The sequence below is a fragment of the Papaver somniferum genome, chromosome 3 (assembly GCF_003573695.1).
Source record: "Papaver somniferum cultivar HN1 chromosome 3, ASM357369v1, whole genome shotgun sequence".
NCBI lineage: Eukaryota > Viridiplantae > Streptophyta > Magnoliopsida > Ranunculales > Papaveraceae > Papaver > Papaver somniferum.
Window position 1 is genome coordinate 139,775,551 of NC_039360.1, and position 72,089 is coordinate 139,847,639.

At 38.6% G+C, this 72,089-nt stretch overlaps 3 protein-coding genes and 1 long non-coding RNA gene across 16 annotated transcripts; 1 reads left to right on the plus strand and 3 right to left on the minus strand.

The window, feature by feature from the left end:
• Positions 1–14,183: 14,183 nt before the first annotated feature.
• On the minus strand, positions 14,184–19,720 carry LOC113357528. 9 transcript variants are annotated; one of them, XR_003363677.1, is made up of 11 exons: positions 19,362–19,720; positions 18,763–18,957; positions 18,482–18,558; positions 18,307–18,405; positions 17,687–17,757; positions 16,950–17,606; positions 16,165–16,331; positions 15,539–15,634; positions 14,968–15,343; positions 14,774–14,836; positions 14,184–14,529 (listed from the first exon to the last, which is right to left on the minus strand). It is a non-coding gene; the product is annotated as an uncharacterized LOC113357528 (long non-coding RNA). The 9 variants fall into 9 exon arrangements; XR_003363682.1 differs by having other exon boundaries at positions 16,950–17,223; positions 17,518–17,606; positions 18,307–18,558; XR_003363678.1 differs by having other exon boundaries at positions 16,950–17,223; positions 17,317–17,606; positions 18,307–18,558.
• A 560-nt stretch (positions 19,721–20,280) lies between these two features.
• Positions 20,281–24,487, plus strand: LOC113357529 (autophagy-related protein 18a-like). The gene is made up of 4 exons (XM_026600954.1): positions 20,281–21,274; positions 23,220–23,427; positions 23,791–23,917; positions 24,115–24,487. Exons 1-4 carry the CDS (start codon positions 20,360–20,362, stop codon positions 24,203–24,205), a joined length of 1,341 nt encoding a protein of 446 aa, XP_026456739.1. The 5' UTR covers positions 20,281–20,359; the 3' UTR covers positions 24,206–24,487.
• Positions 24,488–32,781: 8,294 nt separating this feature from the next.
• On the minus strand, positions 32,782–38,863 carry LOC113357530 (ATP-dependent DNA helicase Q-like SIM). Of its 5 annotated transcripts, none has more exons than XM_026600956.1 (16): positions 38,737–38,863; positions 37,982–38,606; positions 37,667–37,886; positions 37,461–37,571; positions 36,818–37,007; positions 36,404–36,752; positions 35,919–36,145; positions 35,480–35,536; positions 35,244–35,324; positions 35,067–35,130; positions 34,707–34,809; positions 34,504–34,587; positions 34,325–34,412; positions 33,797–33,901; positions 33,565–33,657; positions 32,782–33,464 (listed from the first exon to the last, which is right to left on the minus strand). In XM_026600956.1, exons 2-16 carry the CDS (start codon positions 38,601–38,603, stop codon positions 33,159–33,161), a joined length of 2,700 nt encoding a protein of 899 aa, XP_026456741.1. In that variant the 5' UTR covers positions 38,604–38,606; positions 38,737–38,863; the 3' UTR covers positions 32,782–33,158. The 5 variants fall into 5 exon arrangements, with proteins under 5 accessions (XP_026456741.1, XP_026456744.1, XP_026456743.1 ...); XM_026600959.1 differs by lacking the exon at positions 38,737–38,863 and having other exon boundaries at positions 37,982–38,428; positions 38,511–38,584; XM_026600958.1 differs by having other exon boundaries at positions 33,797–33,898; positions 37,982–38,849.
• A 7,433-nt stretch (positions 38,864–46,296) lies between these two features.
• LOC113360038 lies at positions 46,297–46,926 on the minus strand. The gene has a single exon (XM_026603590.1). It carries the CDS (start codon positions 46,924–46,926, stop codon positions 46,297–46,299), a length of 630 nt encoding a protein of 209 aa, XP_026459375.1.
• Between the last annotated feature and the right edge of the window lie 25,163 nt (positions 46,927–72,089).

Sequence of the window (72,089 nt, forward strand, 5' to 3'; positions counted from 1 at the left end):
AAATCTCTTAGTCTCATTCTTTGTGATTCCACAATAACTTCTTCTACTACCATATAGTTAAGTTATTGTGAGGTGATTGATATTTCTAGGCTGCTCTTCGGGAATATAAGACCGGATTTTCAATCGGTTCATGTTCACCTTGATTTATCAAAAGACAGAACAAAACTTCATAGGTAATCTGTGGGAGACAAATTTACCTATCAGAATAGACTTATCTGTGGGAGATAGATTTGTTTATAAGTCTTCGACTTTGTGTCGTAACAACTCTTAGTTTTGGGTGAGATCATCTAAGGGAATCAAGTGCGCAGAATCCGACGTTATTCAAGAGGCGTTAGGAACGTGATTGTACCTTAATCAGTGTGAGACTTGGTTAGGGATCAACTACATTCCAGTCCGAAGTTAACTTGTAGTAGGCTAGTGTCTGTATCTACTTAATACAATGTGGTGTTCAAATCTGGAATAGGTCCCGTGGTTTTTCTGCATTTGCGGTTTCCTCGTTAACAAAACTTCTGGTGTCTGTGTTATTTCTTTTCTGCATTATATTTGGTTATATAATTGAAATTTCACAGGTTGTACGTAGATTAATCAATTGGTAGATCCGACCTTGATTGTTGGATGGTCTTTGGTACCGTGCAAGTTATTTCTCATATCAATCGGGTTCACCGATTTCTATCTGTTCGATTTCAGATTGTATTAAGAAATTGAGATATAGCTCTTTGGTATATTTCTTGATTGAGCTCGCTTTTTAAATTGGTGCTCTCGGAATTATATTGAAGTTAGTCCATACATATTGTCGAACGAATTATTGGGCGTGGTTGTTATACCCCCACTTTTTGAGATACTCCTCTTTGTGCAATTGGTTTGTTTAGCTTGATCCATCCTAATGGATAAAGTTTCTTAACAGATGAATCATGGCCCCATAAGAAAATCATGGTTGTTTAATCAATCTATTTGTGGACGTGTGTGGGAAATAGCTGTGTTTGCATAAGATGGTTGAAAGTAGGTGTTAAAGAGGTTTTAATAAGTACTAACCTTCTTGCAGGCGTAAGACGTTTTGTTATCCAACCTTGAGCTTTGCGTTCCAACCTCTGAAGTAATGGTTCGAAAATATGACGAGAAGTTCTGTCGTGTTTGAATTGTACTCCCAAATATATAGGTGGTGTTGATGTGGTTAGCATGTTGAAGAATTGTTGTAGGGATTCTATGTCATGTGGTTGTAGCTTCGGGTAGTGTATGATTGTGGATTTTGCAGTATTGGTAAGTTTCCCAACATAGGTGTTATAGGAATGAAGAATTTTCTGTAGCTGGTGGTTACTATCTTTAGTTGCCTTATAGGATATGAGGAGATCATCAAAATACATCAGATGTAAGATCGGTGGAGATTTTTGCGAAATGCGGAGCCCTCCTACCAGTTTTTTGGCCTCTATGTTTTCCCAGATTTGTTGATTAGATTTCTGAAAATGCCTGGGTACAACAACCTCACCCAATATCTTGATTAGCAATCTGTATGGACTAACTCTAATATACTTTTAAGAGAATCAACTAGACAGTCAGACTCAATCTTAATAAAAAGTATATCAAGTAGTTAATATCTCTATCTCTAGATTTGATCTTTACTCAAGTAATCTGCGAGTCTTTATCAAATACTAGAGATATAACCTTGGATAGTACCAAATACCAATATCCAAGGATCAATCAATTTCCAATCGACAACCAAAGGTTGGATTTCACAATTGGCTGATACAATGCAAAACTTGTGATATTTCAATTATATAACAAAATATAATGCAGAATAGAAATAACACAGACACAAGAATTTTTGTTAACGAGGAAACCGCAAATGCAGAAAAACCCCGGGACCTAGTCCAGATTGAACACCACACTGTATTAAGCCGCTATAGACACTAGCCTACTACAAACTAACTTCGGTCTTGACTGTAGTTGAACCCTAATAAATCTCACACTGATTCAAGGTATTGTTGGGCTCCTTAAGTCTCTAATCCCACCAGGATACTAGGCACTTGATTCTCTTAGTTGATCTCACTCACAACCAAGAGTTGTTACGACCCAAAGTCGAAGACTTTAATAAACAAATCTGTATCACACAGAAAATTCTATGATAATAGATAAATCTGTCTCCCACAGATAAACCTATGAGTTTTTGTTCCGCCTTTTGATAAATCAAGGTGAACAGGAACTAATTGATAACCCGGACTTATATTCCCGAAGAACAGCCTAGTATTATCAATCACCTAACAATAATCTAAATCGTATGGTAGCGAAACTAGATATTGCGGAATCACAAACGATGAGACGAAGATGTTTGTGATTTCTTTTTATCTTGCCCTATCGGAGATATAATCTCAAGTCAATTATTCAATTGAACTCGTACAACAGAAAAGCATTCAATATTCACCGTTAGATGAAAAACCTGATTCAACCAAGCTAATATCTTTCAACCGTTAGATCGAAACTTAGCTTGTCACACACAAATGAAATGTATTTCATTTAAGTTTGAGTAACCGTACCTAAACGTGTACACTTATTTGGTTCACAAATAGTTAACTAAAGGTTATCCATATGAGTACTTTCATATTAACCGTATTCATCTTTCTCATAACTAGTTCAAATGACTCATAAGAACTAGTTGAAGAGTTGTTCAATTTCTTAGGTCTTTATTCATAGACAAAATTGAAACAAAATTGGATTGATCCATTTGAATAAATTCGTGAACAATATACCCACGGTTTGCAAAGACTGTATTCCTTATAAATTATTGTTTTAAGTTCATGAACTACCGATTTGAGAAGTAACCAGCTTGGGTACGCGTACGGGTATGGGTACCTTAGCTACCGGATTTGAGTTTACAAACTCAGCAGAAATTTTCGGTTCGAAAACTTCCGTGGGTACGCGTACCTAAGGTGACTGGTTTACTAGTTTTCAAACTACAAACTCATCAGAAATTTTCGGTTGAAAACTTCCGTTGGTACGCGTACCCAACCTGTCTCCTTCACCAATACCGTATGCACACATATGCACACACTTGGTTTTCGGCACATGGATTTATACACTAATGTGCGAACACACTATATATGCTTATATCCATAGTTGGTGATCTCAACTCTACATTTCAATCATTGAAACATTTTTCTAAAATGTTATAACAATTGTTATTCACGACTATCGTCATCAAAGCTATTTTCAAGATTGAAACGTCATCATGACATTCGTCACGGGTAAAGATGAATGTGGTTAAAGCAAAATCTTACCAATACATATTTCGAGAAAAAGATAGGCGAGTAAACTCGGCTCGAAATAACAAACATGTATGTATGAAAACTATCATACTTATACGACTTTGTCTCAAGAGTAGGAGATAGAGTAAACTTTTGAGTGATAGATAAGTTTAAGACTCCACATACCTTTTTAGTCGGATGAAGTTCCACTGGTTCCTTGAGTAGTTCTTCGTCTTCGTAAGATGATCGCCATGGAGTCTGGAGCTCAACTACACTTAACTATCCTAGACCGAGACTTAGTCATAAGTAAACTAGAAATCAAGACATACAGTTTTGATCACTAATATTGACAAACATGCTTGAGATAGCAACGCATGCGAGTTTGACCGAGCAATGCTCTAAAAATCTCCCCCTTTGTCAATTTTAGTGACAAAACTATCAATACATATGGATTACAAAATAGATAAAACTTTGTAGCTTCTCGTCCACATGCTTGATCTCCTTGGTGCTTCAACATTACTTTCCAAGTACTCCCATGATTCCATAGATGTTCTCTTCAGCATCATAGTTGTTGAAGTTCCGTAGCCATAACAATGAGAAAACTAAAGCTCTCGATCATTTTTATACAGTGTCATAGTATTATTACACGGTATCAAAGTTCTTATATCACAACTTCGACAACAATACTATGGTGATATGTATCACTCCCACTTAGTCAATACTCCGTATCAACACACAAACCACTCCCCCTTACATAATGATCCGAAAACCATATGTATTTGTAGTGTGAACTACATATTGATTCTCCTCCTTTTTGTCAATAAAATTGGCAAAGGTATGAAAACGGGATCCTAATGAAATTTTCATGGAGACACTTCAAGACCAAAAAAAAGTACATATCAACTTTGTTTAGATGCAATCATAAAGCCGAAGCTAAATGCATTCATCACGGAGTTTATAAAGATACAAGATAAGTCCTCAAATATTCCACAGCCGCACTCCCCACAAAGATATGGAAATTAAGCGCAAGTTCAAAAGAACTCTCCCCCATTTGATGTCATTCCCGAAAGAACAACAAGAGCGACCTTACTTTTACAAGGAAAGAAAGATTTTTTTGGACACCAAAAACCATAAGGACATGATTTTGTATCCTAAAATTCTCAATCAAACTAATCACAAGAGAACCCATGATTAATTTAATCGGAATACACAACCAAATTAATCACAAACGAATCTATGATTTGTGTAGTTGGAAATTCTCACATAAGAAGACTTATGGAGCCGCACAGTATATACATAAAATATGGATCGGGGAAGATCAATACTGCGGAATATACAAGGATTCATTCTATTTCCCATCACTATATGCACAGTGACATACAATAGACATAATCCTCGTAAAACAAAAGATTTTAACCTATCTTCCATCAATAATTGACATAATAGGCTTAACTTTTGTTTATCAAAAGTTCATCGATCTTGTATCAATACATGCATATCGACATATAAACGAGATAACTTTTGACAACGTATGGGACAATAATAGCTCACGGACGCAAACACACATATCCCATAATATATTGCAATATATAAAACCATAAAGATTAATACTGCAAAAATTCATCTTCCAAACCAACTTTAGAATTTAAACAAATAAATCTAAAAACATGAAGATGAAAACGTTGGACATAGCTATGTGTACTCACAATAATGGCTATTCCAAACCCTAGTTATCCTTCTTAAACAAAAACAAGAATAAAATTCTCTTAAGAAGTTTCCTAGACAAAAGTCAAAAAAAAATTTAACACCAAAATAAAGAGGCACGAGAATCTACTCATCATCTTCATCTTCGGAGACCATGAGGTGGAACGAACCTTGTCCATGTCTTCGGGGAACTTGGTAGCAATCACAAGTAATTGTTCTTGAACACAACTTAATTTGGTATTCAATTTACAAACACCTTTGTAAATTTGGCGAAGAAGCTTCGTAGAAGGATCACTCGAGCCATTATTTGTGTCACACCTTTGTCTCTTGCAAGCATATTCCTTCATTCGATTGAAAGTACACGGACGAACAAGCTTGGGGGTTCCATTGGAGCTTCCAATGGGTTCAATGGAGAAGTTGCGACAAATACGCTCAATCAAGCATGGATAGCCTAACTTGTTGTCAACGGAAGTCATGTCTAACATTTGAAAAATAATTAATCCACAAATGTCAAGACCTTTGGTTTCCATCACAAGGTAATAGATCAATTCCGCAAACTCACGACTCCAACGAGAGTTCTCAACCGTGGAAGGACAAATATTAGAAATAACCAATTTTCCAAAAGACTTTAGAGGAAAATCTAATTGATTAGTAGGAAATTTTCCTCCATTCCACACAACGCTTTTACCACAAAGACCTTTTGAAATGGTTTCATGTGAAGGCCTTTCATTGCTTGGTCTGGGAAGACGAAAATTACCCAAAGGGATTTTGGTAATTCTCTATTCACTAGAATCCTTTCTCTATTGACCATGGTCTTGAATTCCATGTCCTCAAGAACAACATCATGAATGTTGGCATAGAAGATTCTAGTAAGAGTAGCATAACCTTCACCAAGGCCATCAAAGATGTTTACAAGCTTGAATTTTTCAAAACAAGATAAATCCTCCTTATACCCACTAGTATTATCCAATTTCTTTTCTAAAATAAACCTAGTAGAAGAAATCTTTTCAAATACTTTGCTATAAGATTCATCCACAAATCTAATCCTAATAGAATTTTGTTCAATTGGAAGATCAATTGAAGAGGATGAAGAACCTAGGTTATTTGAAAAACTTTTTGAACCCTTAACATTCTTCATGATTATAGAAGGAAATAAGGGAGTGCGCAAGAGATTACTTACTTGATTTTTATCTTGAGAAATCCCTTTACAAGTTGTTCTCCAACAAGTTTTAATGGAGAAAAAAAATTGAACCCTAAAAGTTCACGAACCGGACAGATGAGGGAGGAAGAAGGGTAGGCGTACCCGTACATTTTTTATACCCACAGTTGGGCTTGGACCCGTTCACAAACCGCGACCCACATAAGGAATGTAGGTTTTTTAGAGGTACACGTACTGGGATAAAAATACCAGTATGAAGAAAGAATACCTGCACAAACCTTTATGAAAAGCTTTTGTCAATAAGAAAAAGAATTCACAAACAAAGTAAACCAGTTACTTTCCCCATTTCAAGTTATATCCAAATGGGGTGACGTCATTCCTGAAATCAGGTGGTGTAGAATGCAGAGAATTTCTCATGCGTATTCTTTGGTTGACATTTATGGCGAGAATTAGGAGTAAAATCATAGTGATAAGACTCAGAATTCGCTGGGCTTTTTTCCTTATGACACAGAGATGATTTTTTCTGATAAATGGTTCCTTTACCAACCTTACATGAAATCCTTTTATCAACTTCAAGAGAGCTGGTAGTTGGAACAGTTTGTACATCATTAGAACATGATTTGACTGGTACAAAACTTCTATCAGAACGATTCAATTCTTCTATGGAATTAAGCTTTTCTAAGAATTTTAAAACATTTTCAAACACTCTAAATAGATCCTTGTAAATCGATCCTTTATGATAGTATTCCTCAAAAAGATTAAGAGTAATTCTTGTGAGGGTCCATACCTTTGAGCGTTGATCATGTTTTCTTTGACGATTCTCTTTAGAGAAATTTTAAATTTTTTCTTTAGACCGTTTCTTCACATCTAGATTTTCCGATATTTCTAGATGGCACAAGATTATCATGAGAGACCGTCAGTCTGAAAAATAATCTCTGAGAAGTCTTTAAGGAACTCTGGTGTGCGTTACAGATGCCATGAGCAAGCCTCCCAAAAAGATTTCCCGTAGGGATAGACTTTTGAGAATCAGACAAACACAAACTTATAAGGTTTAATGTGTTTGCCGGATCTGATACCAATTGAAAATGCGGAGGTACAACAACCTCACCCAATATTTCGATTAACAATATGTATGGACTAACTCTAATATACTTTTAAGATAATAAACTAGACAAACAGACTCAATCTTAATAAAAAGTATATCAAGGAGTTAATATCTTTATCTCTCGATTTGATCTTTACTCAAGCATTCTGCGAGTCTTTATCAAATACTAGAGATATAAACTTGGATGGTACCAAAGACCAATATCAAGGGATCAATCAATTTCCAATCAACAACCAAAGGTTGGATTTCACAATTGGTCGATAAAACGCACAACCTATGATATTTCAATTATATAACAAAATATAATGTGGAATAGAAATAACACAGGCACTAGAAGTTTTGTTAACGAGGAAACCGCAAATGCAGAAAACCCCCGGGACCTAGTCCAGATTGAACACCACACTGTATTAAGCCGCTATAGACACTAGCCTACTACAAACTAACTTCGGTCTGGACTGTAGTTGAACCCTAATCAATCTCACACTGATTCAAGGTACAGTTGTGCTCCTTACGTCTCTGATCCCAGCAGGATACTACGCACTTGATTCTCTTAGTTGATCTCACCCACAACCAAGAGTTTCTACGACCTAAACTCGAAGACTTTAATAAACAAATCTGTATCACACAGAAAATTCTATGATAACAGGTAAATCTGTCCCCCACAGATAAACCTATGAGTTTTTGTTCCGTATTTTGATAAATCAAGGTGAACAAGAACTAATTGATAACCTGGACTTATATTCCCGAAGAACAACCTAGTATTATCAATCACCTTATAATAATCTAAATCGTACGGTAGCGAAACTAGATATTGCGGAATCACAAACGATGAGACGAAGATGTCTGTAATTTCTTTTTATCTTTCTCTATCGGAGATATAATCTCAAGTCAATTATTCAATTGAACTCGTACGATAGAAAATGGCAAGATCAGATCGCTCAACTACAAGAGAAGTAGTTTCGTCTGGCTTCACAATCCCAATGAAGTCTTTCAGTCGTTAACCTACAGGGTCTCGAGAAGAAACCTAAGGTTAAAGGAGAATCGACTCTAGCAAAACCAACTAGTATCACACAGGAGGTATGAGGATTATTTTTTCCAGTTGCTAGATGTCTCCTTTATATAGTTTTCAAATCAGGGTTTGCAATCCAAGTTACCTTGGTAACAAAGCATTCAATATTCACCGTTAGATGAAAAACCTGATTCAACCAAGCTAATATCTTTCAACCGTTAGATCGAAACTTAGCTTGTCACACACAAATGAAATGTATTTCATTTAAGTTTGAGTAACCGTACCTAAACGTGTACACTCAGTTGGTTCACAAATAGTTAACCAAAGGTTATCCATATGAGTACTTTCATATTAACCGTATTCATCTTTCTCATAACTAGTTCAAATGACTCATAAGAACTAGTTGAAGAGTTGTTCAATTGCTTAGGTCTTTATTCATAGACACAATTGAAACAAAATCGGATTGATCCATTTGAATAAATTCATGAACAATATACCCACGATGTGCAAAGACTGCATTCCTTATAAATTATTGTTTTAAGTTCATGAACTACCGATTTGAGAAATAACCAGCTTGGGTACGCGTACGGGTATGGGTACCTTAGCTACCGGATTTGAGTTTACAAACTCAGCAGAAATTTTGGGTTTGAAAACTTCCGTGGGTACGCGTACCTAAGGTGACTGGTTTACTAGTTTGCAAACTCCAAACTCAGCAGAAATTTTCGGTTGAAAACTTTCGTTGGTACGCCTACGGGTACGCGTACCCAACCTGTCTCCTTCACCAATACCGTATGCACACATATGCACACACTTGGTTTCCGGGACATGAATTTATACACTAATGTGCGAACACACTATATATGCTTATATCCATAGTTGGTAATCTCAAATCTACATTTCAATCACTGAAACATTCTTCTAAAATGTTATAACAATCGTTATTCACGACTATCGTCATTAAAGCTATTTTCAAGATTGAAACGTCATCATGACATTCATCACGGGTAAAGATGTATGTGGTTAAAGCAAAATCTTACCAACACATATTTCGAGAAAAAGATAGGCGAGTAAACTCGGCTCGAAATAACAAACGTGTATGTATGAAAACTATCATACTTATACGACATTGTCTCAAGAGTAGGAGATAGAGTAGACTTTTGAGTGATAGATAAGTTTAAGTCTCCACATATCTTTTTAGTCGGATGAAGTTCCACTGGTTCCTTGAGTAGTTTTTCGTCTTCGTAAGATGATCGCCATGGAGTCTGGAGCTCAACTACACTTAACTATCCTAGACCGAGACTTAGTCATAAGTAAACTAGAAATCAAGACATATAGTTTTGATCACTAATATTGACAGACTTGCTTGAGATAGCAACACATGCGAGTTCTACCGAGAAATGCTCTAACAATTTCTGCACATATAATGAATATATAGGACGATATGGGATCCCCTTGTCTGATGCCTTTCATTGGGGTGATGGAACCATGAGGTTTTCCATTGATGTTGACTGAGTAGGTGACTGAAGAGATACATAACATGATATAATCCACAAAAATGGTTGGAAAACCTAGTTTAGAAAAGGCTATTTTAATGAATCCCAATCAAAGCTATCATACGCTTTCTCAATATCTAATTTCATAGCTACTTTTGGATCTTTGGTGATTGTTGAGGTTCTTATGTGATGGAATAACTCTCCCAAAATTTCCATGTTATCATGTATTGATATTTGTGGCACAGACACACTTTGATAAGGACTTATTAAAAATGGTAGGAGTGGTCGTATACGGTTGACTAGGATTTTTGATATCACTTTGTATGTGACATTGCAGAGACTGATAGGTCTGAAGTGGGAAGGTTTTGTTGGTGTGCCTACTTTTGGAATTAGAGTAATGTTTGCATGGTTCATGAGAGGTGAATATTCATAGAACCAAAAAAACCATGTACCATGGCCACTAGCTGAGTTTCAGTAGTTTCCTGGAAGATCTTAAAAAACTTACTGGTATAGCCGTCAGGGCCAGGAGAACTTTCAGTGTGTATGCAGAACATAACTTGTTTGATTTCTGTCACGCTACAAAAAATATATTTTCTCGTTGAAAGCTTGTCCCATTGGTTTGGTGTCAATCTTGGCGTGATTTTCGCAAATAGTTCCTCATCTATTATTGTTGCGGGAGCTGTGTATTTGTTAGATAAGTGATCTAGGATGATCTGGGTTACCTGAGATTTTGGGCTAACCCAGTTATTTTGTGGATCTTACAGTTGTTGAATATTATTGCGACTGCGGTGGATAATTTCTTTTGTGTGGAAGAACGACATATTATTGTCTCCTGACGTGAGCCATTGTATTTTGGATCTTTGTTTCCAATATGTTGCATGATATTGGAGCAGGCTTAAGTGCTGATTTCGAAGTTCTTTCTCTTTTGTTAACCAGTACTCCAGGTCTCTCCCATTTCTAGTAGACAACTGATGTTGAGCCCATTGAATTTGTGTCGTTGACTTTTTTATTAAGTTTGGTAGGTGACCAAATGTCTCATTATTCTAGTCCATAAGTATTTTCCCAGTTGTGATTAACTTTAGCTGTAGGTTTAGAGTTGGCTCTGAATCATGCTGCTGAATCCATGTTGATTCGACTATTTGCTTAAGTTGTGGATGAGTTAGCCACATATGTTCAAACTTGTAGTTTTTTTGTCCTTATCAGTCCATTATTTTGGTATGCAACAAGATGGGAGCGTGATCAGAAGCAATCCTAGGAAGATGTGTTACCGCTGCATGAGGATTGGATGTACGCCATTGCGGGGTTGCAATTGCTCTCTCTAGTCTTTCCAAAATATTGTCTTGATCTTGCTGCTTATTTTTTCAAGTGAAGGGATCTCCACGAAATCCAAGGTCGATGAGACTCATTTTATCTATCATGGTGAGGAGTGGTTGAGTTTGACTATATGTGACCTGTGTTCCGCCTTTTTTTCTCAATTGATCCATTACCTCATTAAAGTCACCTATTAGCACCCGGGAAGTTGAATTGTTGATGTCGGGGAAGATTGATGGAAAATCTTGCCACGAATCGACTCTAGCGTTTATGGTGGATGGTCGTAAAGTCCTGTGCAAAGCCATGGTGTCCCTGGATTAGGGGGAGTGATGATAACATGGATATAACTTTGGTAATGGAGCAGAACGCGAATGTTGATGTTGTTTCTCCACATAAGGCAGATACCTCCTCGTCTTTCGACTTTGGGCATTTTGGATAGGTTTTGGTATCGAAGGGTTTGAGCAAGTCCCGACATATGCCTTTCATTTGCTAGAGTTTCGGAAAGAAATATGATTTCAGGTTTGTGTAATGAGATTAGTCCTTTGAGATGTTGAATCGTGGTTGTGTTATTAATTCCTTGACGGTTCCAGGCTAAATCATTCATTTTTGCTTTCTGTTATGAAGTCGGGTCTGGGTTGAGTGAATATTCGAGTTAGGGGATAGAAAGTTGATTCGACCCGTTATAACGGTTTGAGTCAGGATTATGAAGGAGATGATATTGGAAATATATGGTTTAATTGATCTAGGCTATCCTGAGAATTGTGATGAATTTAGTTCTAGTAGGGTGATTTGGGTTTGAGGTAATGGATGTGGTTTAGTGATATGTGAGATTGCTGTAGTATTGAGCAGAAGCAGTGAGCTCTGACTGCGAACCTGCTTAAAGTGTGGGAAGAAAATATCCTGTAGTGCAACTAATAACTAGAAAAAGCCAAAGATGTTACTAGATGACTAGGTGTATAAAAAACAGTTAGTAAAAGCAGGATCAACACACAATTACAGATTACCACAGACCGATAGACTAACACATTAGCCAGGCGAAGACACTAGAACAAAAGGCAGATTCTATAGTAGACTAATTAAAAACCAAACTATAGTAGGGAGTACTAGTATTAGACAAAAAGCACTTTGTAAGGCAAAAAGTATAAAATACAACACCCTATAGGACTTGTACACACCCAAAAGCACATTGTATCACCAGAGAGGACTCGATTTACACCCAAAGTCTTTGAACATACAAATTTGGAACTCATAAGAAATCTGTAAAAACAAAGAGAATATAAATAGACAAATCCTATAAGCTATTTGATAAACAACTATAAGCAAACTGTGGAGTGACTTATGTTTGATAAGAGTCCGCAACTGACATAACCTGCATAAGTAGGATGGAACTAAAAAAAAGTCAGTTGCAAGATAGATATAAGCGAAGTTATCTTAGTCACACTAAACAGTAAGGATTAGAAAATGAGAATTAAGGTGGAGTTCCATCGGCCGGGAAGATGTTTTATCACTTTTGTAAACAAAGTGTGAAGTTGAGATGGATGGTTGTCAAAATGATTTGAATTCTTGTTGCTGCTTCTTCAAAAGTTGTTGTTGTTTGTGTTGTTGTTGCTTCTATTGTTGTTGCTCAATTCATTGGTGCTTAAGGTTTTAACAGATCTTTTTTTGAATCTTTTTGCAGGTGCATTCTGAGATGTCCACTGGTTCAGCTCTTCATTAGATATTCTTCTGGAGATATTTGTTGAAGAAGAAGTCCCAATGCTAGAAGATTGAAGATATGCTTGCTGCTCAGGATTGGCTCTCTTATGACCAGGTCTTGGAATTTTGCTTGAAGAGCTTGAAGAAGAATCTGACACTACCTCAAAAGCTGTTTTAATTTCTTATGTTAGGAAGTTGATAGGGCTAAGCTGACTTTGTTGTTGTTGACGAGATTCCTTAGGGCTAAGCTGTTTTAATTTTTTTGATTTGGTGAAACTCGGCTTCTCCCGTCCCGATTTGATTTGGTGTGGCTCGGCTTCGCCTCGCCCCGATTTGAGAAGAACAAATGAATATCACTCACATGCCAGTAATAGCTGCCGTCATCCTTTCCTACACATTGAAATCAGAAAGAACTTGGGAGTGAATCATCTAAATGATAATGTGGACAATATAACTTATTAGGGTTGACTAAGAACTTATAATTCATTACACAGTAGTTCATTTCTCTAAATCATTAACCCCTAGATGTGTAAATTTCATATTAACTTGCTTTGTCAGATGTATCAACATCCACCGACGCATCAATTTAAGGGCCACCTAACCAACTACATCCCAATCATCTTAAAGTTGATGAGCCGACTTTATTATTTCCTAAACATTTATGCACATCATTCACCATTCACCATCATGCGATTGAAATTATTTCCTAAAGTCAAAAAGCTACATGCACACACATTTCTTTTTTTATTATTTCCTAAACAACTAATTTGTTAGGAATCTTTTTCTTTTAACCATATTTTTTATTTGGTAAAGCTCGGCTTCGGTTTGGCCTCGCCTCGCCCTGTCCCGATTTGATTTGGTATGGCTCGGCTTGCCATGCCCCGATTTGAGAAGAACATGTGAATATCACTCACAGGTGTGTAAGAAATCAGACATTTGAAAATTCATGTTATATGACTGTGCATGTAACACCGTGAGAAATCCATTTTATGAAATGTAACTCAAATTTCGTTTACAGTTTTGCTACTCTAGAAGATTCTATTCAACACATTATATAGGTATTTAGAGGCTAAAGAGAGTCATAAATTTTTGATTTGGTGTGATATGACTTCGGCTAGCCCGGTCGTGCATTTTTGAGTTGGTGTCCCTAGGCTTCGCCTCACCCCTTCAACATACATTTTTGATTTGGTGTGGCTCGTCTTCGCCTTGCCCCGATATATTTTTGATTTGGTGTTTGTTAGCTCTTGTCGATCATAGTTCGTCACACCCCGTCGCGTTTTTTGATTTTGGTGTACTACGTGTACAGATGAGTAGGTGACAATCAAAACCAGAATCATGTTATACATCAGTCTAAATGAATAAACCTTGATCAATTTTTAGGTGAGCATTTTGTATTAATTTCTTCTACTTTTGGTCCAATTTTAGTGAATTATTTCAGAACTACAAATGCTCATATCAAAAACCCAGTGTATTTGCTTCGATAAAAAATTAGCCTTTCATTGATTTTTGGATCAATCATTATTAACTGCATATAGTATGTATACATTTAACAAAATCTTTGGAACAAGATGAACATGATAAAAAAATCACTTCTTCTATTCCGTTTTGATCCTAAAACATTTGAGCACATCATTAAGCCCAAACGTTATTTATGCACTCAACTTGAACCAAAATTCCCGACAGTAGTTTATGGCTTTATGCCTTCAACCGCAGATAGTAGTCTACGCTTTGAATCTATCCTTTTATTATTGAATACTAATTACCTTTGCGGATGTGCTCCCCCATAGAAATATCTACTAAGTTTGGTTTTGGACCACCTGTAATAGACGTAGCATTATAGAACACTTCAACAACTCTGCCCAACGTTGAATTGATAATTCATCAAAATAAGAATAAATAAGAATGCTACAGTTTTGGTGATCCAAAAAGAGAAAAAAAAAAATAGTGCGGATCAAAAATTAGAAGCAAACTGATGAGATGACCTCAAACCAAGAAACAAAAGATATAGTTTTTGGTATATATACTAGAAATCTATGTTTCTTACTCATGTTAATAACTAACCTGAATTCATTGGTAAGCATTCAATAGCAATATCTCTGAGCACCTCCTATACTAACAAATTTCCTGCACAAACAACGACGGTCAGAAATTATCCATTAGTCTGTTGTCCATGTGAGATAAGACATGTACTGAGAAACACAATTAGTTGAAAAAACCCTCAAGGTTAAATGATTCAACACGTTCAACATGTTTACCCCTCTTTGTGGATTCCGATGCTCTTACAAATCGCAAAGCTTCCGAAAAACTCTTTTGTTCCAAATATTTATTGTCGTTAGTTGTTAATCAATCTACAAAAATAAAATTCAATTACCCAAAACCTCAAGAGTGTTCATTAGAATTCAAAAGTTGTTAGGTCTGCGCATAAAAACGCATCTATCAGTTTATATTAGTATCCCTAAAACAGAATACAACCATCACTACATATTAGTAGCCCTAAAAAAGAACACCACATAATCGAAATGCATTACAACATTAGCAAGAGACGGGAACTGGAGTTTTGACCTTCCAGAAAGCAAGAGACTCACTGCAAATTAATCCGTAGAACCCCCAAATCATACTTGATTGCATCACCTTCAGATTTAACGGAAAGAAAACTGAACATTCAGTGCAAAAATAAAAGAAAAAGCACAAAACAGGTGGAAGCACGGAATTATCTTCCTCTTCTTTGAATATGTCTAAATTAAGAAAACCGAAAATTGCATATGAGAAAATCAAAACAAAAATCTAAAGAAGCAACATAAACCAAGCTACTGCTGAATTTCACACCTATAGCAGGGGAAGCAACACCCAAATTAATCTTCCATCTCCTTGCTCTGAGAGTTGCAATAGCATGGAATTTTACCTTCCAACACCCAAGTGAAACTGAAAATTGCATTCAAATGAATCAAACAGTATAAAGAGAGAATCAAAATAGAAAACCTAAAAATCAAATGAGAAACCCTTAAAATCCTTTTGCATGATTCTGCAATTTAGATCAATCATTATCAGGCTTAGGGTAAACCCTAATAATGTGATTGATCAGGGTATCTTTTTATTATTTAGAGATTTTGAAACGGAACAGCGATGCCACAAAAAAAAAAAAACACGGTCTACTAGCATCCTAAATTTGTCAGTATTATGTCAGAAGATATCTCTCGGAACATCACAAATTTGTCTCTTAATGCTAGATGTTATGCATTTGAGGAAACATATTAGCCATATATAGTGAGAGCAGTCAAAGCACTATCGAGAAAACAAAATCCTATTAACTGAGCTTATAATTGATCTTAGAATTCAAGGAAATACTTATAAACTGAGCTTTAACTGATCTTAGAATTCAAAGAAATTAAATTATAAGGCTGCAACTAAGTCATCAAACTGATGCACAAATCTAGAGACAAAGAGATTCTAACCTCAATTTCCTTGCTCAAAGTCTCATCCACCACCACCACCAAAGCTTGCAGGAGAGCATCAGTAAGATACTGAACAGTGTGTACAATGCAGCCATTACTGCTCTCGACAAAACAACAGTAGCTCCATATTTGTGACTCTTAACTACTCTCTCCACAATTTGCGCCCTCTGCAAATTGAACCCAAAAAAAATGAAATTTACTGTCAAGCCTGATGCTAGTTAAGGACAAAGCACAATGATCAATACCACAATTGGGAATATGCACATATTTGTGGCAAAAAAGCATTGCGACCAAGGAACGGCATATCAAAAGCAATGTCATTTTCTCTGGAAATTTTATGTATATTATTTAATATACATGATTTAAGATTTTGTTCTAGAAATTCCATCGTCCCAAACTCTAAAACAAATGCTTTGAAGCGTAGATCATTATACTTATTAATCTTAATCTTTAAGCTACCAAACAATAGTATAAACTGTAAACAAAGGGAGTTATGGGGCTCGAAGGTCCGAAATTCATGAGGACAGATAGGTAAACTCTGCAATGACAATGATAAAGTGTGTAAAGCCCACAACTAACAAAGCTTAATTGTGACTTTTCCTCTTATGCCTTAGGTAAAATTAAATGGGAAGAATTTGGCCAACTTGAATTTATGTTGTGGAATCGCAGCTACGCCTAAGCTCAATATTCAGTTTACAAAACACAGTTAGCATGGGAAGGGATTATCTTGTCATGGGAAGAGAACAAAACGAAGTTACAGCAGATGTCCAATATCTTTTTCTTACTTTCTTTTTCAGTTGATAGATGTTGTGTACAAAATAAGCTGCTAGAATTACGTTCCTTCATAGAGAATTTAAATACTCTTATATTAACATATCTTTCATCTCCTCATCTTCTTTCATTGCCACAGGAAAACACTATAAAAGGGTTTTCAGCATTTGCTGATATTTCCAGATGAAAGAGTAAGAAAAAAATAAAGCCAGAGAAGCGCGTTCTGCGAAGTTCAGAGCTGCAATGTCATATGCTAGAGTGCTCCTTTCTCTTCAGTTTAATATTCACCTATGCAAGAATGCTATTGAATATCAACTTAGGCACAAAAGGAAAGCACCATTTAAAAAAAATTACGTCTAAAAAGTAAAAGGCGTAACTGACCAAAATCCAAAGCAGAATACCATTTAAGATCAATCCAGTAAGTTTGTGAGCAGACAGGTTGAGTTACGTCAGTTAACAAAATTTGGCAATTAAGCCAATTCGTTCGTTAAAACTTATTCAATACAAACATTAACTATATTCCAATTGATAATCTCTCCAAACCCAGTGGAATCTGTGATAAAAAAGTGAGTTTTTTTTTACCAAAATGATAGTCCAATTGCCGATGGATTTTCAAGAAAAAATCGCGTTTGTGGAGAAGTCGATGAATGGTTGTCGTTGGTGATGGTTATCTGGAGAAGTAAACCCAACTTACAAAATAAAAAACTGAGTGTGTTCAGTAAAAATAAGAACATGTGATGAAAAATCGTACCTGATCTGGATTACGTATTTGTTTCAGGATTTTCTTCCTAAAACCCAATTTCACTGCAACTGCAACCTTCCCTGTAGAATGAAACTCAAAAAGAAAAACCCTTCAGAGACGTAACAATGGACATGAAGAACAGAGACATTATAGCAGGTTATGAGATCAAAAAACCAATCATAAACAAGCAATCAAAACATGATCTGGATCAAAGACGCAGGATTTTGAGATGAAATAATAAGAGATCAATGGTTTGGTTTTAGGGTTTCGGCTTTCCTGTATTTTTTATAAATATATGAACCCTAACTAATATATTGATTTCTCAAGACATCATCAAAACCCTGTTGTTACGTATATGTGCCTTACTTCTTTGATTCTGTTAATCAATAACACAATGAGAAATCAAGATAAAATAAATCTAAGGAGGCTTCATACATGATATAGTAAAACCCAATAGGAAAAACCATTACAATTTAAAGAGGATATTATTCTAAACCTTTGATTTATTTCAGTTTTCCTTCTTCTAAACACATTCGAAACACAATAAGTATCAACAATTTAAGAAAAGTCAATTTAAAGCATGTTCTTCGCTTAAAAGAAATTGTGGAATAGGCAGTAGGGATGAATACCTTCTTGGTCTTTTTATGAAAGGTGCAGGCGAAGCCTTGTTGGCCATTGTGGCAATATCTAACTCCAATTGAATTCCAACTCGCAACCTAATGTATCACCTGAAATCACAGAAGCAAATCGAATATGTAACGACAAAAAGAAGAACCATGAAAGAATATGTGTCACTTTTTTTACTTGTTGGATTTTGCTTCCACACATTAGTCCTCAGGCAAATCATGCTTTACTGGAGTTTTCCTTCACCTTCCTAAGAACTGAAAGTGCAGATACAAACCAATTAACATGCAATTGGTAGTGAGATATGAAAGGAGATTCTGTTATGTAGTGATTGCTAACATATATTGTTGCCTTCTTGCAAACACATGAAATGCCCTGATGCACAAATCATGACCTTTAGGTACCTAAAATAAGCATAATGCACAAATTTCATTCAAGACTAACACACAGCATCTACTTACCTGTATCTGCTCAGCCATCGCCAACAGCTGCAATCCCAAATTCAGTCCCCGCAAGTCTCAGAGCACACACACCAGAACCCATTACCTTAAACCAAACTGGTAATGGTTCAGGCTTTCAATTGATGGTCCTGGCTATCTCTTTATGGCTCGATTAGTTGCTCCAAAACGAAGAAAACCCATATCTTTTTACCAACCCTAACCAAACAGAGAAGAAAGAAGAAAATATCAATGAGTTGCTGTGAATAGACGAAATTAAATATTGGGCATCAATAACTCAGATTTAAAAAAAATAAATTACCCAAATATCCAGTTTTCCTCTTCAGACAGGAGAAACTCAAATACCCTAGATATCATAAGAAATTAAACTCTATGAATCTAAATCGATCTTTATTCAGACTGAAAATCAATCATCCACAAATCATGGTATTAAATCGAACAATTTCCTCACTAATTAAGAACCAAACTGATGAATTAAATCGGATTCGACAATCCGATTTAAGAAATTAAAAAATTGAAAAAACCCAATTCATAACCGAACTCAAAAACCCTAGATATCATAAGAAATTGAAAAATACATCGGATTCGACAATCCCAATTACCTCTAATTTAAACACCAGCAATAGCTCCAGATGAATGAATCTCCTTGAAAACAACCACAACAGCATGGATACGATAAGATTGATTTTGAGGCTTCATAGAGTTTGAGATCGAGGCGGCGAGAGGTGGAGGGTTTTTAGGTTTTGTTCTACGTTTTTGCGGCATGAAACTGCATATGCTAGTAAACACATAGGATCCTAAATAATAAAACTGCATATGAACCTAAATCATGTAAGGTTTATACCTGTCCCAAGGTTGTTTCATCATTATCCCATGAACAAAGCATATCCTAGGATTTGTTCTTTTTTTTTTACGTGTTGTGAGCGAAACAGAAAACTGGTTCTTAGAGTTTTGTATGTGTTTTTTTTTGGTTTTATGTTTTGTGAACGTAATTTGTGTGGGAATTCCTCTTTTTTCTCTCCTTCAAGGAAAAGTGAAACGGAGCAACTCTGTGAGTGGGTGAGGGTCACCGTTCAACGTGGAACCTTATGAGCTTAGGATTTTAAAGGCGGTCTGCGAGTTATAACCCCAGAGGTGTCACCATCCTTCGACAAAAAACCCATCAAAACAAAAGTAACACAAAAACCCCATCGAAACAAACACAAAAACCCCAAATTTAAACGTTGGTTTCATCAAATTTTATGATGAAACCAAAATAAAATTTGATGAAACCATCATTTAAATTTGGGGTTCAATTTTAATAATTTGGGGATTTTGTATCAATTTTATTTACGATGGAGTTTTAACGGATCCCAATATTTGAATGGGGTTTTTGTACCACAAGTTTGGTCATCTTGAGTTTTTACGACTAATTTTGTTTTAAAGGAGTTAGATTATTGGCAAAAATCCACTAAAACCTGAATTTACATTATTAACCTTCTCTACTTGCTTGACAACTGAACCACTACACTCCACCCATATGTCTCCTCTCTATTCTTCCTCGCGCTACAACATCCGTAAACTTAACAAACAAATTTGAAATACCCAATTTTATCCTTCCATGGCTACAACCATCTCATCTTCTTCTCCTTTCACAGATTCAACCACAAACACTAGGTTGCTAACATCTTCACAGCCACAATCCCTAATTTCGTCTTCAATTGATTCAATCGAATCTCAATTCTCAAATATTTCTTTCTCTTCAGCACCATCATCTATGCAAGAACAAGAACAACAATCAAACCCTAATGATGAAGAACAGCAATTAAAACTTGACCTTCCATCTCCTTTACTTCAAACTCTTAATCCAAACCCTAATTTATCAGATTCCCCTTGCTCTTCACCGTCTTTACTTCATCTATCATTCAATCAAGATCACGGATGTTTCGCAGCGGGTACTGATAACGGGTTTCGGATCTACAATTGTGATCCATTCCGGGAGATATTCCGACGTGATTTTGATCATGGGAGAGGTGTCGGAGTCGTGGAGATGTTGTTTCGCTGTAATATACTTGCATTAGTTGGTGGTGGACCTGAGCCGCAATACCCAATTAACAAAGTTATGATTTGGGATGATCATCAAAGTCGTTGTATTGGTGAATTATCATTTAGATCTGAAGTTCGGACTGTTCGATTACGTCGCGATCGTATAATTGTTGTTCTTGAACAGAAAATCTTTGTGTATAATTTTGCTGATTTGAAATTACTTCATCAGATTGAAACAATTGCAAATCCCAAAGGGCTTTGTGTTGTTTCACAAGTATCGGGTTCATTGGTATTAGTTTGTCCTGGTTTGCAAAAGGGTCAAGTTAGAGTGGAACATTATGGGTCGAAGAGGACTAAGTTTATTATGGCTCATGATTCTAGAATTGCTTGTTTTGCATTGACTCAAGATGGGAGAACACTTGCTACTGCTAGCAGTAAGGGGACTCTGGTTAGGATTTTCAACACGTTTGACGGGACGCTTCTGCAAGAGGTAATGCTTTAGGCTTCTTCATTTTTGAGTGATAACTTGTTAATTTTCATTCTTATTGGTGATTGTTATGTTTTAAATTTATGTTGTTTTTTTTGGTTGAAACTGCTGTCTTGGTTACTAGTTTAGTTTGAACTTGACAAATACTATTAGTGGAGTGGGTAGTGGATAGTGGATAACTTTGCTTTGCTCAAGTAATGGATCTGATAACTGATTCTATGACCTTAAAAGGGGCTTAGGTATGTTCACAGCAGAGCTAAGAGCTTTGGTTACTTGTAATGGAATTGAAGCCAGCATAGTGTGTTATGGAGACTTGAAAAAAAACCCTTCACCTATAGCCTACTGTAAGAAAACATGGGCAACCATGGTATAGAACTCTTCAGTGTCCAGCAATTACTCAAAGAGTTTAGTCAAAGCAAACTAGTTATATGGGTACATAAGAATTAAGACAAGGAAGTGTCACAACTTGGTTTTAACTTTGGAGTCTATGGACTACCAAAGAACTTGCGACTTAAAACGTTCACTGCCGGATTGTCCTTAGATAAGGGAAGGTTTTTAGTTGGAATATTGTTGTTTCGCTACATACTGTAAAATTGATTTAGTGAATTACTCCCGTGGTTCTTCTAGTAGGATATTATATGAATTTGTGGCACTTACTAATTGCCTTTGCATACTTAAATGAAGAACAAAAGCGGACATGCAAGGTTCCTATGGGGCATTTGTTATTGTCAAAGTCAATGTTTAAAAAAGTGGTACGGTGAAGTTGTACACTCACCTAGCAAGTGTAAAGCTCTGGTATAAGCGTTATTCGCTGCCTCGCACATAGTCAATTGGTTTTACTCTAATAACTAGACCGTTAACATGAGTGTCAACTTTCAAGTTGTATCCTTTTATGTGCACTTTCTTGCTTGGGCATACTTGATGGAAGAATAGAAGATGATAACAGAAGAAAATAAAAAGAAAAAGAGGAAGTAGTAAAAATGACTAAAGGAGAATAAGAAACAGTTGGTTGAATGAGTTAATAAAATAGTTTTATGATTTTTTATTATTCAAGGCTATAGGAAAGTCCAAGAGACGTGTAGGACCTATTTTTGGCTTCAAAGCTCTGAAGAAAATCCAACTAAATATGGTTTTTTTTGAAGCGTTAGTATCAGGCTGTTTTGGGGGTGAAGCGCATGTAGGCACGATGGCGCGCTGCAAAACACCTTTTTGAACCATGGTATTAGTATCTCTTGTGAAATCAATGTGTTTGAGTTGTGGTCATTGGCCAGCATGGTTTAAAAAGGTGTTTTGGGGTGTGCCATGATAAGTGCTTTTTTGCGCCTTGAACCAAAAACCCCTAATACTTAGCACCGGATGTAGGTCTTGTTCAAGGAAAAAAAAATTGGGCTTTGAAGCCTAGTAATAAACAGACCCTAAACGTCTGTTAAGCTTTTTTTATTTTTTTATTTTTTTTATAACTTCAAATATTAAATTATTGGGTAACGATTATTACATGAAACTAGTTGGAAGCCTAACAAGCTAAGCTCCAACGACATACTACTTCAAATTATCATAAAAATCTTGAAATTATTTACCAATTGTTTGAGACGTTTTTTCTTTCTACTCCGCAAGTCTGTTACTATTTTTTGTTATTATTTTTCCTTCTGTGATCATCTTCTATCCATTATTCAATTATGGCTGGCCAAGCTAGAAAAAGGACAACTTAAAAGTGTGTCACTCATCTTCATATAGATATTTAAGCATATAAGCATATATGTATTCATATATTTGCGAGTCAACTCTTCGATAAAGCTTTTCGGCAGCTTTGCTAGGAAAGTGCATCACCACGCCATATCGCTTTTTGGAACATTGTTGACAAGGATACACAATGAGCTTTACTAGTATTTAAGCTTTTTAATCTACTGGGTATTTTTTTTCTGCAACTGATTGGACTTATCGTTGGCAGGTTAGAAGAGGTACAGACAGAGCAGAAATCTATAGCCTTGCCTTTTCTAATACCACCCAGTGGCTAGCCGTCTCAAGTGACAAGGGCACGGTTCATGTCTTTAGTCTTAAGATCAATGCGGGATCCTCAACAGTTGATAAGGCGCACAATTCACCTGACAATGATGTCACTGGTTCCTCAGCCAGTTCATCTCTCTCATTATTAAAAGGTGACCTAACTTTCTCTATTTTAAAATATATACTACATTGTAATGGATGTACTTATAATGAAGTATGATTGCGATGCAGTCCTTGCCCTAGCCCTATGAACTTCCTCATCCTTTTTTTGGTCTAAACCGGTAATTTATTTCTTTGACAATCTAGAATGAAGATTCCGGAGGTACATATTCATGTGCAAACATCGGCAAGTAAATATATTTTATGTGGTTGTTAATTCTCTACTTTTTAGGATTTTGGAAGATATTTGGGCTGTTCTCTTGTTTGACAATGTATTATGTTTATTGAAAATGGTCGTACTAAGCAAACCAATACATGACGAGCTTTTAAGTAAGATTAATGTTGTTCGTTTTCAGGTGTGCTGCCAAAATATTTCCACTCGGAATGGTCTGTGGCTCAGTTTCGCTTGAGTGAATCTTCACAGTACATTGTTGCTTTTGGGCACCAGAAGAATACAGTCGTGATTCTTGGGATGGATGGAAGGTAAATAGCAAACCTCAATTTGACGTTACTAGGGAATTTTGTTAAATCCACTTAACTGTAAAAACTGTAAGAAACAAAGATGCTTATATGATAACCACATCGACCATAGTTTGGACATCTATTGTACATCCTTAGATTATCTAATCCTTAAATCAGAGTGGGATAAATTTGATCAATATACATTTTTGGACTTGCAGCTTTTATAGGTGTCAGTTTGATCCAGTGACTGGGGGTGAAATGACGCAACTGGAATTCTCCAACTTCCTGAAGCTGGAGGGACCGTTTTAGACTGTATATCTTCTGATTTGAGCAGCTTACTGTTTCTCGTTATGTTTATATGTAGATATGTGCATCTGTTCTGTTCTTGTGGCTAAAATAATGGTGTGTAAATATCATGGGCATGGGGAATTGATTAGGATTTGGAATAAACTTTTTTTTCAACCAGATAACATATCTATTGTGTTCAAATTTGACTCGCATCTCAATATTCAAGAACATTGAATTACGGTATTTCAGACAACAACATGTCTAACATCAAGTTAGCTTGTGGTGCTTTTGACAGTTTGTTAATTGACATATCTTTTCCTTTCTTTCTTTTTTGAAGCATGGCATATCCCTTCCTTGGTGATCCATATATATGTATATATTGAAGCATAAAGTGACATTATATTAAACTAAGCAAGAAATTGTGGATGTGTTGTACCTATTCTTCCTCATAATTCTTATATCTTTTACCTCCGTAGAGCATCCTCAATGTTTGGGCTTAAGGTTATCTTATGCGAAGGTTTTATCAACACCTTTTAAGGTTATCATCTTATGTGAAGGTCTTATTAACATCTTTTTATAATGGGTCATTGACTCATTGCTATAAATTATCTTATGTGAAGGTCTTATTAACACCTTTTTATAGTAGGTCATTGACTCATTGCTATAAGATAAAAGGATTTTTTTTTTCTTTGATGTCCTAGACTAGTGGTCCCTACACTACATCAAAACTCCTTATATTGGATTGGATTTCAACAATTACAGGGTTCGAATCCCTACCTTCGTAGTGGGAGGGAGCATGCCAAAATTTCACCTAAAGTTCATCACCAATCTCCAAGGTCTTATCCAACAAACTTTGTATAAATTTAGAAGATGATGATGTGGACTTAAAACCCAAGGTCATAGAAAAAGTTTGATCTAGACTTTATCCTTTACCTTCGCTTACCCGTGTTATCTTTTTTATGCCTTTCACCTTTATATTGGAGATGAAATTTTGGTGGAAAAGTTCTTAAATCTCAGGTGTCATGCAATTTTAAGACCTTGACCCCTTGCATTGGGGATGCTCTTAAAAGCAGCAAGGGGATAAATATTTAAGCAGGTGTCGATTTTGACATGAAGTGTCGATTTTGACCCGAAAATGATTGCAGATTTAGGATAGGCTAACCGGAAAAATTCGATCGGCGGATCGTGAAGTAGGTCATGGTTAACCAAATGTCCACGACTTTTTGGGTTAATAAACAACCAGGGGGTTCTTGAAAATACGTTACAAATGACGGTCACAGAACAACTATGGCTGAGTATTGTAGCATATCAGTTTCGAATTTGACACACTAAAAGTAGCCCCTTACAGTTCTACTGAAGCGTGAAGGCGCATGCCATCCCACTTGTAAACGTAATACAAGTTCAATATCAGCCAACAACCAGATAAAGTACATAAGTTTTAGTTAGTAATCACTCACATAATAAAACAGACTAATCAAACGAGTATCATGACATTCTAATATCTATGTGTGTTATTATTTTTCATTTATGTTTCATCATTTGCTACAATAAAAATACATAAGGTTAATTTGTCTTATGTGGATTTTGGCACACCCCTGAGCAATCTTGGTAACCTCCTGTAGCAATCTTGATATATCTTCATAAATCCTTTTTTTTCTTCGAAAGGTTATGTTGTAGTATTAGTAGAAGATAGAAGAACATGAAAAGGAGAACTCTTATTAACTAGAGATAACCTACATGTTATATAGACTTTTATGTCTCTGCCAATAAGTTATGTGGTTACTTCTATATGGGTTGCACACACTCACTCTTGTGCGGTCCAGTAACTGTGCTTCTTATATAGTGCTCCAAATATAGTTTTTCATATCTAGTTTTTCTCCTTTATGATCACTGTATTTAAGTCGATTTCCTAACTAAAACCTCGTTCAGGAATTCCAGATGGACAAAACCTGAACTAAGGAAAATAAATACAATATTAGGGAAACTTAGAGCAGAGTTGGATTGCATATATTGCCTCATTAAAAACCTTGACAAGGAAAATTCAAGTGGGACAAAACCTTTGCGAAGGGAAAAAGAGTATAACGAGATAATTCTAAAAGTATGCCTTTGTCGAGTAACTGTACAAAGTACCTTTTAATATGCTTCGTGCGTGATCGATGAAAACCCAATATTGATATTTTATAGTTATATATCACTACTATTGACTGATTTGGTGCCGAGAAACGTTGCGATACAACTGATCCTTGCTTCTTCGTGTTGATTCTGAAAGTAGTTTAGCTTGACAAAATATTGTGTTTCATTTCTTCGATTCTAATATTGTTCATCAACAACAATGCAATATTCAGGTCTTCAACATTCAACATATACCTTATGTAGTTGGTGTTGCTTCACTAAAAACCTTGTCGAGTAACAAAAACCTAGTGGGAAAAACTAACCTCGATCGAAGAGAAAAGGGGAACATTACATCTTCACATTTCGAAGTAAAATATGTCGACATCATATCCTTAGATCCCCCTTATCCTATTCAAGGGAGTTTCTAGGCAGTTCCTTTAGTCGTTTGATTTTGGAAGTAAATATAAGTCTTGGTAAATAAGTCTACCATGCCCTCCCTTAATTACCTTCGCAGGAGAAGAGATTATTTTTCCTTCATCATCAACAACTTTGGGATTCCATTTCCATTAATGGTCCTTTTAATGCCTTTGCAGGGATAAAGAAAACTCATGCCAATGGTTTGTTCTAAGTATATGATTGCATTCATATACCATTCCAATGACGCTGCGTCAACGACGAGCTATATCTAACTAACAAGTTACTGAGGATGAAATATTTGGTCGAATACATTATACTGAGTACAACAACGCATTTACTGCACTCAGACAGGGGAATTTCATCTCTCAACACATCTTCGTCATTTTCCTTAGACGAAAGGGGAATTTATTTACATTTGAACCTCGACTAATCACGAGAATGCTAGCAGGATGCATGTCCTTGTTAAATTCTCTGAAAACTTTGGACATATACAGAATGGTGGAATAATATGCCACAAGCTCGGTGTTCGGTGGAGCTTCCCGAGATTTTGTCATCTCAAATTTGGATTTCAATCAGTTTGTAAAACCTCTTTTTTCATCAAGAGTATCATGTCCATATCATCGACATAGAAAACAACATTCGAAATCAGGAACTTTTTCTTTGTGAGTATGCAGGCACGATAACTTACGTGTTTATCCCTTTCCAATCAAATTGTCACTTAGACAGGTATAAAAATTCCACCTGATTGTTCCAATCCATAAGTGAACGTTCCTATCTATTTGCAAACACACTCCGTGGTTTAAAGCCATTTGATATGGGCAACAAAAGGCTTGACACTTTTGTGGATATCTTTATCACTAAATTCGTACAGAGATATACAATAACCACATACAAATGTTGCATTCCAAATCCTTTTTTGAAACTACCAAGCTAACTAAGTAATAGAACGTTATAAAGTTCACTTCAAACAATTTTAAGGTTTTGGGAGAAACCTCGCCCCGCAAGGCAAGTAATCATACTTATAAGACTTTTTTCTTCTCGCCGCTCTTTGTAACAAATAATCTCGTATGTCTCATATGCTTTACCACACCAAATACATGTATATATTTTTTCAAAGAACCAAGTTTTACTTTGATTGCGTAGGTCATATATGCTCTTTTTTGACGTCAAACATTAAGAAAAATGGTTTGATCTCATCGTCCTTTACATTCTTGAGCAACTGTATGTGTAAATAATCATTAATATGCATGCATATCTTATAGTTCATTGGGACTTTATTGTTCTCAAATCATTAAACTTCGGAGCCTCCTCCAGTTTCATAGTCAGATACAATCTAATGAATCGTGATCAGAGACAATCTAATGAGACGATTTCACTAATGATATGATAATTGTCTATTAAAATAGTTTGAGGAGATACTCCGCCTCTCTTGGAAGAAAAAACTGAATTTCCGAATAGGGTAATCTCCTTGCAGTGGTGTTCTTAATTCTCGGTAGTGCATACAATCAATTTTTTCTTTGCAAGTTAAACACCATACTTTGACTCATTTCGATTCATTATTTACACGTCTGGATTGATACAAATAGAGACTTAGGTTTTTATGGTATTTTTCGGCTTTGATACCAATTAAATTGAGAGGGTACCTATCACAACACCGACTTTTTCATTTGTGAACCTGTATGCACAATTCCCTGTACGATCAATAAGTACATATCAACAGAAAAATCCTTGTTGTTTGAGCACGACTCGTTTGAGACTTGTAAATTTTGCTATCTCAAGCTTGTTTTCAATGTTAGATGCACAAAAATACATCTTGATTCTAGTATATTTATATTCAAGTCTCAGACAAGGATTATAGTATGGTAGTTAAGTCTCAGATATCAGTGAATAACCTTCGAAGACTGAAGATCGACGAAGATATTTGGAGAACTTCATCAGCAAAGAGGTATGTGAAGACTGAACCATTGTATTTACTCATATGCATTACCATTCCATCTATATGAGCCCATGTCGTATGACTTCTGGTAGATTTGATATTACAAAGAAGAAATTTCGACTCAAGCTTGTCTTGTTAAACATCTTGAAATATGATTCAAGCAATGTATATTCATTGATACTTAGAAATCTTTGTTCGAAACAATTTTTTGTTCATAAATTATGTATGTGGATGATTTAGAAATTTCCTAAGCAATGATATTTATACATATGGCGATTGGGAATATCTCAAACATCAAAATGAGAGTTTTCAGAACTACTAAAATTTGGACTCAAGAGAGGGTAAGCATACCTAGTATGCGTACAATGGTTATTTGAAGTTCCGAAACATAGGTAAGTACACATACCCAGTAGCGTATCATGGTGTTCTGCATTCGTGATTAGGGGAGGTACGCATACCCAGTACCCATACCTCAAAGGCCTGAGTTCGTGAATAACCTTAGGTTACGCATACCCAGTATGCCTACCTTGGCTATTTGAATTCACGAACTAGTTCATAGGTACGCATACCCTTTCGCATACCTGCCTTGGCCATATGAATTCACGAACTGGTTCAAAGGTACGCGTACCCTTTTACATACCCACCCAGTACGAATTAGCAGATACTCATGAATTATTTTCAGAAATATGTGTAGCATTGCTACTCTCAAGGGAACCTCTGAGACATCTTTAATCACTAATTGACCTTGTGTATGAGAATCATGATTCAAGTCTTAAGTTTTTAAATGAACACGATTATGCTTATTAGTTCTCAAGGTATACTTTTCATGAACTATCATTATACACGGTTCCGGTACTCTGGACCATAGTGTATATTCTTCTATGTATTTCAAAACAAACTTCTCACATACTTGCATGAATTCCAGATTTTCATCTAATTAGAGAAAGTGTTTGGTTGAATATCAAGTTACCTTAGCTTGAATCCTAAGCATCCCTAGTCTTGAAAATCTAGAAATAGAGAGACTCTAACAACCAGGATTTCAATCGCTGACACTTCAGTGTCCTAGTTGTGTGATAGAGTCGTCCTCTATGAACCTAGGTCTCCTCCGAGAAACATAATTAGGTTGACGACTTAAAGACTTCACTTAGGTATTAGTGAAGCCAGGTCTGACTATCTTTACCTTGATAGTCCATGTATTCTGTTATTGTTCTTTATGTTATCGAGGTTCTAGTAATCTCTTTCAGGAACGAGATAAATAGTATTCGCAAAGCTATCCTCGTCTCATACTTTGTGATTCCTTGAGATAAATACCTAAAACTCCTCTTTACTGATCGGTTTAAGATTGTTCTTGAGAGGTGGTTAATAATCTAGGCTTCTCAGCTAACTAAGTATAAGTGTTATGAATATAAGTTTGCTAGCTTTATTTATTGCAAACAGATTTCCAAGTCTTGATCTATGCAAATCTAAATGGAAATTGAATAGGCTTATCTGTTAGAGGAAGATTGACATCAAAAGTCATCACTTAGGCTGAAGAAAATCTTAGGCTGTAAAGGACGCTAGCTAAGGAAATCAATTACGTAGGGTCTTTGAGGTTCAAGAGACGTAAGGAGCACGACTGCAACTGAATTGCTTGGAGGGTGAATTCAGTCTCAACTACATTCCAGTGGGAAGTCTGATAGTAGGCTAGTGTCTGTAGCGACTTAATACAATGCGATGTTCAGATCTAGACAAGGTCCCGGAGTTTTTCTGCAGTTGCAATTTTCCTTGTTAACAAAATTCTTGTGTGTGCGCTTTTTACTTTTCCGCACTTTTTTGTTGTTAAAAGTACAACACATGTTCATACTCCTATCGAACTAAAAAGTTGGTGTTGTACTTGGTACCCTCTCCTTTTCCTCGTACCTAATTGTATATCAAGGTCAACCTAGTTAGTATCCAAACTGTACATTATCCAAATTCCAACAAGAACAAGTTTTGTAGTACTTCTCAACATACGAATTCAACAAGAACAAAACTTGTCATGATCTATATAAGCTGAGCTAAAAACCATCCAGGTTGATCAATGTTACTACTTTTAATATTTGAATAACAAAAATAAACAATATAATACGGAAAAGATTTAATACAAGACCAAAAAAAATAAAAATACAAAACATTACTTATATAAATTAATACATGATTAATTTATCTACAATTTTTTTTATTATTATTGGATAAAGAGTATTATCACATTAACTAGTTTAAAATAAAACAAGGATACTTTAATAAATTACCCATTGCTATAAAAAGATATGAAATTGAATTATTAATCTTAGAGCCTCTCCAATGGAATGCGTGTGATGAAAAATTTGTTAATCCACATAGGATCCACAACCATATTTATAAAAAATCATCTCCAACCGATTGACGTGAAGGTGATGTGGTAAAAAAAGAGTTAGACATCCTCTAGGTGAACCTCTAGTTTTAGACATTCACTTAGAGGATGTATTCCCATCCTTGTCACACTGTTATTAATAAAAATCATTGAAAAATAAAAATGGAAAGGATTTTAACCAATTGTATTTTTATTTTATTTTTTTGATCAGAATTTTAACCAAGTGTATGCTTACAAATAAGTAAAAAAATAATAGAAAACTTTATGGGTTGGAGATAAAACTTTATTTTGAACGCGAAATTGGGGGATAAAAAAACTAATTGGGGGATAGAGGAAAAAGACAAAAACTGGATCCAAATATCAAATCAGGGTCACCCCTTATCTAAGTATTTTTTAAATCCTAATCTACCCCTCACTAATCAGGTTTAGTGGTTAATAATAATTAGTAAAAATCTTAAGTATTTGTTAAATGATTAGTGTGTATTTGTATTTGTATTTGGGTGAATAAGGTGAGAGTAGAAAGATGGGATTTCTTTTTGAGAGGGAACTTTTTTTGGTGAAAGTGGAGGACGATTGTGAAGAGAGAATTGCTGCTAAGAGGTTGAAAATTTAATTTTTTTCTTTGAATCCACCATTGTTGCAGCTGAAATAGCTCGGTGCCGGCATTGTATTCAACCGAAAAAACCATGCCGGCATTTGTTGGAAATTTTCATAAATGTTTGCCACTATCGAGGGGGGGGGGGTCCGGTCTCGTTACAAAATTTTCTGGTTTTGATCTTCAAAACCTTTTTTTTTTGTTTTAAACAGTCCACTTCCGGCACAGTCAGTTAATTCTCGAGCATGCCGGCATAGTATGTTGCTTGAATTTCTATGCCGACACATGATGAAAAGTATCCAGGAAACTTCACTACCGGCATTGCTAAATTTCTATCGAGCATGCCGGCACTCAGTTCCGGCATTGAATGTTAGTTACCAAGTATGCCGACACCATTTTTCGGCATGGTCTTCATCAATTCCGGCATGATATTCATCACTTCCGGCGATACGATTTTTTTTATTTCCGACATGGTCTTCATCACTACCGGCATGGTCCTCATCGCTTCCGAATGATAAAAAAAAATCGTTTTCAAGGAAGTGGGGAAATGGGGAAAATTTAAAAGGGAAGAGAATTTGAAAAGGAGTGGGGAAAATTTAGAGTTTGAAAGGGAGTGGGGAAAATTTAGAGTTTGAAAGGGAATGGGGAAAACTCTAATTTAAAAGGGAGTGGGATAAATAGGGGATATGATTTTGTTTTTTGATTTTAAGTTTTTTGATTTTATTTTGAGCAAAGGGTATTTTAGTATTTTCCTACCCAAAAATCACCCCTTAGCACACACCATGGGTTGGGGAAAGTAATCTATATCCCCCAATTAGTTTTTTTATCCCCAATTTCGCGTTCTTTATTTTTCCTAATATATAGGATTTTTTACTTAAAAAATGTCTTAAAAGTGATGGCACATGAAACATCCACATTCACTATTGAAAAAGCTCTTAGTAACTCCATCTTTGATATTTTCTTTTTAATTTCTTTCATAAAAATATGAGTTACAAAACTAATATTTCCTTTTTAATTTCTTTCATAAAAAATATGACTTGCAAAACTAAGAAGGGGAACAAACTAACAAAGGCTACCTGATAAAAAAAAAAATACATACATAATTTCTCATTGCATGGAGGAATTCGAAGAAATAATAGAAAAACGACCAAAAACATGTCCAGAAATTGGCGAAATTAAAGAGGAAATATTACAGGGGGCCTTCCCTCTAACAGATACATCTAGTGTGATATTCCGTATTGTAAAATCGCACCGATAACAAATACATAAACACATTGTGTATTTTACGTGTAGCCAATATCTTCAGGGTTGAGCAGGTCAGGTCAAGTTCCCCTGTGTCTTGTACAATTTAGAAACAACATCTCACACAAAATTTATTTGCTTGGAGCACGCCTCGGCTTTTCTCCAGCTGTCCAACGACCGATTAAAATTTTCTATCCACGCTTAGGTTCTTAATCTATATTCTTGGTATCCATGTACCAATGTCAAATGGTGTTTCCTACATGGTTGGCGTTCTTGGAAAATGGATGTCGTTGAACTTGAATTAAGGCTTCTGCTTTGACAATTTCGCCGATAATCTTCCTCGCACAGTTTTCAGGTCTTTGTAATGTTTGCTTTGTCTTTTCTTCCTTCTCCCTTTTCTACACTTCTTGCCTTTTAAACGAAGGCGACGGATCTCCGGATCAGCCCAACCTTTTCCCCATTCTGAGAAGGTGGAAAAAGATTTTTGTATTGTTGTTGAGAGTAACATGTCTGCCTCAGGGCAAACGTGGAAAGCTGCCTCGGGATCAGACTGGAGAAACTTCAGTCCCAACTCTGTAAGCTCTGGGAATTTTATGGAAGGTTGAACCTGAACAAAAGTCGGAGATTACAGGTGGCCATTATTTTTCTGTAAAGCCTCATTAAAAGGCTAAAACACGCAACAGGCCAAAGGGCATTCAATTACTTACCATGTCTTCCCCCTCTCGTATGTACCCCTTATCTTCTAATATACGAGCAAGACCTTGCCACCATAAACGATCAGTTGCTGCAAATTTTGGACACTGTCCAAATAAATATCACATCAAAACTTGTCTACTCAAATGTAAAAGTGAAGGCTTTACTGGCAAATGATAATATCTACATCCAAAATGTCTCAATTGTAAACATAAACAAGAGGGAAAACCACGAGTCAGGAACTACCTGTTCCCTTATTGTGCTGACCAATGTCCTGAAGTCCAGCTTTTCTGTGGGTCTCCCTTTACATAGTTCATCATCATAAGAGCCAACCCCATACCTCATATGCTCCTAAGTTCAATAGATCTCAATCTCAGTTAAAGATAACATGTCGCGAACATCCACTTAATAAATGCAACTCAAAAACACCTTGAAATATAAAACAGTCCTTTAATATGCAATCAAAATACAACAGCATTACATGGTAGACTAGGGATCTATTCTTATGAAAACCAAGGATTCTGGGTAAATGAGAACAAAATAGAAAATAGATAAAAAGGGGTTTCCAAGCTCATACTAAAATTGGTCTTTCATAACTGACGCTGAAGTCTGAACCACGTTTCTTTCAAGATAATTGCAGTTTGTGTCATATGACTCGCATCAATAATCAATTAACTCAACTAAAAATGCCAAACTACTTGGTGCTTATTGATTGTTTGAATTATAAAAAGAATGTGTGCATAGTGATACAGAAACTGCTGAAGAAAGACTTACACATTGAGCTGCAAGTACCCTCAAGAAAATATCTGTCTCGCTCTTCAGGTTTTGCGGTTCAGGAGGTCCAGCCACACACACATCACACCTGACAATTTTTATCAATGGTCTTCCGTTCAAAGAAACTAATATCAAGGGTTCACAAAGTAAGCAATCAATATGAAGGTTGAGCGACTTACAAAAGACACTTCTCATGACCAAAATCTTCTCCAAAGTACTGTACAAGTGTCTTAGCTCGGCACGTTGAATTACCCATACCGAACCTATGGATACATGAAATCCAAGAGATGGTATCTTTAAATGTTCACAGAACAATAAATAAACTCATCTGGTCAAGGAAAGGGAGAGGCACATGATTCTCCAGTGAAGAGCGATACAAAACCTGAAGCAATCAGATAACATTTTATATGCTTGTTTCGTCTGTTCTTCACTCCGTTTACTCGGCAGAAGTGTAGGCGTTCTTAAAAGGTTAGCATATAGAACTGCTTGACAGAAATCAGAAGTTTATAAAAGATTATGGAGAATCATGGATAGTAGGCAAGTATAAGCTATGTGCATAATGTGCGAAATAGAGTATGGAAGGTGTTCTGACTTCCTCATGCATCATATACAAACATCTAGAGAAACATCTTAGAGGAGATCCCCTCACTCCAAAAGTGATTGCTAGTTTACTTGGATAGACAGTTAGACATACTCTACCACTATAGCGCAAGCATGAAGTTGAATGTTTTAAAGAACTTACTGCAATCTGCTAATTTTCCATCCCTTCCAGCTCGACCTGCTTCCTGATAGTATGCCTCTAAACTCTGCCATCAAAGAAATGGATAATGAGGGGAAAATGTTAGATGCCTTTTATAGGAAATGATCAAATACTTACAGTAGTGCTGAGATAAATATATCAATTACTAGAGATATAGACCTGTGGCCAACCATAATGAATGATTTTCCGTACGTTTGACTTGTCTATCCCCATTCCGAAAGCAATTGTTGCAACAACAACCTGGAGAGTGGGAGATATAAGTCAGACCACCTTTCGAAGCATCAGTAAGGACAATATTATCTCCATTCTGGTGATAGTTACCATGTACAGGTTTGATTTAAAACAAAATCCACAATTACAACTAGATTATTGTATTAACTAATTTAACACCATACCTCTAAGGAGTTTTCATGGAACTCCTTGTGGACCTTTCTAAGATGCACTTTTGGAAGCTGAAACAAAGTCAGAAGATTACTTTTGAACCACATAGAAAGTGAAAACTGAATATATAATGCCTATAGAGATTGTACACAATAGCTGCATCACAAGTTCAAGAATCAGAAAATCACTAAATTTATTTGAAATGTGCAGAAGCAAAGAAGGCTCAAAATCTAGTACTATCATGTATTATTTGCTACCGTTGAATTCTATGTTTAGTTTTAGATTAATAGCTCTTTAATTTGAAATCACTGGGCCACAAAATGAACGTTAATGAAACTTAAGTGATTGAACATATAGACATTACAATCTAGACATGGGATGTGGACTGAAAATACTCCAGTAAGCACCAGGAAAAAGTAGGGCAACTTAACAGTAATCAATTTAGATTTGCACCTTTGCATTGTAAGCAGCGGCCCTTATGCCAAATGTACACAAATACTTTGCCAACGCTACAGTTTCTTTTCTAGTTGGCACATAAACAATAGTGGGGCCGCCATCGGAAGGCTCTTCCAGAAGTCGCAGTCTGTCCTGCAGGTTGATTAGAGGATCATTTGTCTCAGACGGATTCTGCATATCCATATTCTCAGATGAAATACCACCATTGAATTCACCACAAGTAACTGCAAACATGGACATATGTTTAATGCGGCACAACCTTGCACTTTCATTTTTGAAATAACTTTGAGCTCGATGAGTCTTCTAAAAGTGCCTTTTAATTTTTCAATGGACACAGATTATGTATGAGCCTACTTCTTTACTCCAGAATCTGCTATCGTATGACTTATCCAGCGTAAACATATGTATGTGAGAATCAAACATTTGCAAGTGAGTGGGAGCAGAATGTGTAGAATGAAAAAAAAATTCAGAAAATAGGTTACCATCCAAATCATCAACACTTTGTGGAACGTCTAACTCATCTTCCAGAAATTCAACTGACAGTTGCTTTTTCTTACGAGAAGCTACACCCTTCCTATAGCTTAAGCTAACTTCAGCATCATTTCCATCAGAGAACTCATCTTCAAAGTCCTCCAAATCACTTAGAGAGGTTTCTTCTGTATCAGATAAACTATCGTTTACATATCCCATAGAGCAGTCAGACTCGCCCACAGAGTCCTCGACCACATTGCTGTGTCTCCTTTTGCCAACAACTCTTTGTGTCTTATACAAATCTACCAATTCCTGAAAATCCTTCTCATAAGAACTCCCAGATGTCCTACTATGTTTTACCTGTAAATATAAAATAATAAGAAAATAGCAATACAGAGTTGGGATAATGAACAAGATTAACTTACTGAAAAGCAAAGATTTGGTCGGAAGAATGATGTGAGGACTATCTTTGTTTCTATAGACATGCACAAGGATTTAAGGATGTCATCCCGAACTCGAAACGTTGCAGTAGCATTTAATGCCATTAGTGGGATATTGGACTTCAAGAATCCCAAATTGCATGTGTTGAAGCTATCTCTCAATACAGATAATCGCCTAAAACATGAATAGAGAGACCAGACGTCAGAATAACAACCATTGCTTACCTTGGCACAAGGGACCATAACAACAGATCTAAGATACAGTTGGATTCACCCAAAAAAGGCAACTGGTGGAATTTCTAGAGTTGGAACACTAAGGTTTTTCACTAGTGAGAGGAATTTAAAATACTATGTTCAGCGGGGAAGAGTCCGAGAGACTAAATATACCGAGGTCCATGGTATGCAGTATCCTAAGTTGAACTCATCCTGATGGGTTCTTTCACCTAGCGCTGGTACCAGCATTATTTAGGATTATAATGAAGCCTATTTAACGGGAATTCTAGGTTCAGATGTGGAACTTTAAAGTATCTAGCACAATGAGGCACTAGCTCTTTTACTGGCTATTCATCTAGAAGTAAAATCGTACACTGGAATAAACAGAGAAGTGGACGAGAAAGAAAAAATTAACCTGTAGTCAGGTCGGAAGTCATGTCCCCACTTAGAGACACAGTGGGCTTCATCAATGGCAAAGAGTGCTATCCCGCGATTTTCTGCAAGCTTTTGAAGAGGTCCTATGAGTCTGTGAAAATAGAGAAGAAAGATAATCAGAAAGACTTTGTTGTGCAAACACTCCTTTTAGTACCAAATAAGTCAACGGCCAAATAATACGTTTACCTCAAAACTGTCTCTGGGCAAATATAAACAATACTATACATGCCATTCATTGCTTTCTGTTCTACACTAGTATCAGTTTGTCCTGATCCAAGAAAGCAAGCTGATATCCCGTGTTTATCTAGCTTTAAGCACTGATCGTGCATTAAACTTATCAAGGGTGATAGCACAATAACAACCTTTCCTGTCAACAATGCCGGAAGCTGGAAGCATAGCGATTTCCCTGCATATCCCAAAACATGGTTTTTACACTTGTTTGGCGAATGAACTTACAGCAAGGTGTAATAATGTTAACTCAGATGCAGACATAACACATACCAGATCCTGTTGCAGCAAGAACAAGAGAATCTTGATTAGCCAACCAAGACTCCAGCGCTTCCTTCTGGAAGTTCTTTAATGTGGAAAATCCAAAATGTTTCTGTAACACATTACTCGCTTTCACTTCCCAATCTGCTCCTATCCCTTGCCCTTGTAAATTTTCAGCAACAAATACAGTTGAATCCATTGTGGAGACCGAATTACTGTCCGTATAAGAACGACACGCTGGTTTCACTTCTTTAGACTTAGACACCAACCCCGGTTCAGAAATGGATGTACCCACCTCTCCATCAATCTTACTTCTTTTGAGTCTAGGTGGTTGGAAATGGTCCATAATACTTGATTGCTTAGCCCGACCAGAAGACAACGATGAAGTCACCACCCTCTTTCCCAGCACACGTCTGCTACTAAGTGCACAAGAAGGTTTCGAATCACCCAACGACGAACCTGTACTTACATTGCTAGGTTTTTTATGATGACTACTCGGATTAATAATGAAATCAACTGCTTTATCAAGAATTGGACCTACTGATTCTACGGCTTCAATAACTTGAGAGAACTCAAAACCCATTTCAATCAATTCAGCAATGACATGGTCAGACGATATGCTGCTCTTCTCCATGGTCTACAAATTTTATTCCCGACCCATCGCAATCGTAAAATCGATATATCAATCCCAGATAAGGAACCCTAAATTGAATTAATACATTGAAAATCAATTAATCGGGAGTAATAAATAAATAAATAGACTGTACCTTAGGTCATCGATAGTTTCCTGCACAGGTTTTATTTCAATCCAATCTATGTTAGATCCCTTCCAACTAGGGAGAGATTTGAAATTGCAAGAGATGAGGGTTTTAAACGCGCGAAATAAAAATCACATTTGAGACCCACTTTTGGTGATCTGGTGAAACTAATTTATAACGTATGTGAAGAAAACGTACATGTTCGAGTTACGGCCCTTATGCAAGTACAACCAATCCAACCACTGATCCAACCAAGCTAAATAGCCATGGCCGCTAACGGGTACCCGTTTACTAACGAGGGTATCAAATTTCATTTCATATAGAACAAAGTAATTTTCAGTTTGCCTAATATGAAAATCGGTACCCTCCTAAATAAAAAGGTACACTCCATTAGCAATATATATACAAATTATATGTCTAAGATGTTTATAATTGGGTACATTATTATATGTCCTTATTTTTGAAACCAAATAAATATATCCTCATACAATAATAAATATGTCCCTACTTTTTAATAACTTTATCCATTTAAAATTAGATTACCTTAATGCGCTCACCCATATAATATTTTTTTTATTTCAAAATGGAACAAATTTCTTCCTCTACCACTTCACCACCACCGCTAGCACCACCACCACCAACATTCAACTACCATTCCACCACCACCGTTCAACAACCACCACCTACCAACCGCCACCACTACTAGTCCGCCGCCGCCACCACTGGTTCAGATATTTTTGTATCACAACAATAGTTGATCTAAATAAAAATATAATCAATAGTAGAAGTTGATCCAATTTAGGGGATCAACAACGGTAGTTGATCCAAAAAAAAAGATAAACTGTAGAAGTTGATCCATGTAAATGGAGTGAACTTGGCGTGAATCGAACATGCATCATCTGACATGGAGTCGGTCATGCTACCGTTGCACCACAAGTTCAACATTGGAAAAAATTTAGATGATTTAAACTACAAGCATGATTATACTAATCCAAGAAAATGTTGTCAACAATAGGAGTTGATTGGATCAACAACATCAGTTGATCCCATAAAAAATTGGGTCAACAACAGGAGTTTATCCCATAATTGGGATCAACAACCATAGTTGATCCATAAAAAATTGGGTCAACAACCGTAGTTGATCCCATAAATGGGATCAACAGCAACAATTGACCCCATAAAAACATGTAAACAATAACAAATGATCATCACCTGTAATTTCACCACCGTTGTGTCTCTATGAAAAGTTCCCAAACCTAGACAAGCACCACCACCGTTCCAAAGGCAACAAAATCAAAACTCACAATTGGATCAACATGATATTGTTTGTTGATTATTTTATCTTAATCAAACCAACAACTCCTTGGCTTTCCTACGGAACACTACATACAACATACTAATCCATGATTGATTCCCACACACATGGTTACAACCAATATAAAAACCAACAAATTAGCTTCATATAGTTATGAAATATAAATTAACCTTAAGTAAACATCTTAGATCGAACCTATTATCTATAAAATAAGATTAATTAACAAAATTAAATAAACAAATCATTTAATACCAAATAAAACATTTCTCAAATCGTGATGATGATGACAATGGATTTTCCAGTATAAATCCTCCTCCACCACCACTGATATCACCAATAAAAACACCTTATTATGATTTCTCTAGAAATCTATTATTGCAAAGAGTGTAAGTACTTCATCTTTAAGTTGTCAATCGATTTCGAGATGTAATTTCGGAATAGAATTTTCATATTTCATCACGATGACGCGATTCGTTTTGATAATCTTCTTTCAATTTTTAGATCTGGTTTAACACGAGCATAGTTGTTTGTATGGTAAAAATACTTCTACCTCAAACACGAATTTGATGGTGAATTGATGTTCGAACTGCTGCCTTTTTCTCCAATTGAACAGTGTTATGGGGAGTGGGGGTGGGGGGTGGTACCTGCAGAAAACCCTCCGATGTTTATGTTAGGTTTGAGTTTTTCACAGGAGTTTTAATGGTGAAGATTGCATACATACTAGGGTTGTGAAACCTTGTATTTGTATGTTGTCAACTAGGGCCTTACTCTAATTTCGATATAAGTATAAATCGTATTAAATCCCCTGCATGCCTCCCTGCATGACTGCGTGGTTCTGGCATTGATATTCCCTGCATGACTCCTAGAATATTCCAGAAACTTCCATTAGGGTTATGGAATAAGCTAAGCAAGACGGTGCAAAAGGTTGGCCCAAACAAATGAGTGTGAAATGCCAAGCCCAAGTAGTTTACAAAAGCCCACAATGGGGTGTATAAATACGCAAGACTTATATCATAGGGATGAAATATCAGTGAGCCAACAACTCAACTCGGCTGGAACTCAGTGAGCTGACTTGGTTGAACAAGGTGGGTGTAAATATCCTCTAGTATAAATGTGAAGGGTGTAAATAACCTAGTAATAAGTTAATCGAGTAAGCCGCAAAACACAGGATAACCACCACAGTCGCCTGCCAGACCTCGGCGCCGAACATGCCCGCCGGACTTTGTTGCCAGCGTTTGGAATATGCCAATGGAATATTCCGTATTGATGACGTGGCAGTCACTGGTTGGTCTTTTATGCTGATGTGGCGTTCATGTGGTGACGTGTCAAGCTGACATGGAAGTCATTTGGTGGTCTTTTATGCTGACATGCAGTCACTGGTTGGTCTTTTATGCTGACGTGGCTTTCATGTGGGGACGTGTCAAGTTGTCGGGGAAGTCCAGTGCTGACGTGGAAGTTACTGTTCGGTTGCGAATGCTGACGTGCCATCCTGACGTGGCACTCAATGCTGACGTGGAAGTTCGGTGCTGACGTGGTAGTTATTTGTCGGCCATTGGTGATGTCGTGGCACTCAGTGCTGACATGGCATGTTGACGTGTCTCTTCAGTGTTGACGTGGCAGACGTTAATTGGACTTTATTGTTGACATGGCACGCTGAGTGACATCTGACGTGGCAGTGGTGATGGGCTCCTTACTTGCTTGATTTGAACCTATGTGCTTGAGTTTTAATGTAAGGTGTTTGTGAGGCCTAATTAGCCATACTTGGTGCATAGAGGAAGAATGCTTAGGCCCAATGAACCATACTTAGCTAAAAAGAAGAGCATTTTAGGCCTAAGTAAGTCCATTTTTTGGTGTAAATGTATTAGGGTACAAACATCGCCCCCTCTTAATCCATAACTTGTTATGGGTTAAGAAGTTCGGGTTCCCCAATTCTACTGGCAACTGAATTTGTATCATTCTGGAGTGTTGCATAACTCGCCCCCAAGCGCGTTGTTCGGAGTGTTATGCAACTCGCCCCTAGGAATGTAATCATTGCGCTGGAGTGTTATATATCCCGCCTCCAAATGGCTGAGGTGATATATAACTCGCCCCCAGTATGTAGTGGTGTCATGCTGCTCAATGCACACGCAAGGGTGCACTTCCCTGCTGTATTTTGCTCGCGCATGGAATGAGAAGTTGAGTTTTTCTGCTATCTTGAATTCGCGCAGGGGGCCAATCCTACTATTCAAGATGCGCACAAAGTTGAGATGTGTACATTTTCACATTTGCTGAAGTCCCACACGATGGGGATACACTTGGAATAGGGTAAAAATGCTCAACATGTTCATTCACCCTATCTGCGAAGTGTCGGATATGCTGCTGACAGTAGACTTGAGATGTAATGTTTTTAGGACCGACCGCGGATTCGAACGTCCGCAGTAGTTTATAATTAAACACGAACAATTTTGATAGAGTGTGGAATACCAAAACAATGTTGAATTAAATTTCTGAATTGAAATAACAAGATAAATACCTACTGCCCGACAACAGCTGCCTCGTTAAAACCTTTGCGTGGAAAACCAGTGGGATAAAACCATCATAAAGGAAAAAGAGTGCAGCACATCAGTATTTGACACTACTCCTATGCGAATTTAGCTAATGATACAACTTCTTCAAGTGGAACGAATTCCATGGCTTCTATGGTTTTAAATCTTGAGTACCATTGAGGTTCCTTAGGTAGTATGAGCCACGAGACGCTGGCCTATCCACTATATATGGACCTTCCCAGTTTCCTCTGGGCTTTCCACAGTTCGGTTCCATTGTGGCTGCTCGGGTTTTCTTCAAGATATATTCCCCTGGTTTGAATGACTGTTCTCTGACTTTATGATCATAGCTCAGCTTGATTGCCTGCTGGTATCAGACCAACTGCTGTAAAGGTTGTTTCTCTTTGTTCTTCCAGCAACTCCTTATCCAAAGCCAGTATGCTATCATTTTTCCCAGATTTGACAGAACGAGTTTTGGTAGTCTTGAGATGTACCTCGGTGGGTATGACTGCCTCTGTGCCATAAGCCAGCGTGAATGGGGAAAATCCAGTGGATCTTTTTGGGGTCGTTCGATAGGACCATAAGACTCCAGGAAACTCTTCTGTCCATTTTCCCTTCGCTTTCTCTAGCCTTTTCTTGAGATTGTCCATAATAACGTGATTGGTTGCTTCCGCCTGCCTGTTGCTCTGAGCATAATAAGGAGATGAGAAATTGTGGCGAATATTCAGGTTCATGCAGAATTATTTGATCACCCCAAAATCGAATTGCTTCCCATTGTTTGATATTAACTCGCTTGGGATTCCAAATCTTCAGATGATATTCTCCCATATGAACCTTTTCACATCATATCCGGTAACATGTACCAATGCCACTGCTTCGACCCATTTGGTGAAATAATCAGTGGCGGCTAGTACGAATTTAATGCCTCCAGGAGATTTGGGAAGTGGTCCGACGATATCTAGTCCCTTCATAGAGAATGACCAGGGACTAAAAATTGGATGCAATCGTTGGCGGGCCTTTTAGGAATTGGAGCGTGCTCTTGGCATGGCATGCATTTTTGTGCGTATTCTTTAGCATCTTTCTGCATGTATGGACAGAAGTATCCCTGGGCAAGTATCCTGTGCGCGAGACTGCGTCCTCCAGAATGGTTGCCACATATTCCTTCATGAGCCTCTGACAATATTTGTTATCCTTCTTCGGCTGATATGCACCGCAAAAATGGATCCAAAGCTACAGGTTTGCTGTACAGCTGTCCCTCGATCATTGAATATCTCCAAGCATTCTTCTTCACTTTTGAAGCGATATGCTCATCTTCTGGGAGTTCACTGGTTGTCAAAATAGTGAACATAAGGTTGACGCCAGTCTGAAGTGTTTTCAGCAGGACTGCTTGAATCATCTGTCACTGGACTGTCAACATCCATATTGCTGTCAACGTTCTCGGTATCTCCCTGTACTGATGTAATTTCCCCCTCGCCCCCACTAGCGTGTTGGAGAGCCAGAACAAAGTGGCTGTCGGAGATGCTAGGTAATTCTTGGAAATCCACTACAACGAAACGGGTGGTATCAGTATCGACTGCGGAAGATAGATATGCTAAAGCATGTGCGTGCCTGTTTTCCAACCGTGGTCGCTGCCCAATAGAGAACTGGTCGAATTCATTTTCCAGCTCTCTCATATGATCCAAATATAAGTCCATCCTCTCTTCCTTGGCTCTGTAGGTTCCCAGAAACTGGTTAAATACTAGCATATAATCAGTTACCAGCTTCACGTTCTTCGCGTCTAACTGTTTGGCAGCCTTTAAACCGATAATTGTTGCTTCATATTCAGCTTCATCGTTTGAAGATCGAAAGCCCAATATGGTCGCTTTCTCGATCATCGAACCTTCGGGAGTAAGGATGACACATCCAACTCCAGCTCCACCAATGTTTGATGACCCATCAGTGAACACAGTCCATAGCGGCTCAGGAGTATCAACCTCCATTGCGGACTCGACCCCAGTCTAATCAGTGGATGACTCTATGGGTTTGAACAACTCCTTTTCTTCTCCGAAAACCGTTTCTATGTCGTCCATAGGAAAATCTGCTAGTAGTGCAGCCAGGGAGTGTCCCTTCTATGCAGCTATGGTTTCGTACTTAATTTTATACGCCCCAGAAAATCTGACCATATGGCTAGTCGGCTGGAATCATCAACACGTTCCAGGATTCTCTTCAGCGGGTATTCTGATTAGACAACGATCTGCCTCCCTTGGAAATAAGGTTTGAGACGAAGAGATGCATGCAACAGTGCAAGTGCTATCTTCTCAATTTACTTGTATCGTGTTTCCGCCCCTGTCAAAGATTTACTGACGAAATAAACAGGTTTTTCATGTGGATCCGTAACAAACAACACTGCACTTACATCGTTCTCCGTTGCAGCCATATAAACTCCGATAGGTTGTCCAGTTTTTGGACTCACCAAAACTGGGGGAGTTGACAAATACTGTTTGATCTCATTGAAAGCTTTTTCGCACTCATCCGTCCAACCAAAATTCACCGCTTTCTTCAAAACATCAAAGAATGGTTTAAATCGATCCGACGAGCGTGAAGTGAAACGATTTAAAGATGCTAATCGTCCCGCTGACTTCTGGACCTCCTTCTTCGTTCTTGGGGATGACATCTCTCTGATGGCTCTGATTTGCTCCGGATTCGCCTCGATCCCTCTGTGCATCATCAAGTATCCAAGGAACTTTCCCGAGGATAGCCCGAATGAATATTTTGCTGGATTGAGCTTCATACGATGTTGACTCAAGATATCAAATGTCTTGTGCAGATCAAGAAAATGCGACTCTTTTTGCTCAGATTTCACTACCATATCGTCAATACATACTTCCATCGTCTTCCCAATCAGATCCTTGAACATATGGTCTACCAAATGCTGATAGGTCTCCCCTGCATTCTTTTAGCCCGAATAACATTACAGTATAGCAGTAAACTCTTCTGTCAGTCACAAACGCAGTATGCCTTTGATCATCCTCGAACAAAGGTATTTGGTTATACCCCGAAAAACCGTCCATGAATGACAGTCTCACGTACCCTGAGGTTGCATCCACCAAATATCTTATCCGCGGTAGCGGGTACGGATCATTAGGACATGCTTTATTCAAATCAGTAAAATCGATACAGACACGAATTTTACCATTCTTCTTTGGAACGGGTACGACATTAGACAGCCAGCGAGGATACTGCACTGGTCGAATAAAGCCTGCTTCCAACAGCTTTTCAACTTCTGCAGTAACTCCATCTTTTTTTGCTTTGCGCCATATTCCTGATTTTCTGACGAACTGGATGGAACTTCTCATTGATATTTAGCCTGCGGCATGCTACATTCGGATCTATCCCAGGCATCTGAGCAAAACTCCATGCAAAAACGTCGGCGTTTGCCCTTAGCAATGTAATCAAACCATCACGTTCGTGTGCAGGAAGATCCGCCCGTACAAACGTTATTTTGTGCTTCTCATCTCCAATCTGGACCTCGATCAGTTTCTCAACTGTTGGGGGTTCAGCTGCGTCCTCTCCCATATATGATTCTGGAGGGAGAGGATTCTGTAATTGTTATTTCTGCTCGACTTGCATGATTTGGTTCCCGCTAACTTCTGACTTCTTGTACTCATCCATGACACTCTCGTGACACTTGTGGGCGTCCATCTAGTCGCTTCTAGCTTTCACGACTCCTTCGGGGGTAATAAACTTCATACATTAATGATATGAGGATATGACTACATCGATCTCATGCAGCCAGTCTCGTCCTACAATCACATTGTAGGGAGATCGACAATCAAGTAACAAGAAATTGCCTAAAACGGACTTGTCAGCCACTGTTATAGGTATCTTAACTTTTCCAATCGCCTTTGTAACTTCGCCACTAAAACCGATAATTGGATTTTCATCCTCTTCGACCAAGTCATGTGGGAGATTCATAGAGGAATAGGCTCCTGAAAACAGCACGCTCACTGAGCTTCCTGTATCCACTAGAATCTGGTGTACACGAAACATTCCAATCCAAGCAGTTATAACGATAACATCATTGTAGAGAGAATATACACCTATCATGTCTGCTTCAGAGAACTCGATCTTTGTGAATTCAAGCTCCCGAATTTCTGCTCCATTTCCACTGACAAAATCGATATGATTTGTCAAGTACCATTCTTTTAACTGTCTGAGCTTTCTCCTGGTCTCATCTTCCGATGCCCGCCTGGTCATTGAATGGATCCTAGCGTGACTGACATTAATCACATGTGTGTTAATCACATGTGTTGTGCCAAACTGTCCAGGACCTTTCCCAAAATCCTTTTTCACGTACTCTTGTAGCTTTCCAGCGTCTATCATTCGCTGAACCTCTGTTTATGGGTGAAAACTATCTGCCGGTTTTGGTAATTTGGGGTGTGTGAATGAGAAATGAATCTAAACCCTAAACAAATACACTGCACGGGAGTGCTTGTGATTCGAGAAATCAATCTGTATAATTCTGGCCTAACCAATAAATGGTCGTTCCAGACTTGCTTCGGTCACAAAGTGAAGGAGATGGGGTTGATCTTAGGGAGGGAAGCGAAGAAGGTGTTGAGATTGTGAAGGTGTTGGCTGTGTATGACTTGTATCAGAAAGCTGAACTGGCTTGCAGAATGTAAGCTATCAGTTCTGGTGTTTGGATATGATTGTATCAACACTTGGTTTCTGTTATCTTGTTCTGTCTTGGAAATAGGGAGGAGAACCTATTTATACAAGTCATTGAGCCTAACCACGTCTCTCATGGGAAGTGGAGTGATGGAGTAGTGGAGTTGTGTTTTAGTATCACACGATCAGTCTTGCCCACTTTTCCCATCATCTCTAACCGTCCATGACTTCCTGACACGTTATTGTGATGGCGCGTTGTGCGCTGCATGCTGTAAACCGCCAGACCAATACCCCAGTATGTATCCCCCAATTTGTGACATGTTTGATGTCTCGAGTGTGTGGATCGTGGGACCCATAAAAAAGTAGCACGTGATGCTAGATTAAATAACTAAGTTATTTAGGAAGTCGATATTTATGAAATATCGTGTGCATTCTATGCATGTAACGCATCGAATATATTCAGCGTTTATGAAGCATCGTTGTTTTAAGGCTTAACGGAGTAAGTCGCGGATTAAGCATAACATCACGTCCAACCATCTTCGAGTGATCGTTTGGAGGCTATATAGGTAAGCCCTGACTTGGCCGATCACTCTGTGTGGAAGAGTGGTGGACGATGATTGTGGTGATACCTCACGGGTCGCCTAACTCCTGTCTTAGACTGTCCGTCCAGGATGGTGAAGTTGGACGGACGAGATGGATTGCGACCCATATCTGCGTCCGTCAGATTAGGGTTTAGGAGGTGCTCGAACACCAACCTTTAGCTTGGTCGAATCCAGGAATGGGACACGTTTTTGGCAGGGCCGATTGGGCATGCGTGTAGACGGCATGCTGGTGTAGGTGTTTGTACCTCACTGTCCCATGGAGATGCGATCTAAGCCACTCAATTTTCCTGGCAAAGAGGAGCGGCTGAGATTGATTTGCGACAGAAATCCCATGCCGCAAAAGAATTGAAGACCGCACGTTGTGCCTAGTTTGGGCGCACGAATCGAGACGACCAACCATAGTTGGTCTTAACCGATTAGTCATGTATGTAAGCGGCCCCACGGTGATTGTGTTGACATGCTCCGGGCCCTTTGAATCTACATCTACACCCTTCATTTATGCCTGCGAAGATGGATGGTTGAGACTGATTTGCGACACATGTGATGTTCCGCAAACCCTAATTAGGGTCTCACATCCACGCTGCTTTGGCTGGACGAATTGGAAAGCCACGCTTCTCTTTGGGGAGGCCGACCATGTGGGGCCCACGTTGGGCCGGTGGTGAACACGCCAATACCTTCCTGGTGGCTATAGGTCCGATCTTAGCCATCCAATCATGCCGGTGAAGTTGGATGGTCGTGATCAATTTGGGACCTTTAGTGGAATTTCCTGCGACCCTTTAAGCTTTCACGTCGGCCCAACTTCAGGAAACCGTACATGGTTCTGTGGCTAGGTCAGGGGAGGATCGATTATGCAGGCGTGAAGGGGGCCTCCGGTGGAATTTCCTGCGACCCTTTAAGCTTTCACGTCGGCCCAACAACAGATCATCATCTTCGTATCACCTAGGATCTTCTGTTAAACGCGCACGCCCATTTGAGGTTCAAGATGAACATCTTTGGGATGACTCTCCTGTTCGTGCTCGCCGGAAGGCCGTACCAGTTCGTTCTCCCCCCTTTTTGCAGAGACGCCCATGTGTGACAGTGGTCGATGATGATGATTTGACCAGTCCTCTTCCTTCAAATTCAAACACAACCACCCCTGCTGATCTCGATGATGCAGATTTAGGTATCTCGTCTTACGAATATCCCAACGCAGGTCTTCCATTCGATATTCACATGAAATGTCTGTCTTCCAGCTATCGAACCATCGGCGGATTCTTGGTGCGGAAGGAGTTTGTGACTTTATACACAAAAGTATGGAAGAGGTATGTCCATATTGCAACCAGGAATGTAGTTCAACACTGTGCATCTGCTTTGGTTACTACGGTAAACTGTTTTCTTCCCCTGATTGCCGAGATGGAAGGTATCTCCATCCGTAACGTTGCCGAATCAAAATTTGAAGAGTGGGAGATCATGGTGTCCACCTGTGAATCGATGGGATTCAATGTGGGTTGGCTACGGAAGCGTATTGACATTATGAAGGTTGATCGATTCCGCATCCTTGCGAACGTAGTTCCTGCTGCGAAGGCTATCTTGGAAGAAGAAAAGGATCTGTCCGCTGAATCGGAGAAGGTGGAGCAGGAAGTACAGAACTTGAATAATAGGACATAGATATATCAATCTAGGTTGAAGATGATGCTCTCAAGGAACTATAACCTGCTGGATGGCCTCTTCTAAGCCGCATTCATCTGTATTCTCTTATTGTTAATGACGTTCATGTCAAGAAGATTTCTGAACATCTTTGTGGAATAAATTGCATTGGTTTTTGATTGGTGAAAATGGGTTTTTTCATTAATGCAAAATTGATAATTCGAACGTGTAATGAAAATAAGTGCCTGTATTGTTGTGTCATGAGACAGAAACGGACAATGATCAAGCATGATATGCCTTGAGCCATTTTCCATTGATGAATACTTCTAACTTTCCCCCGTCCACCTTGATGATCTTGTAGTAGCCGATATTGTAAGCCTTAGTGATTGTATAAGGACCTTCCCATTTCAGTGAGAATTTTAGTGCAGACATGTCTTGATGGATGTGCTTGGACGTCTTCAAGACCAAATCTCCCACTTTGAAAACACGTGGTTTCACAGTTTTGTTATACGCCCTGGAAATTCTATTCCTTTACACCTGAATGTGTTCCTCTGCTTTTCTTCTTCTGAAATCCAGAGTGTCTAACTCAGCTACTCTGGAGTTAGATGCTTCAGCCTCGTTCCAGTGGACCCCGGTTGCTGCTGCAATCCTGGCTGATGGGATTTTGATCTCTACTGGGAGAATTGCGTCCGCACCGTAAACAAGTGAGTATGGAGAAACTCCAATGGAGCTTCTGGGTGACGTCCGGTCTGCCCATAGCACCATTGGTAACTGGTCATGCCATTCTCTAGGATTGTCATATACTGTTCGACTGATAATCCGGATCAACGTCTTGTTGGTACTCTCATCTTGTCCGTTTCCTTGAGGGTAGTAGACAGTGGAGAAGACCTGCTTAATTCCATATTCGTCAAGTAACTCTCGTACCTGTTTGTTGACGAAGGGAGTGCCATTATCAGTGATAATATGCTTAGGCACACCAAAACGGAAAATGATATACTCTTTAATGAAAGCCGCAATTGTTGCTCATGTAGTTCCTCGCAGAGGAATGGCCTCCACCCATTTAGTGAAATATTCTGTTGCGGTTATGATATATTCGTGATGCTTCGATGATGGCGGATTGATTTTTCCGATAATGTCCAGTCCCAAACTGTAAAATGGCCATGGACTGCCAATAGTATTTCTCGTGTATCTGGAGAAACAGTTTCCTCTTCCCTTTATGTTCCCATTCGTGCGTTTCCTTCAGCATAACCGAATTTTTTTTCCCAGCCAGGCACCTCAATAGATCACCTCCGAAGCTCTTGCGGTATAAGATCCCTTCATTAAATATGAACCGCTTGGCCTTTTTCTTTATCTTGACAGCATCCTTTTGACTAGCAGGAGTTGCCCCGTCGCGGAGATAGCTAATGTACGCCTCTCTCCAGTCCCCAGTGTGGTCCATACTAAAAACCTCCAATTGGTGTGGTGGTGCTTGACAATTTGAGCAGGACTTCTGAAGCAGTCGGGATTGAGCCTCCATCTCTGGCCAGTAATAGCCCAGGTGTTGAAGTCGTCGGTAAAGTGTTACCACCAGTGATTGTCCACAAATTTCATTCTGAACGCGGTTAAGCTGTAGTTGTGCTTCATCATCCCCAAGACATCTCGATAGGGAACCATCCGGGTTTCGATGATATAACATACCATGAAGCATGAAGAAGTTCTGCAGGGTTTTGAGACTGACCTTTCCTTGGGAAAATGAGCTGCTGAGCTCCTGAATGATCGGATTTTTCCAATCGCAAATCTTGGTGTCTTTGTATTGTGACAGCCATGTTGATTTTATGGTTCTCCTCTTTACTGTCAGGGTTTCTTCCAAACCTTCGAACTTCAATTTGGACGCCAGCGTGGCTAGACAATTGGCGTGTTTGTTGTTGCTGCGACCAACATGGATTATGGTTGCATCGGCAAAGTAGTTTAGTAACCTTTGTGCTTCTGACCGGTATGGATCTAGTGTTACTTCCTTCAGTGGGTATAATCCATTCATCTGGTTCACCAGTAACTTGGAGTCACCTCTTATCTTCAGACGTGTGACTCCTGCTTGCTTGGCTATTGACAGCCCTATGAGGAAGGCTTCATACTCCGCTGAGTTGTTGGTGCATTGGAAGTCCAGCTTGAAGGAGTGTGAGAATACTTCCCCAATTGGGGATAATAAGACCACGCCCGCTCCTCCGATATTATTGCTAGGGGTGGCGGAGTCGTCAAAATACAACATCCACACTTCTTCCTCGACAACAGAGATATCTGGAAATTCTCCAGGAAGATCCTCGTGTAGCCCCGTAGTGCCTTCTCCAGGGAATGCTGCTAGTAAGTCTGCGACTGCTTGCCCCTTGATACCTCTAGGAGATGCACATGTTATGTCCAGCTCCGACATTTGGAGAAGCCACTTGGCTGTCCTTCCCGTCAGGACTGGTTTTGAAATTAAAAACTTTGCAGGATTAGATTTAGATACGAGTACCACCCTGTTGGATAGTAGGTAATGCATAAACTTCTGAATGGAATGTATTAGAGCTAAACATGCTTTCTTCGCCTTGGGATATCTGAGTTCAGCATCTCTTAATATTCAGCTGAAGTAGTATATGGCATGTTCGATTCCCTCGTCGTCCTCTTGAATGAGCAAAGCCCCGACGGTAGTATCACTAAAGGAGGTGTAGAGACACAACGGCTTCCCTTGGACGGGAGACTTCATGATGGCTGGAGATGGCAGTGTTCGTTGAATCTTTTGAAACGCTTCCTGTTGGGTTGCGGTCCAGACGAAGCTGGCTCCTTTCTTCAGCAAGGGGGTGAATGAGGCAATAAGTTGGGCCAGGCCAGGTATAAAACGTCGAATGTAGTTCACCTTGCCCATGAAGCTTTGGAGTTCCTTCACAGTTCGTGGAGGCGGCATCGTGAGAATGGTTTGAGTCTTGGACGGGTCATCCTTGATCCCTTCTGCAGTTACTTGGAATCCTAGAAATTTGCCTGAAGAGACACCGAAAGCGCATTTCAAAGGGTTCATCTTCAATTTGTATTCTCGACACCTCTCGAACACTTGTCGTAAGACTCCGGTGTGGTCTGCTCGAGCTCTTGACTTAACCACAATATCATCTACATAGTCTTCTACTTGTTTATGCATCATGTCGTGGAAAATTGTCGTCATAGCACGTTGATATGTTGCACCGGCGTTCTTTAAACCGAATGGCATAACGGTATAGTAGAAATTTCTAAGGGGGGTTCGAAAGGCTGTCTTACTTGCATCGTGTTCATACATCCTTATCTGATTGTAGCCGCTGTAATCATCCATGAAGGAGAACATGCCGTGTCCACTAGTGGCGTCCACTAACATGTCGATGTTGGGTAGAGGAAAACCTTCCTTGGGGAAGTACTTGTTCAAGTCTCTGAAATCTACGCAACACCGGATCTGTCCGTTTTTCTTCTTTACTGGAACCACGTTAGCTAACCAGGTCGGATGATGAATAGGTTTGATGAAGCCGACAGCTAGCAACTTCTGAATTTCGTTTTTGATTTGCTCTTCCACTTCGTGTCTGAATTTCCTCGGAGACTGTTTGATCGGCTTGGATCCAGGTATGACATGTAGATGATGGGTGACCAATTTTTCATCCAGACTAGGCATTTCCTCATATGTCCAGACGAATACATCTTGATACTCCTTGAGAAGTTGGACAAGACTCGCGCGTTTGTCTGTGGACAAAGTCGGACTGATAGACGCAGTCCTGGGAGATTCTTCATTCCAGATGTTAACAGTCTCGAGCTCGTCAGTTGTGGAGTTGCTGCCATCTTGTAGTTGTCGCGGAGCGTCCAATACCTCCTCTTGTGGCCCGTCGTTCTTGAAGCATTCATCTAGGCGGAGAGACTGGGTACCAGTCTCCCCTGCTAATTGCTAACAGCGGCATCAGTATATTGTTTTCCCCTTCTGATCACGGCTTGCCTCGAAAGCTCGTTCCCTCTTAGTGTGGACGTGGATTGCAGCTTCATCGGATGAAGAAGAGTGCCTGGTCAGTAAAGGTGCATCGTGGGGCTTATCCCTCAGTGATGCAAGTCGATCCTCTTCCTGAATTGAAGTCCACGTGGGTAGTGGGGTGCACAGGATTTTGTCTGATCCTCCCCGCGGAGTTTCCTTTGGCTCGAACAGTTCCACTCCGCATATTGGTGCGTAAGGAGACAATGATGCGGGAATACGGATGACTTCCTTATTCAGCATGGTCTTCAGGCACTGGTGATACGTTGAAGGGACGACCCTATTGTCATGAAGCCACGGTCTCCCTAGTATCATATGATAGTCTGGCTCCTTCTCTATGACTTCAAATTTCACTTTTGACTGAACGGGCCCTACTAATAAATTCAGATTGACATATCCGTATGTGTTGGTCTGGTTTCCTTCAAAGTCTATCATTTTGGTAGGCTGCCGTACAATCTTGCATGGGCGAACCTTATCAGCCCTGAGAGTCTTGAGAGTAATCACATTCGAAGATGTTCCTGTGTCGATGAGGGCCCTCCTGAACTCTGAACCCTTGATGCGTGCGGTAACGTGTAGGGCCTGATTGTGACCTTCCTCCGCCATCATGTCGTCCTCTGTAAATGTGACATTATTTATAGATGTTTCTGATGCGTTTAGGACTTCTGGACGTGAAGGAGCCAAGTGTACGTCCAGGGCTATCTGGTTAATTGCAGCAAACGTCTCCGCCCGCTGATTCTTCGAGAGGTGTAAAAATTCACACAAACTTTCCACTAAAGATGCCGCTTCCCGATCCACTGGTCTCTGGTTCGTATTAAAGCTGTTGATTTGAGAGGGACCAGTCCCCGGTGTAGAAGTCTCCGGAACGCTCGTCGAGGCCGTTGAGGCGGTCCTAAGACCAACCATCTTGAAACCGATCGAATGTTATTGAAGAAATTGACTTTACAACCGAGAGATTAACCTCCCACTGTGGTCGCCAATTGTTTATGGGTGAAAACTATTTCAGCGTGTTTTGGTAATTTGGGGTGTGTGAATGAGAAATGAATCTAAACCCTAAACAAATGCACTGCACGGGAGTGCTTGTGATTCGAGAAATCAATCTATACAATTCTGGCCTAAACCAAGAAATTGCCTAGTTTGGGCGCACGAATCGAGACGACCAACCATAGTTGGTCTTGACCTATTAGTCATGTATGTAAGCGGGCCCACGGTGATTGTGTTGACATGTTCTGGGCCCTTTGAATCTACATCTACACCCTCCATCTATGCCTACAAAGATGGATGGTTGAGACTGATTTGCGACACATGTGATGTGCTGCAAACCCTAATTAGGGTTTCACGTCCACGCTGTTTTGGCTGGAGGAATTGGCAAGCCACGCTTCTCTTTTGGGGAGGCCGACCATGTGGGTCCCACGTTGGGCCGGTGGTGAACACGCCAATACCTTCCTGGTGGCTATGGATCCGATCTTAGCCAACCAATCATGCCGGTGAAGTTGGATGGTCGTGATCAATTTGGGACATTTAGTGGAATTTCCTGTGACCCTTTAAGCTTTCACGCCGGCCCAACTTCAGGAAACCGTACATGATTCTGTGGCTAGGTCAGGGGAGGATCGATTATGCAGGCGTGAAGGGGGCCGCCGGTATGCATGACACGCTTGTTCATCCGGTCATGGGACGATTTATGCCGTCCGAACATGCTGGTGATGTTGGACAGAAGTGATGATTTTGAGACTGCCATAGGCGTCCTTGTTCGCACGTCTCCTCCAAGCCGCTTCATACCAACATGGACATCCAACTTCAGGCTGGTGTTCGGTGGTAGTTTGGGTGGCATGGTAGATATTCGACCGACCAGGGCGTAAGTGGGCCCGCTAGTGGTCATTAAGGTGGTAGCCTGCTCCCGCTGAGGATCATTTAGGCTGGTTAAATCATGCGGCTAACTTGCGTGGCCGTGATTGTTTCTGAGACTGATATGGACAGTCCAGATTCAAATATGTTTAATCGGGATAGTATAACACACCGAGAGATGTACCCTGTACGAGTATTTCGTGCATACCTCATTATCAACATTTGGAGATTCATGTTACTCTGCTGAGAGCAACACTCAGTCGCCATGTCGCACTAATAATGAGAGTTCGGCGGAACAGGAAATACAAGACTAATCATGTATTATTTGATAACGCTATTGATTCACATGGTATAAGAGATTGTTGCTACATGCTCCAACCTGGATGAATTAGTAAAGTGGAGAAGTATTCATCACTTATCATTGGCTCTATCCTTTGAGGATGTCAGCGCATAATTTTTTTGGCTTTTTTACAATTTTAGCCTTTAAATGAAAATCCACCATCAACAACCTCGATCTGTAAAGAGCGGCAATTCTCAGTCTTGTGACCATGGTCTTTATAAAAGTTGCAGTATTTGCTCTTATCACGTGTCTCTGCTGGCAAAGGTCGAGGGGGGCTCAAGTCCTTGCTTATTTTCTCATACAGCTCTGTAAGGCGTATGTTCAATGGTGTCAGCTTCATATTGATATTTATGATATCCAGTTTCCATTCGTTCTCCTTGATTTTTCTCTCGAACTTCACCTCGATCGTTGTGTTATCCGCTCGAACGATTCTTTGACTTGTCTTTCTTCCCATCATTTGGATGATTGGATGATCTTTTAACTTCTCTTGTTTCTCGAGATTTGGAATCATCCTCCACTCGAGCGTATTCTTCTGCTCGATCATATAGTTCTTCCAAAGTATTTGGTGGTCTCTTGACCAAGGAACCGTACACACCTTTTTGATCATACTGGTACGCCTGTTTGTAAGCTTCGATGACGACCTGCTCATTGGCACCATCAACATCAGCCAATTCTTGCTTGAAGCGTCGAGTAAATTGTCTGATGCTTTCATCCTTCTGAAATCCTAGAAGGAACAATGCGTGGCATCCCTTCCGATCACGTATGTTGTACTTGTAGTGGGAGTAAAATTCTCCATGGTAAGTACCGATCGACTGTGCTGGGAGCTGATTGAACCACTTTATTGCTCCTCCAGCCAGTGATTGTGGAAACATTTTGCACATCAACTCATCGTTGTACTTCCACAGAGTCATGGCAGTTTCATATTGTAAAACATGCTGATCTGGGTCATCTGTTTGCTCATCGAATTCTGGCAGCTTGGGAACCTGAAAATTCATTGGCGGCCGGAATGCTCTGATATTCAGTTTGAAAGGAGCCCCAGCGTCCCGATGCAACATGTCTATCCTTTCTTCTCTGGAGTGCTTTTTCGACATTACTTTCTCGATCATCTTGCAAAGGCGAGCTTCTGTTATTGCGTCCACATCGCCATATGAGGAACTGTCTTCCTTCTCATAATCTCGGTCCTCTGGAATATGAGCTTTAGATCTCATTATTTTCCTTTGGGGTCCAGTGGGCTCTCTTCCAGCTCTGCCTTGCTCCGAACGAGCATATTAATCGGGCGAAAATTCTCTCTCATCGTGCCGATCTCGAACCTCATCTTCATTATTCCTGAGACGTTTTGAACGGGTGGTGGTTATGGCCGCACTCTGCTGAGTCGCAGCTGGTCGGGTCCCTGCTCGCCGGGATCGTACACGCCTTCGTTTAGGTAGATCTCCAGTGACCAACAGATTTTTCTCTGGTCGATCAAGATCGATCACTTCTATGTTTTGGTCTACAGCTTGTGGGCTAATACGATTTCCAATGCGCTACCACACAAATCGACCTCTCTGGTTGTTCAGATTTCCAGACCTAGGTCGATACTGGTTCTCACGTTCTAATCTCAAGAAAGCGTTCTCTTTCTCTACCTCGTTCAGCCGATTGCGCAACAGTTCTTCCTCTGTACTAGGAGTCGCGGTTCGTCCATCTCGCAGGTCCTGTCGATCGTCATTCCTCATTGATGTCCTGCCGAATACACGACCTCTGTCTCCTCGAACTTGTGGATTTTCCCCATCAACATCCATTCCTTCGTCTTCGATCACTGGTTGTTTTTCGTTTCTCCGATTCAGATCTGGGGTTCTGTCACGGGAACGATATCGATCCCGACTACGATCCAGGGCTCTATCATGAGCACGATCTCGACCCTTCCTGTTTCCAGTGAGTACTGCTGGAGCTGACTGAACCTCAATCTCGTGCCTTTCAATTTCGCGTCTCCTGAGAATTGCTAACAGAATCGACCCTTCACGCAGTTTGTTTGACTACTGCCATAACTCGATTTGGGAAAACACGATTTTCTTTTCTCGAAACCCTTGGTCGGCGCTAATGTTTGTATGGTAAAAATACTTCTACCTCAAACACGAATTTGATGGTGAATTAATATTCGAACTGCTGCCTTTTTCTCCAATTGAACAGTGTTATTGGGGGGGGGGGGGTACCTGCAAAAAACCCTTCGATGCTTAAGTTAGCTTTGAGTTTTTCACATGAGTTTTAATGGTGAAGATTGCATACCTATTAGGGTTGTGAAACCCTGATTTATATGTTGTCAACTAGGGTCTTACTCTAATTTCGAGATAAGTATAAATTGTATTAAATCCCCTGCATGCCTCCCTACATTGATATTCCCTGCATGACTGCATGGTTCTGGCATTGATATTCCCTGCATAACTCCTGGAATATTCCAGAAACTTCCACTAGGGTTATGGAATAAGCTAAGCAAGAGGGAGCAAAAGGTTGGCCCAAACAAATGAGTGTGAAATGCCAAGCCCAAGTAGTTTACAAAAGCCCACAGTGGGGCGTATAAATCCGCAAGACTTATAGCATAAGGCTGAAATATCAGTGAGCCAACAACTTAACTTGGCTGGAACTCGGTGAGCTGACTCGGTTCAACCAGTTGGGTGTAAATATCCTCTAGTATAAACACGAGGGGTGTAAATAACCTACTAATAAGTTAATCGAGTAAGCCGCGAAACACAGGATAACCACCACAGTCGCCAGTCGTACCTCGCCGCCATACTTGGCCGCTGGACTTTGTTGCCAGCGTTTGGAATATGCCAACGAAATATTCTGTATTGATGACGTGGCACTCCACTGATGACGTGGCATCCTAGTGCTGACGTGGCAGTCACTGGTTGGTCTTTTATTCTAACGTGGAAAGATGACGTGGCGTTCATGTGGTGACGTGGAAGTCCAGTGCTGACGTGGAAGTTACTGGTCGTTTGCTGATGCTGACGTGGCACTCGGTGTTGACGTGGAATTTCAGTGCTTCCATGGCAGTTACTTGTCGGTCGTTGGTGATGACGTGGCACTCAGCGCTGACGTGGCATGCTGACGTGTCTCTTCAGCACTGACGTGGCAGACGTTAATTGGACATGGCACGCTGAGTGACATCTGACGTGGCAGTGGTGATGGGCTCCTTACTTGCTTGATTTGAACCTATGCACTTGGGCTTCTATGTAAGGTGTTTGTGAGGCCTAGTTATCCATACTTGGCTCATAGAGGAAGAATGCTTAGGCCCAATGAACCATACTTAGCTAAAAAGAAGAGCATTTTAGGCCTAAGTAAGTCCATTTTTTGGTGTAAATGTATTAGGGTACAAACAATAGTGATAGATCTGGTGTTAATAATGGAAGACGTGATGGTGATGGGGGTGGCGACGAAGGCGGTGGTGGTAGTTGCAACAGTGTTGGTGGTGAATTGAAATATGAAAGATAAGAAAGTGATAACGTTTTCAGATTTGGAAGGGAAAATGAAATAAAATCTTCGATATAAAAGAGGATTAAAGAAGGAAAGGTTAAATGCGGAAAGAAAAATAAATGTTAATGGACCCAAATGGACTTATAGATGGAGAGGGATATATTTATTGTGTGATAAGGATATTTGTATAGTCCATTAAAACATGGCATATATATGCGATTACCACTTTATAATTAGGTTCAAAATGAGGTTTAAATCAATCTTAAAGATGTTTTTAATTGGGATCAAAGAGAGGATATATTACACCTTTTATACGATGTTTTCTTCCTTAGCTTTGAGCCCAACCACGAACTTATTTCAGATTGGCTTAGGCTTCACTTTCTTCTAGGGTTGAGCTGGATGGGTGGACGCGGATTTGGTATCACCCGCGTCCAATCCGTCTAGATAACGGATTTGAGATTTCACCCACATTCAAACCATTACCTGTCGGATTGGATACCCGCGGGTAAGGGGATGAGCGGATTAGATGCAGATAAATTTGTGGATTTAAAAAAAAATATAAACGAAAACAAGTAAATGTTGAAGATGAGTAATATAACTTAGTTCGAACACTTAGATTACTGAAATATAAGTATTAACATAACAAGAGTAACATAATGTCTTTCCAACAACCAAATTTATAATTTTTATTGACATGAAGGCCTTTAATCAATCCAAAATCAATACTTTTGGAATATCTTTGAGGAACTTCAATGCATCTCAATAGGAAACCATATATATTATCTACTAAGTTTCTATAATAACCTTCATATACGTATAATACTAACATTATCCTCAGAGTTGGGTATTCAACGTATGAGTGATGTTCCACCCGTGTCCAACACGTGAAAATGACCGGTTTCAAAAATTCACCCGTGTCCAATCCGTTAAGAAACGAATTGGGTGTCCACCCGCCAAAATGAGGATCAGATTAGGTAAAATCCGTGAATTTGGATGTTTTTATCACCCCTACTTTCTTCTTAGAAAATGTGTTTCATAGATGTATAATTTATCCATTTTGGACCATTATTGAATGAGTTAAATTGATTGAACACAGGTTGTGTACAAGGTATATATGTCCTGGTTTAATTTTGATCAAGCTGTGAACCTTATTATTTTTACTTATGGTTCTTATATGATAGAGTGCCTCTTCTTATTTCCAATAAGATAAATTTGTTGAGTTCCATTACGTAACTAAATATTTGTGAATTTTATATCATAGGCCATCACCATTTTTAATTTATCTATTATCTTTTCGAAACAAATCTAATTATTGCTAATGTTACTTGAGTATGGGATTTAATGTAGATGGTGAAATTCAGACGAAAAATAAAATGGTCATTTCTGGTAAAATTACGGACCAAGAAAAATAGTAATTTCACAATTAGGGGTAAAGCGTTATTTTCACAACATTTCAGTTCAGGGGGAAAATAGTTATTTTTTGGGTTCGACAAAACTAAAATCAAAGACTTTCAAAGGCTAATGCGTAAAAAAGGGAATTTTGAAGATGAAGCTCAGCCCTCATTATTGAAAGACAATCTTAAACCTAGCCTCAACCGTCAATGCCAAAACACAAGATCATCTGTAGCTTCAGCCCTCCGCTCGAGGAGATGAATTCAACAACAAACTCAGCTATCACGATGGAGACTCAGCCCTTGGTCTTATAACCATGATTTCTAGCATATGTACCCTCAAGACCTGGTGGTTGTGAAGCCATGATTCTCAAACACGCTCATCGTTGACATATTAGGTCTGAATCATGCATGTTTATCCAAAAATGTGGATAAGCTTCCCTGAGCTTCACAAGCTCAATAAATAGACCCACATAAAAGAACTCGGCGTCCATATGACATATGTGACCGGCCATGAGGAGATAAAGACCAACCAATCTCTTTTCACATTGTGGAGGCATTCTTTGCTTCTTGCGTGACTTGTCCTAGTCATACCCACAAATCAGAGAGCATTTTTGTATCTTGGCTAGGACAAGTCATCAGAAAGGCTGAATCAATCACACAAAAAGGGGGATATTAAAATAACGAGGGTACCAAGTACACCAGAATCTTTTCAATATCAACCTATAAGTCTGATACCACAAGGTATACACTTGGTATATAATGTAAGTCCGAAACCGAACCTTAGACTATAGGGATCAACGCAAGAGGAATGGTTGTAAAAGGGTTACTTCAGTCATACGAGATATCATGGATACTCTTAGGAAGGACAACTGAGAAAAATAGAGATCATAGATTTCTAAGTTTGCAGAAGAATTGCTCTAAAAGTTATTAATAAAGTTGGTTTTAGCTTGATGTATAGATGATCCATTTATAGTTGAATTTTCTAATCTCGTTGAAAATATGGATTGTTGGTCGTGCAGAACACGCTTCCCATCTTTTCAGGAATATTTGAGGATAAATTAGGCTGAGTTTATCCTCTTATTCCTACGAACCTCCTCTACTCTCTTTTGTGGTGACATAAGCCTGGTATTTCTCACATGTGCCATAAACCGACACACCCAAACCCTAATTGATATATGTTAGAGCACTGCTCGGTTAAACCCGCCAAGCGATGGAATGTCAAGGTTGGTTGTCATATTCTAGTATAAAAACTTATAAGTCGCTTGATCAGATTACTAGAGTCAACTTCGTTAGGTTATAATGGGAAAGTAAAGTAAAATCTTACATTAATAATTTGTTAACGAGGAAACCCTAATGTAGATGGGGCAAAACGATTTGATGGTTTTCACGGGATTGAGGAGACAACCGTACGGAGGAGACTCTTTGAACCGAGCGAAATGTTCAACCTCACACAGATGCACTGCAAGAAGGGAGTGCTTTGAATTCGAGAGATCAATCTGTAGTACTCCGACCTAAACCAAGACAATGGCCGTTCCAGAGTAAATTCGGTCACAAGAGAGGATGGGTTGATCTGTAGGAGGGAAGCTGAGAAATGTGTGGAATCAATGATAATCAAAGATTGTGGGTGTGTGTGAATTCTGAATAAGATAAGTTATGAATGATTGAATCTCTGTTGAGAGTAATTACTCAGATGTTGAGTTAATATCGTGTTGTCTGTGAGACGTGAGATCGTTGTTCCGTCTTCAATCATGATTCAGAAACTTATTTATAATGCTGGAATTGTAGACACCATGATCCCATGAAGTGTGACAGTTGATGGAATCAAAGAGTGGGGAAATGGAAATCGTGTTTGAAACCGGTTGATCATCATGCGGAGACTTGGTCGATTTTCCATCCACTACTTTGTTAACTCCTTCAACTGATTGCACGACTTGCTCACATTCCATCGTGTATATGAACACACGTTCCATAAACCTCCAGACCAAAACCCTAGTTGATATCCCCCCCCCGAGTGACACGATTGATGTCTCGTGAACGTGGAGTCTGCAGGGCAGACGTGTATTTAGTCAGTTGCTGACTTCATGGGACGATGAGTCCATGTATTTGCTGAGTTGAACATGATTCTGCAAAATGTTCTGAAACTCATGAATGAAACGTGTCCGTTGAGACAGAGATGTAATTCTCACGTTGAGGTGAGCAAGTATTGCTCATTCGATGAATTGTTGAATATTGATAGTTGAACCAATATTCCTTGGTTTGAGCAAATATTGCTCGTCTGATGAATTATTGGCAGCGTGACCGAAATAAAACATTAATTAGAATACTGGTAGTTGAACCGAGTATAATAAAATGGTGATCATGAGATCTCGTAAAATTATTAGCGTTCGAATATGAAATTATGATCCTTGGACTCAAAAACCCTAATTTGATCAATTGATGACTGAGTGATAGTTTATTGAAAATTTAACCATGGAATGAAGGAGGATCGGCTACATGAGACCTTGGGTCGAACATGTAGTGTCCATATGCTCGCGTGAGCAAATAACAAGACCCCTTTAAGAGTTGGTGAAAAGATGATCAAATGCTGGTTCAATCATTTTTCATATAATGCTCGTCTGAGCCTTAGGTGATAAAACCTAATTAATTATGGAGAGGTGAGAGACCGACCAAGGGGTCATGAAACCAACCCTGGATGGTCACGGGATCGACTGACGATCATTCTATGAAATTCCAAAATTATTTGGAAGAGTTTTGGACCTAATACGTGCAATTGCGCAAATTAGGTCAAATCATGAAAATCCGTGGGACCGGCTCATTGCGAGCCAAAGAGCGAACCCTAGTCGGTCAAGGTAACATGCTCACGTCGTCAAAACGTCCGTGTCTCAGTCCTGAGAATCTTGATATTTTCTGGCGTGCGTTTGCGCAACCATTTGAGAAAATATGACAAAATCAGGGTTTTGCTGAAACTGAGGAAACTTCATGAGATGAAGGAAAGTAATTATAAAATGAAGGAATATGAGGCGTGGGACCGTTGAAGCCAAGGAATGGTTGGCCGGCCAGTGACCACTGTCCCATTGTGCCTTTTCCTAATTTTATATTATTTTTCATGATTTTATGAAAATATCATGAAATAAAAGAATTTGTTGAAATTAAGGAGTTTCCTTGAAGTGAAGGTGTTCCATGGGATCAAGGAAGAAAATAATATTAAAATAATAAAAATAAGGGCGTGTGGGACCGGCTAGGGCATGGTCGGCTAGCTTGGGCCCGGTCCCACAAGTTTCCCTAATTTTATGTAATTTTTTGTGTATTATTTTCCATGATTTGAAGGAATTTTCATAATTTGAAAGAAATACCATAAAATCAAGGAATTTCATGGGATCAAGGAAACCTTAAAATAATAATAAAAATATAAGGGGCGTGTGGGATCGGATGGGCCCGGTCCCACGAGTTTCCCTAATTTTATATTATATTTTCATGGTTCTGTGAAAATTCCATGAGATTAAGGAGTTTTCATGAGATTAGAGAAATAATAATAAAATAATGAGGAACCATGAGGTGTGGAGCCGGCCGGGATCAAGGCATGGCCGGTTGGCCAATAATCACGGCCCCACAATGTTTTTTCCAATTTTATATTATTTCCTTGGTGCGAAGGAAACACCATGAAACTGAGGAGTTTCCTCAAAACGAAGGATATTTGTTCAAATGAAAGGATTTTCATAATATCAAGGAAAATAACAAAAAATATGATAAAATATAAAACTGGCGTGGGACTGGCCACGACACGGTCGGCCGGCCGGTGAGCCCAATCCCTCAGCACCTTGGTCAATATTTAATTATTTATTATTTTCCTTGCTATTTTGCATAGGTTCATCGTTTCGTCATATTTTGAAATACTCGTTCATGCGGTGATTGTTAGTGCGTCATCTTTGAGTACACTTACACCATTTGAGTTGGGGGTTACTCGGAGGTAGCTCAGATGTCCGTGCGTTGAATATTTATTACTAACCCATGAAATTCTGCTGGACAGAACCATAGATTGAAGTAACGAAATATTGCGAAAATATTTGAATATTTTCGGAAATTCAGTGGATGAATCCAAGAATTTAGGAATAATTAACATGGCTCTATACTAGCAGAGCAAGATGTCTAGGAGCATTAATTATTCTGACATGAGCTTGCTGGAGCTTCATATCCTTTATATAGTCAGGGAAAACTATTGTTTGTATCCTGAAGACGTTATCGCTCTATACTAGCAGAGCAAGCTGTCTAGGAGCCGCCAATCTCGTGATTTTATATAGAAATAATTACTGAAGTGTTCAGTATTCATGAGATATGTCGTTGTCCAGCCGAGATACTACATATCTGCATGTACTCTGAGAGAAAGTATTCTCAGTCAGAGATTTCATGATCGACCCGTGTCTCAATACTCACGTCTAATTGCTAGATCAGAAGTTCGTATAATTATGGGTTTACGATTTTAGCCTTTGTCGAAAATCCAACATCTACATTAAGTCCCCTACTTAATGAGGAAGCCGTGTTCCTCAGTCAGCATTGAATGGTGATTTTCCGGTCATAAACAATATAAGTAATTGAACTTAGTCGTAAATTAAGACGTTACCGGATTTTGATAGTACGAGCAAACCATGACTTGAATGAAGATCCCAGTGGCATGATAAAGCATCGTTTGACGAACATAAATTGGTGTTGAACCGCTGGTTTGGAAGGTGGGACCTTGGTCGTTTAGGATTCGCGGGCCGAGCCCAATAAGAAAATCCTTGTGAAATTAGGTTTTGGAAATAAAATTAGATATAAAAGGGAATTAATCCCTTTTTTTTACTTCACGACCAGCACCCTGACCTCTCCATCTCCCTCACGCTCGAATCAGAGGAAAAAGGTAAAAACAATCGCCGGAACTTTGCCGCCGGCAGTCGCCGCCGATCATCCGTCCGACCAACTTCCGACCGCCGACCGGTAAGCCTCTTTTTTTTTCCCTGATGTTATGAGCTTAATGAATTGATTCATGTTTGAGTTATATATACATGTGCATATATTAGTGTGATTTTTGTTGAAAACCCTTGTTTTTGAAAACGTATGTTCGCTTGATCGTTAGTTTTTGAAAACTAATAATAATCCCTGATTTAGGAGAGATTTTTTTTGTATATGTAGACCTAGGTCCAGTGATAAAGCTTAGTTTATGAGCTTTCATGTGAACCAGAGTTTTATCATAGAAAGAGTGAATTTTCACAAAACCGAAATAAACCCTCTTTTAAAGAACGACGATAGCACGAAGGAAAAAAGTTTTTTTTTTTTATACGTGGACTTGTGTCCAGGGATAAAATTTTGTTTATGAGCTTTCATGTAAATCAAAACTTTATCCTATAATGTGTGAGCTTTTACAAAATTGAAATAAACCTTCGTTTTAAAGACGGATGACAATACGAAGGAAAAGATTTTTTTATATATAAAATCATGGCCTGTCCATCAAAAATATATTTGCGTACAAAACCGTGACATGCTTTCATGGAAAAGAGTGTACTTTTTTTTGCGTGAGTTGTTACTCACTAAAAATAAAACGTGAGTTATTATTTCATGTTTTGTAAACATATATTTTCAAAACTGATTTTTGAATAATGTTCAAAGTAAACAATTATTTATGATGAGATATTGTTTTAGTTTTTCATAATTCCATGGTGAATGTTCATGATATGATTGTAGAAGTGATAAATAAGATTCGTTCACTCGGACTTGTAGAGACTCGATTCTAGACTTAAAAATAAAGAAAATATTTTCACAAGATTGTCACGATAACGAGAGATACTAGGACTTCGGATTCCACCAATTCTCATGTTCATGTGGTTCAACTAATTATTCTAGACATTTATAGCTCCAAAGTTAACTTTTTATAGACTCTTTTTCTTTTCCAAGGTGGATTTTTAAAAGATTAATTATAAATCACAAGCATAACGCATCAAAAGTATTAAGACTGAGCATACGTTATCAAACGAAATCACAACTAATTAGTGAAAATCATAAAACAATTAAATCAAGTGCAAAAAGTCATACAAGAAATAAGTAGAATTACCACATGCATGAAAAATATCTTCCTCCTTTGTCCCAGTATTGGGGTTTAGCTCCTCATATTATTCACGTTCTCAAAATAGGTGTTCATAGCTCAAATAGGTGAAAAACAAGAGAAAACTTATAAAGCAGACAGTTTGCAACGCTGTATTGGCGTTACAAACAGCTGTTACAATGGGTGTTGAACTATTACATAGAAAAGATGACAACTTGTGATATATGTGACCTATTGAACATCGATACTTCTGATGTGCTGTTTGAATACGACAGCCCTTGCGACTGTTCTCGTCTGTCCAATGTTCTTTAGCTTCTCTTGTTCACCAGCAACAGGTGAATATTCCTGCAACTTCACCTGCTCTTCTCTGCTCCGATTCTATCGACCCTCAAACTCTCGACTTCCTTCCTTGACCTACCAACAACTTATATATAACAAACAGAGAGATTTAATCTCCCCAAAACTCCTCGAAATCTCTTCTTTCCTTCCTTGGCAGTTACGACAATAATCTCTTCCCAAAATTGTTTCACGCGTTTCTGAGCTTTCCAACTTATCTCAAACTCTTTCTTAGATAGATATGTATCTTTGGGAAGGATATCCCTCTTTTAATCTCCCTAGAACTCCAAAAATAGCTCCAACAGCAAACCGTGTATAACTTGACTTCTATTTCTTTTTCCGGCTATTCTAGCCAATTTGGGTTCAAACAAAAGACTTCACCTGGCCTGTTTAGGCCTAGGGAGTAAACCCAATCAATTTCATCCATTGAATCGCTCTGGAACTCGATCGAATCATCACCCAAAAATCATGCAGACGTGATGAATATTTTCCCGCCAAAATTTTTTATTTGAATTTGGGAAGAAAGTGACCTCCCCCTTATCTATGGCTGGTCTCCCTTTAGCAGATGCCTGGAAATGGGTCACCCTTTATTAATTAGGTTACCCCTTATCCAAAGTGAGTGTCCGTATAGTAATTTTCTCCCACGAGCGCAAAAACCACTTTTTTAGCCAATTTCGCCGCAAAAGCTTATTTCTCCAAAAATACCTACAGGGACATAAAAAGCCATAATAAATATAAAATAGAGCACTAATAATATATACAATTGAGATTATATAAGACACAAAAATGTTCCTATCAAATACCCCCAAACTTATTATTTGCTAGTCCTCGAGCAAATCAAATAGAAAATAAAATCCTAACTCACTGTCGCAGGCATCGTCGATTGCATTTAGCGTATGCAATAAGCCTTTAAACCCCTAGGTGGCCCTAGTGGCCAAGTTATAGTCTCGGGAGGGATTACAAGAGATATACCCACAAAACCTTTACTTCAGACCCTAACTATCCATGCAGAACCTTGGAAGGCACTAAAAAATCTCCTTGGTTGGCATACTTATTGACTATAAGAGGAAGTACCCTGATGCGAAATTCCAATTGTTGTACACGAGTTTTCACTCAAGCATACTAAAATTCATATATAAGTGACAGAGCTCTACTCAGATAGTCGCACTATGGACATCAATATCCGGAGTCAAAACTAATCACATGGATAGATCAAGAAGATGGATATAGAGAAAAACATATATGGTTTTGATGTTTACTAAGTGAACGACGTTTCCCATATCTGTCTGAAGGCCTCCGCCAAAATGAACCTATCCTAATGGATTGAGGTACTAGTCTGACTAATATAAACACACTGGCATATACAAGGGAACCAGTGGTCGATAACCTAACTCTAGGTCAACACAACTGGCATATACAAGGGTACCAGTGGTCGACTTTATTGAATTTATTCATTTTGGTCAAATGGTCTGGTCTCAATTTCTTTTCTTTTTTTCTTTTTCATCTCTTTTTTTTCATGGTATCTCAATCACTCTTATTCACCCTAGCATTGGTAAAAACTTGAATAGTGAGCCCCACCAAATCACTTAGAAACATATTTAAAAAGAAAAATAAAAACAGAAGTGAAAAGGACTCAACGAGATATGGCGAAACTACCATGTTATTTATAACACCTGAGCTCTGTGCTTTTATGAATAGACTCTTTAGATGTTTCCATCTAATCAGATTGGTTCTTCAACTCCTACAACCAAAATGCTTCCATCCACTTAGATTGGTTAGTGCAATCCTTAATAGGCATAAATTTCTAGGCTCTAGTGTTTATTTATTGCAACTAAAAAGTTTCTCCCATACCCCCAAACTTAAATCTAACATTGTCCTCAATGTTCTAAAGATAAAATTAAAAGCATGAACAAGGAGAAACTGTTACCATTTTAATCAAAAGAGATAAGTAAAGATATTACCGTGTTGCATGAGATTGGGTTACCTCCCAAGAAGTGCTAAGTCTAACGTCTTCAGCCAGACATAAGAAAGGATTAATCACCTCGTATCATAAAGTAATAGCCGAAATATCTGTGGGTCATCAAAACCAAATAGAGCGATCACAAGTAAAAGGAATTTGCAACATGCCAAGAAAATTGACAAATAAAGCACACCCTTGTCTAGTTTCCTGTTTAAGACAACTACATCTAGCTGTGGTTCAGGTTCAGGCTCTATGAAAGGGTCTAGATAAAATATTTTCATGCGCTGGAATTCCTCAAAGCTAAGGTCCGGTTCAGGTATTAGAGTCTAGAAAAACTCAAGTAAAAACTTAGAAGCACATAATAATAACCTAAATAATTGTGGATCCTTAAAGTCAATCAGTTTTGACTCACACAGCTGACCACAATGAGAGTGGTGGTCTTCCTTAAACAAATGTGTCGACCCTAATCTCCTAAAGTAATTAGGTTTAGTCTCAAAACTTAATAATTGACACATATGAAACTTATACGTTCCCACAATTGGTCGAAAAATATTTGGTGGGAAAACAAAGTCAATCTGGATATCATAGCATGGGTAAACCACATCAACCAGAGGATGGGTTTCTAACAACTGAACTTCCTTATGGACATCACTAGGTTCAGGAAAACGTGTATGAAGATAATATTGTAAAATGGTTGAGGCACATATGTCAAGTCCTAAGTGAGGGACATTTCTAAGAGTTAAAGCACATGGAGGATGATAATCACCCCAAACTTAGAGTTTTCAGTGTCTCTAGGAAGACTAGTCACAACTTCCCTACTTTCAAGGTCATTAGATTCCTGAAAATGGTCAATTGATTCTTCTAAGTATGGTTCATCCTCACTCATCTCTACGAGTTCATTTTCTTTGTCTAAGACTAATGTTTCCAAATCGCTAGACTCTAAAACAGTATTCTCAGTATAAACTCGTTCCTCTAAACCATCGTTGGCTTCGTAATCATAAGGAAATCCTACATCGTCTAAAACGGGAGTATCTCTAATCAAATCCTCGTCCTTTTGAATAGGTGAATACTTATTAAAACTATTTGGATTTGAACTAGAAATAATATTATTATTAAGCTCAATTGGAGTAACAAATTCCTGATCGCTATGCCTACTTATTTCAAATTCTTTATCAACACTATCCTCATCATAATCATCATTATAATAACATGAAAATGGTTGAACCTTATCTAAACAAGTAGTGTTAACAATTTTATCCTCGTCATCTTGATTATGAAAATTACTATCCTCAGTTTCAAGGGTATTATTGGAAACACTGTATTGGAAATTAAGATTATTTCGAGAAATTCTTCCATTCGTCTCAGCTATCAGCTTGAAGGATTCCTCTATAGAAAGTTCTCTTTCGTCATAAACTAAGTTATTCATCTCAGCTAACTTACGTGTCGACTCCTCTAATTTCCTGAGGGACTCTTCTAAAGGAGAAATATAAGAATTTTGCTCGTATGACCGGTGCGTGTGTGGATAGTAATTGATCTCATCAAGGTATGAGCCATAACCTTGAAAAGGCTGATGTTCCCAACCACTATTCACACTATGGTCAAAGTAGTAACGTCCATTTTGAAACTCAGTCGGATATTCATTGTATTGGCTATTGTAATACCAGTTCGATATTCTATTGTAGGGGTGTGAGTTGTCACACAAAATAAAACCCACTGACAGGGGATTCGTGGGTGGATAGAGTCTTACATCCCGTACCAGACGGGCGATGAACCGTTGAAGTCGACTCAGGCCACCGACTCCGATGTCAGTGTACGAACCCGAGGGGCCGAGACAGTATCGTAACTGTCGTCCTGCAAACAGTTTATATTTAATTTTTAACCCTTCCTTAGGGTTTTAAAAAATAATGTCCAAGAATGTCCAAAAAGTCCAAAAATAAAAATGTCCAAAAAGGAAAAGAAAAATTACAAAAATAACACCCTATTTACAGTTTCTAAAAATAAAACAAAATAACTATATACAAAATCTTCTTCTTCACTCCTTTCAGATTTCTTTTTTCTTTCCTTCTTTGGCGATGCTTTCCTTTTATAACACTTTTTCTTCCCTTGTAGCTTCGCTCCAAAACTGAAAAGAATCGAAAAATACCAAAACGCGTAAAAAAGAACAAAAAAAATTAAAAAGAAACCTAAAACAAATCTAAATACAAGTCCGCGTCGGCGGCGCCAAAAATTGATGTAATTGTAGAAGTGGTAGTAAAGTTCGTTCAAAGACTTCTAAAGATTTGATTTCAGACTTGATACTAAAAAAATATATACAAAAGATGTCACAAATATCGAGAGGTACTGAGAGTCAAGATTCCACCAATTCTCATGTTCATGTGGTTCAACTAATTATTCTAGACATTTATAACTCCAAAGTTAACTTTTTATAGACTCTTCTTCTTTGCCAAGGTGGATTTTTAAAAGATTAATTGTAAATCACAAGCATAACGCATCAAAAGTATTAAGACTAAGCATACATTATCAAACGAAATCACAACTAATTAGTGAAAATCATAAAACAATAAATCAAGTGCAAAAAGTCATACAAGAAATAAGTAGAATTACCACATGCATGAAAAATAGCTTCCTCCTTTGTCCCAGTATTGGGGTTTAGCTTCTCATATTATTCACGTTCTCAAAATAGGTGTTCATAGCTCAAATAGGTGAAAAACAAGAGAAAACTTATAAAGCAGACAGTTTGCAACGCTGTATTGGCGTTACAAACAGCTGTTACAACGGGTATTGAACTATTACAGAGAAAAGATGACAACTTATGATATATGTGATCTATTGAACAACGATACTTCTGATGTGCTGTTTGAATACGACAGCCCTTGCGACAGTTCTCGTCTGTCCAATGTTCTTCAGCTTCTCTTGTTCACCAGCAGCAGGTGAATATTCCTGAAACTTCACCTGCGCTTCTCTGCTCCGATTCTCTCGACCCCCAAACTCTCGACTTCCTTCCTTGACCTCCTAACAACTTATATATAACAAACAGAGCGATTTAATCTCCCCAAAACTCTTCGAAATCTCTTCTTTCCTTCCTTGGCAGTTAAGGCAATAATCTCTTCCAAAAATTGTTTCACGCGTTTCTGAGCTTTCCAACTTATCTCAAACTCTTACTTAGATAGATATGTATCTTTGGGAAGGATATCCCTCTTTTAATCTCCCTAGATCTTCCAAAAATAGATCCAAAAGCAAACCGTGTATAACTTGACTTCTATTTCTTTT

Excerpts from the sequence above, each read along its gene's own strand:
- LOC113357530 (XM_026600956.1), bottom strand. The coding sequence starts at position 38,603 with ATGGAGAAGAGCAGCATATCGTCTGACCATGTCATTGCTGAATTGATT. Across the intron at positions 37,887-37,981 it reads TCTTGCTGCAACAGGATCTG|GGAAATCGCTATGCTTCCAG; the intron begins GTATGTGTTATG and ends TGGGATATGCAG. Across the intron at positions 37,008-37,460 it reads GACTTCCGACCTGACTACAG|GCGATTATCTGTATTGAGAG; the intron begins GTTAATTTTTTC and ends TTCATGTTTTAG.
- LOC113357529 (XM_026600954.1), top strand. The coding sequence starts at position 20,360 with ATGGCTACAACCATCTCATCTTCTTCTCCTTTCACAGATTCAACCACA. Across the intron at positions 23,428-23,790 it reads ATCTCTCTCATTATTAAAAG|GTGTGCTGCCAAAATATTTC; the intron begins GTGACCTAACTT and ends GTTCGTTTTCAG. Across the intron at positions 23,918-24,114 it reads ATTCTTGGGATGGATGGAAG|CTTTTATAGGTGTCAGTTTG; the intron begins GTAAATAGCAAA and ends TTGGACTTGCAG.
- LOC113360038 (XM_026603590.1), bottom strand. The coding sequence starts at position 46,926 with ATGATAGACGCTGGAAAGCTACAAGAGTACGTGAAAAAGGATTTTGGG.